The sequence below is a fragment of the Panthera tigris genome, chromosome A3 (assembly GCF_018350195.1).
Source record: "Panthera tigris isolate Pti1 chromosome A3, P.tigris_Pti1_mat1.1, whole genome shotgun sequence".
In the NCBI taxonomy this organism is placed as follows: domain Eukaryota; kingdom Metazoa; phylum Chordata; class Mammalia; order Carnivora; family Felidae; genus Panthera; species Panthera tigris.
Window position 1 is genome coordinate 8,194,073 of NC_056662.1, and position 72,089 is coordinate 8,266,161.

Here is a 72,089-nt window from a genome sequence, read left to right on the forward strand (position 1 = left end):
ACGGAAACGACCATAAACACTGTCTGATCTTCAGACATAAATGGCATACAGCTGCATGGGCCCAGACAAATCTCTAGAATCAAACAGACAAACAAATCTTACCCATTCTCCTTGGAGCATCAGGGAAGTCTGGATGACTTTTGCCCTTTTAATTTCTACCCTCCATTTCTGTTGACAGTTTTAACCACAAGCATGTACTCTCAGGCTTTAATTCTGAAAAGAAAAGAGAAGAAAGGTCACCTTGAGCCAATCGGATAGTCCCAGTTTCCTTCCACACATCCCTGTCGCGTACAGCTCAATCTTCCGCACCAGCTCCTGGTAAGAGCCTTGGTTCTTCCCCAAAAGAAAATCCACACGATCCACCAATTCCTCCACCTCTTCCTGCTCCTGCCTTGACATTGATGCCCATTTGGAATTAACTTCATGACTCTATCCCTTAATTCCCACTTAAGATATTGGTAATTGTCCCTTCTCTAGTTGAGACCTCCAGTGTGGCCTCCAAATTTGGGACATTGTACAAACAGTCTCCTAGCAGCACATGAAAGTTGATCTACTGAAATCTGGACCACGATGTGCCAACAACGAACATCCTAGGCACCATGTTTTCTGTTTTAATGGAGACACCTTATGTGTTCAGTTTGACCTAGCTTTCTGATTAGGTTGTTGGCCATCTTTTACGGGGGACAATGCCAGTGAAGGTGCTTCCAAAGACCATAATCTTCAAATCTTGGTGCACACTTTGTGCATTTGCTCATTCGTTCATTCCTTATACACCTTCCTGGAATATGTTTTCCGGAGTTGGCATCTGCTTAAGGGCCCAGGCCACAAAGCTAAGAAACACATTCTGTATCCTCAAAGAGTTTACCACCTAGTAAGGAACTCAGGCGACCAAACCAACAACTAAACCAAAGGGTGGTTCACAAAGAGAGAAGACAACAATAAGCTAAGTTCCATCAATTATGGGCTGTGTGATCTTGGGAAATCTACCTAACTGCTCTGTGCCTCAGTTTCCTTGTCAACAACATTGAATTATTTTTTTCTTTTTTTTTAAATTTTTTTCTTAATGTTTATTTATTCTGAAGGAGAGAGAGACAGAGCAGGAGCAGGGGAGGGGCAGAGAGAGAGAGAGAGAGAGAGACAGAATCTGAAGCATGCTCTAAGCACCAAGCTGTCAGCACAGAGCCGGAAGTGGGGCTCGAACCCACAAGCTGTGAGATCATGACCTGAGATGAAGTCGAACACTTAACCGACTGTGCCACCCAGGCACCCCAACAACACAGAATTATTAAAAGCACCTGCCATTACGGTTGTGATGGGTACTAAAAGAGTTATGATTTGTAAAGTGCTTTGAATGGTGTTTGGTATATATCAACGTTTGCTCAAGAAAACAGATAAAAAAAATTTTTTTTAATCTATTACCAGCATAGAGAAGGCAGAAATAAATCGACACAATACTGGCCGGTTCATTTTTGACAGTGGTGCAAAGGTAATTCAATGAGGAAAAAAAATTTCTTTTCAATAAATGTTGTCGGAACAGCTGGTTATTAGGTACCAAAAGAGGAGGACCTTGACTTACATTTCACTCTACGGACAAAACCCAAAGCGCACCCACCGTAGGTCCAAATGTAAAATCTAAAATTATAAAACTTCAAAAGGAGAACTTCGGAGAAAAGTCTTTATGACCTTGTAGTGTGCAATAATTTCCTCCAGAAGACAGAAAGTACAAATTGTAAAAGAAAACATGGGGGGTGGGGGGGAGGGAGAAAGAAAGAAAAACGTTGAAAATCTGGACATCATCAAAAGTAAAGACTCGTGCGTCGGAAAAACTATTAAGAGAATGATGGAGGGGCGCCTGGGTGGCTCAGTCGGTTAAGCAACTGACTTCGGCTCAGGTCATGATCTCACGGTTCGTGGGTTCGAGCCCCGCGTCGGGCTCTGTGCTGACCGCTCAGAGCCTGGAACCTGCTTCGGATTCTGTGTCTCCCCCTCTCTCTGCCCCTCCCCTGCTCATACTCTCTCTCTGTCTCTCAATAATAAATAAATGTTTAAAAAAAAAAATTTTTTTTTTTTTAAAGAAAAGAATGATGGGATGATGTGTCGTGACCACGGCCAGGAGTGAGGGCAGGACGCATGGAGGCTGGGGAGCGAGGGAAGGCAGACACAGGCCACTTGAGCTGGGCAGGTGGCCGCTCTGACCAGCAAGGGAACTTACAGACGCGGCGGTCTCTGTCCGGAGCGAGGAAGCCTCCGCACCAACGGCCAGAATCTTCAAAGTTTACAGAGAGGCCTCACGGGGCCACGTCTACCGTCCAGAAGGGCTCTGGGCTCCCCCCCGCCTTGCTCCCTCAAGGCTGCGACCTCGAAAATGGCTCCAGAGAAGGGAAGGAGGGAGGGGGCAGCGACCACGGTCAGGGGCGGGGCCAGGGGCCTCCAATCCCCAGGCAGCTTGAGGGTCAGCCCTGGCCACGCCCCCTCCATGAGCTTCCCCCAACAGGAAGACGCGAGGATGGCGAATGGGCCACAGAAAGAAGGCTCAACATCATTCCTCATCAGGGAAATGCAAAGGAAAACGATGTTGTGATACCGTAACACATCCATTAAAGTGGCTTAAAAAAAAAAAAAGAAACACGGACAATGTTAAGTGTCAAGGACGTGAAGCAGGTGGAACTGGCATGCATTGTTAGTGGGAAGGCAAAATAGCACCAGTCTGAAAGTTTCTAATAAACATGCACTTACCGTAGGACCCAGCAATCCGGCTTCGAGTATTTACTCAGGAAAAATGAAAATGCATGTCCACACGAAACCCTATATGCAAATGTTTAGAGCAGCTTTCCTCATAATTCCCCCAAACTTTAAGCAGCTCAAATATCCATCAGCTGGGAAATGGATAAAGAAGCCGTAGGCCTGCCCTACAATGGGGTGAACAGCAATAAAAAATAATAAATAAATAGCACACCACTGATACCTTCACTGGTGGATGCATTTCAAAAGCATTATGATACGAGAGAGCACATACTGCTATATGATTCCATGTGTATGACATTCTGGGAACATCAGAAGTCCAGGGACAGACATCACATCAGGAGGTGCCAGTGCTGGTGGCCTGGGGTGGTCAGAAGGCTGGCTGACTGCAAAGCGGCTTCAGTGGATTTTCAGAGATGACAGAAATGTTCTTTATCATGATTGCGGTGGTGATTCCATGACCATATACATTTGTATAAACTCTCAGAACTGCAAAGGCTATATTTACCAGTCTGTAAATTATACTTCAATAGATCAGACGGAAAGTGCTCATAAAAGTAAGGTGTGCTTCTTGTAAAAAATAAAATACGCAGTAAAAAGTAAAAGGTTCGCTGTTAACAGATCACGTGTGTGTGCGTGGTTTTCCTCTGGTCACACCACTGTGTACACTTGTTGAAATAAACAGAACCATGGACTTGGAAGGGGTGAATGTAAATAAACCTGACTTTAAAAAAATTATAAGAATGCCCCACTAAGAAGGGAAGAAAACAGAAACTCCCTTGAGAGATTTAGTGACTAGATCGAAGGTTTGAATTTCATTAAAAGATAGGTAACTGTCAGGGCACCTGAGTGGCTCAGTTGGTTAAATGTCTGACTTCATCTCAGGTCATGATCTCGAACTGTTGGTGGGTTCAAGCTCTGTGTCGGGCTCTGTGCTAACAGCTTAGAGCCTGAAGCCTGCTTCAGATTCTGTGTCTTCCTCTCTCTCTGCCCTTCCCCTGCTCATTCTGCCTCTCTCTCTCTCTCTCTCTCTCTTTCTTGGAGAAAGAAAAAAAAAAAAACAAGGTAGGTAACTATTTATGGTTGGAAATCGACCATTGAAATCCCACCCCGTTACCTACAGAGCCACAGAAAATCCATAGGCTTTTTTTTTAAACTTTGAAATGTATCCTAGAGCTTTTTAAGAAACATACTTTGGCCTAATTGTGTCATGCTTAGGCATCGGCATTCTCTGAGCAGGGCTGAAGGGCCAAGCAGGGATAGAAAAAAATAAGTAAAATCAGCCACTGTTTGACTAGGATAAAAAGCAAAAACCAGGGGCACCTGGGTGGCTTTGTCGGTTGAGCAACTGACTTCAGCTCAGGTCATGATCTCGTGGTTCGTGAGTTCGAGCCCCACATCCGGCTCTGTGCTGACATCTCAGAGCCCGGAGCCTGCTTCAGATTCTGTGTCACCCTCTCTCTCTGCCCCTCCCCTGCTCGTGCTCTGTTCTCTCTCACGCAAAAATAAACATTAGAAAGTGTTAAAAAAAAAAAAAAACAACTGTCTGAGGGCATCAGAGGGGCCTCCAGGAAGAGATGGCATTTGAACGGGGTTTTGAATGGTAAGTGGAAGTTTGTCTTTTGAGGAATTATTTGGTGGACATTCTTGGTATGTGATTTGAAATTCAGTCCACAAAATATTTATCGAGTACCCTCTCTGTGTTAAGCATCAGATTAGGGTGGGGTTTCCAGCCACCCCACTGCTGACGCCTGGGGCTGTGTTACTCTGTTGTGAGGGGCCAGCTTGCGCAACGCAGGGCATTTAGCAGCATCCCTGACCCCAACCCACTAGACGCCAGAAGCACCTACCCCCCAGTTGCGACAACCAAGTGTCTCCAGACATGGCAGATGTTTCTTGGGCAGCAAAGTCAACACACACACACACCCTGAATCACTGCACTAGAGTCCTAGGATCAAAATATTGAGCGAGACTCCCTACCTAAAGAAGCTGACCATCTCATTGCAGGGAGAAAAAGCAAATAGGACTTATGGTGCCGATTCATGTTACAGATTGTGTGTCCGTTTGTGTGTATGTGTGTGTGCACATTTTGAATAAGATAGGTCTGCATGGGACTGTGGTTAGAGATGCAGAATCTAGAGAACTGAAGATAGGCCCGCAGGGTCTAAATGGGAGCTCTATCACTTAGAAAATATGTGATCTGGGGGACTTTTCACTTGAGTTCTGTATGTTCCAGCTTCCCTGTTTGTAGAATATGAGGGAGAAACCTACATCAGAGGATTGTCAAAAGCATTGAATAACTCCAGATCAGGGGCGCCTGGGTGGCTCAGGCAGTTAAGCATCCAACTTCGGCTCGGGTCATGATCTCACGGTTCGTGGGTTTGAGCCCTGCATCGGCTCTGTGCTGACAGCTCAGAGCCTGGAGCCTGCTTCGGATTCTGTGTCTCCGTCTCTCTCTGCCCCTCCCCTGCTCACGCTCTGTCTCTCTCTGTCTCTCAAAAATAAACACACATCAAAAAAATTTTTTTAAAGAAAACAACTCCAGATTGGAAAACACAGTGTCTGAAACATGGTAAGGACTCAGTGAATGAACTCAATAAATGTTAGTTGTTGTTAATTTCTCCCACTTAAGGCCAAAAGGGTCTTGAAAGTCTATAATAAGTTGTGCGTGGTGTGCCTTCAGTATAGTAGATATTTCATAAATATTTGAGGGAAGTAGGGAGGGGATACATAAATAAAAATATTAGCTGGTTGTAAGTTACTCTCACCTCTCAAATAAGCCTGTGAGTATCTACCTAACAGAATGGCAGTGAGAACAAAATCTTTGAAAAGTGCCTGATACTAATAATAAGCGTACAATGCATTTTTCAATTGGGGTCATTATTAGTAGTGTTATTTTACAGTCAGTCATCAAGAGATCTTCACCAGGTGAGGTTCCTCCAGAAAAGACTGATAGATTCTGAACTTTTCTTCAAAGACCTTCATCTTTCACAAACGTACCAGAAAGAGCCCCTTTTGCTTACCAGCCAGGGAGCAAGGTAGCTGTGACATCACTAATTTAAGCTGAGAGGGAGGAAAAAGAGTTGGGACTGATGGCAAGTGTTTTGGCAAGAAGCTAAAACACTCGCCCACTCGGACATCTGTCTGCTTGTGTTCTGGTTTCATTGAACATCACGGAGACGAAGACGCCAGACGATGAACAAAATAACAACACGTGGAACTTCTGGCTCTGTGTGGAGGGCCGTCACTCAACACAAGCACACTCTTGACATGTCCAAAGGTCGGGCATTTCGTCACCTGTGGTCGGGGATGGAGGCAGGAGCACGGGTGGAAGGAGAAGGTGGAAGAGTGAGGGAGGCCACTACCGTTGTGTGTAGTGCTTGCCGGGTATGAGTTGCGGACACGAAGGTAGCTGGTCTCAGGAACAGTCAGAGAAGAGGGATGATAGGTGAAAGAGAAGCACAGGCTTCCTTCCTGGAAAACTGTCCCTTTCCTCCTCCACTTCACGTTCGTTAACACTCCCCATGGTGGACCAGATTGTGTCTTCCCAAAGTTCATACGTCGAAGCCCTAACCTCCTGGGGGACGGTATTAGGAGGTGGGACTTCGGGGAGTTGACTGGGGTTAGACGAGGTCTTGAGGGTGGGGCCCTCATGTTAAGATTAATGTCCTTATCAGAAGAGACACCAGAGGGCTTGCTCTTTCCCCCCACCATGTGAAGACACAGCAAGAAGGTGGCCATCCGCAAGCCAGGAAGAGAGCTCTCAGCAGAAACCAACCATGCTGGCGCCTTGACCTTGGACGGCCGGCCTCCACAACTGTGAGACACTAAATGTCTGTTGTTAAACTACTCAGTCCATAGGATTTTATTAAGGTAGCCTGAGTTGATGGAGAAAGCTCTTTAAATCCCAGCTCAAAGAGCTCATTCTTAAGGATTATATTTCTTTTAATCCAACAGATTAGAGAAGGGCCTTCAGCTGTACGCTCTGGTTGAACCCTGGCTTTTTTCCAAAGTAGTTCTATATGTGGGGGAGTGTTTCATGGACATCTATTCCCCAGCCCCACCTCTACTGACCTGGAATCTCCCCGAGGACAGGACCACATGTATTTAAGATCATCCCTCTATACCTAGTATCAGCATACGGGATTAATATGATAATATATCTGCTTGGGGGACTTGGAGAGACAAAAGACTAAGATATATTGTCCCACAAAGATGTCTAGCCTTGCTTGCGCTCTCTCAACTGCTGTATCAGATGCTGTCTCTGCATTAAACATGGCATTCTGGGTCACATTCGCAGCCCTCGGTCTTACTTCTGCAGCTCTCGTCTCAACCCGTTTCACCCTGACTTGCACCTTCCATGAAACCCTCATTTCTTTCCTCATGTCACTCTTTATATCTGACTCATGTGATTGTCTTCCTGATCATGACCTGGAACTTGGCTCTGCATGGGGGGCTGTCTTTCAACCCAAGCTTTCTAGATGTTTATGCGCCTAGTGACTGCTTCAAAATACGTGCAGCAGAATGACAGAGCAGAAAGGAGAAATGGACAAACCCGTAACTATAGTCAGAGACTTCAAAACCCCGTCTCTCAAAACTTGATAGAAGAAGTAGACAGAAGATCAATATGGATATACATGACTTGAGTTAATTGTCAATCAACTTGCCCTCGTTGACATTATTGACATTCCACGCAAGAACACGAGAATACACATCCTTTTCAAGGGCGCGAGTATCATTTCAAGAGCATATGGAAGTTCCTGAGGAAGTCAAGGGGAAAAGGAAGAACTCAAGAGGTTCAAGCTTGGGCCACTACCTGCCTTTGTTCTCACAGTCCAAATAAGCTCATTTCGAATCCCACTGTGGTTAATCAAGCAGTGATTAATAAAGCAGTGATCACCTTTAGTAAAATAAATAGCAGATAATGAAGGAGATTTAAAAGGGAGATAAAGAGGAAGACAATGAGGAACGAAGCCCACAGGCTCATTATCCATTCCAAAAAGAGACAGAGAAACCTATTCGTTACAATTACAAATAACAGTTTTCTCTGAATTAAGGTATTCTTCAAGAAATCATTGCACTCCTAAATATCCAATTAAATAAGTAATACTATGACGCATCGTAAAACCCTTTCAGGGCTTTGAGTGCTAAAGAAAACTCCGCTTAAACGTCGGAAGGAGTATGGTGCATGTGGGCCTATAATTCTTGCCTCCTCCTATTGTTAATAGCTCTATGTTTCTTGTTTATTTTACAGATGGGCTCAGCCAAAGGCACACGTGCAGATTCTTTGTGTGTGTGTGTGTGTGTGTGTGTGTGTGTGTGTGTATCTGAATGTGAATGAATTCTGTTCCTTGAAGAAAACCATTTGGGGAAAGTAAAACTTGGAAATAATAAATTAAATATCAGAAATAGAAAGAGATGTTTATGTGTAGATTGTTTTTCATATATTTTTTCCTCTCTCTCTTTTTCAATTTCCTCTCTCATCAGCTCACCTTTGCCCTCCAAAGGTGTGATCAATTACTGCTTTTTGTCTTGAATCAATATGTTTCACAAAAAAGGAAAATTGGTTTTTCTTATAGACTGTGAATCAGTTACATTAAGCTATGTAATACAAGGTGTTAACATTCTGTTTAAATGTGTTGTTTAAAAGATTCTGTTTTAGCTAAGTCTTGAATAACTAGAAAACATAATAAAATATGATTGCATTTTGTGAGTCTGGGCCAATGATTGTTTGGTGAACAACAATAAACATTAGATTTGTCCTGTCTCCTGATCGTCTCTCCTCCTTAGGGAATATTCTTCCTAACATCAGAGACATTCTTTAAAAAACCGTAGAGGCTGAAATGTTTTGTTTTAAAAGGCGTGGCATTCATTATTGCCCTCTTGGCCTTTCTGTCCATTCCTGGGATTGGTTTTGAATGAGCTCTGTGAACACTGATGGGATGGAAACCATAAATGCTCAACAATGGCTTCTTTCCCCCTCTCTCTGCTTCCCTACATGCCTCAGCCTATCTCCGCTTCTAAGCATGGCCTGCCGCCTTCTTTTTGCTGTAATTCACATTTTAACTGGAAATGACTTCTCATTTCCTAAGCTCTTTTTGGCATTTTAAGCTCTGTTAAGGGTTTTCCTTAAACTTTAATGCACTTCATTAGAAGGATAAAATAAAGCAATCTTACCATCTTTATGAATAATTAGTGACTTAGAAACAAGCCTTGAAGCTGGTGAAAATTTCACTGTAAGGTAGTGAAATGATAAAAATACACTTTGATGCACTTTAAAGAAACCATCATAGACTAATAATATGGTATCTCAAAGGAACAGATCAGACTGACAGCAAAATTACTTTTCAGGAAACAAAGTAGTTATGACATTTATAGCAACCTTTATAAAGGTTTGTAGCATAAGAAAAGGAAGACACTTAATTCCATTATTTTCACGTGCTTTATAAGTAACCCCAGTCAAAAGGAAAGCTCGTGCACACACACACACACACACACACACACACACACCTTTAGAAAAAAGAACACATTTTCTTTTACTCCTAAGCATAAAGAACGGATAATTTTCTAGCTGCTGTTACCTCTTCCTTTCCTAGAAAAGGCAAACTCTGAACAGAATCAAAACCACGTTTACCTGCCAAAGTGAAAAATGGTAGAGTTGCCATGAGCCAGCCCATTCGTATGGCATTTTCATCTCTATAACCCCACTTTCTATAAAACTTAACACAACAGTGTTTTCTTACATTGTACGGCCTTTGTTAATTCATTCAGTTATCTCCAAGTTGCTTCCTTTCAATTTTTCTTCAAGATGATTTATTTATACAAAGCCATAAGGTGGATCCCGTGAAATTGAAAGTCATTTCTTCAGTAGGTGAATTCACAATTCTGTGAGTGGCTTTTATTTTTCTATTTTTCTATTCCCAAAGTATAACCAGAAGTCACCAAATATTAAAGAATCTTTTCAAATGAAATCAATAATCAAGCCAGTTTTTTTTTAACTCAAACTGGGTCAATCTTGTTGGCTAGAAAAAATATATATATATCAATCCAATTTTGAAAAATAAAGGCTCATACAGTCAACACCGGAATTTTGTAGAAATACTTACCTTATACTCAAGTATCCTTGGTTGCCTCAGAGATCATATTGTCCTGTAACACAGTCATCTTACAGAGGTGAATGGACAGCATTCTCAGAGGGCCCCCCAATGAACCTATCTCCTGGTTTTCTAGTATTTCTTCCCGTGGCTAATCCCCTCTTCTTACTGACCTGGACTTACTGAACTGCTTCTAATGAACAGAATATGACAGAAGTGATGGCTTCTATATTGAAGTCTCTCTCTCCCTCTTTCTTGCTTCCGGGAGAAGCCAGGTGCCATGTTGTGAGGCAGACCAGTGGAGGGTCCATATGCATCAGCATGGGTGTGTATCTTCTGGGGCCCGACAACGGCCATCTATGCGAGCTTGGAAGCACACCCTCCCAGAGCTGAGCTCTGTGATGACCATATCCCTGGCAGATGACTTAGTTGCAGTCTTGTGAGACCCCGAGCCAGAGGCACCCAGCTGAGCTGCTCCTGGGTCAGATCCCTGACCTACAGAAACTGTGAGATAATAAATATTTGTTGGTTCCAGGGGCTAAGTTTGGGGATGATTTGTTACACAGCCATTGATAACTAGTACAAGATGTAACTAAACCCCTTATGTGATGTCCGAAATATGTCAACCTTATAAAGGATGCAACTATGAATTGTGCTGTGGAAAGCCACGGTGTGGTTATTCATTGAATTGGTTTCCAAGTTGATGTAATTTTGTTAGGTATTCACTTCCTTCCTATGCCAAGAATTCATCTCGTTTTTCTCTCATTTCAAAGGAGATATAAATATGTGGAGGAGAGAAAGCTGTAAGACACTCTAAAAGGTTAAACAAGAAAACTAAGAGATACTTATAAAGTCTATGTGTCCACCACAGGCACATTCCCAGAAAAAGTAGTCAATTCTTACCTTGCAGGCATATAAAAAAGGACTTGCTAAAATAACATATTGTTGGGGCACCTGGGTGGCTCCGTTGGTTAAGCATCCAGCTCTTGATTTCGGCTCAGGTCATGACATGATCTCACAGTTCATTGGTTCGAGCCCCACATGGGGCTCTGTGCTGACAGCATGGAGCCTGCTTGGGATTCTCTGTCTCTCCCTCTCTCTCTCTCTCTCTCTCTCTGCCCCTCCTGTGTGCACACTCTCTCTCTCTCTCTCTTTCAAAATAAATAAACTTTAAAAATAAAATAAAATAAAGCAATTTTTTTGTAAATGAAGAGTCATATTAGAAAGCTGACTGAGAAGAATAATGATCAAAAGAGAATACACAGGACAAAAGCAAGGATAAACATGATGCAAGGCTCATAGATTCACTCTCCAGCTAAAATGCATTGGTTGTCAAAACTGTAGATATTTCAAGGCTTCCACACTTCCTAGTGAGCACTCGCCACTTGCCTCGCTGACACCAATTCCCACTTCTTTGTATCCACCTCCCTCTTCTCAGTTCTTGCTGAACGTGGCTCCACCTATGTTAAGGATAGAGCACCCAGGCCAGCCAATCAAGCCACCATACATCCCTGCTATCTGTCAATGATGAGCATGTGACCTAAGCTGGTCCAATCAGAAGGAATCTCTGTTTCCTCTGTGTGCTCCCGAGAAGGCTTTCTTTCTCTCGGGTGGCTTCAACCCAGAGCTGTAGGAAGACGGAGCCCCCAAAGCCATCTGTCACTGGGCGCTGTTGCCTGTATTCTTCGAATAAAGCCAGCCCAGAAGACGGCATCAGGAATAAATCCTAATGACAGTGTGTGAGCCCTGAATCCAGCTCCCCTGAAGCCAATCCTGCCTGTGAATGTTCAGTTATTCCGCACCAATAAATTTCCTTTTTAGCTTGTATCGGTTAGAGGCAAAATTTTTGGCTGATGAGTTGTTTGGATTTTTTTTTTTTTTTTTTAGATCACATTTGATAGAAAGTTTCTTAATGCCTTCAGGTCCAAGCATTTAAAAAATCTTAGCCTGTTTCAAACTTGATGGATAGCCTCAAGGGTTTGAGTATTTTTGGGTCAGCTTATATCAGAACCTCACAAAATCTTTGTTATATAAAGGATCTGCTGCTACCAGCCAATGCAACAGGGAAGTATGATAATCATTATAATAATTTTTACAATAATCATTTTTGTAATAGTCGTCACCATCACCATCATCAGCCACATACTAAGCGCTTCCTATGCATCAAGTACTATGCTAAGCACTTTACGTATATTATCCCATTATTCATTTTCCTAGAAACAGGAGACTAGTTAAAATACAGACTCTAGAACCCAAGCACTCCAGATTTAAATCTTTTTTTCTGCCAATTTCTACCAGTGTGACCTTGTTTAAAATCTCTTTGTCTCCACTTTCCTTGTCTGTAACATAGAGAGTGATGTTGCTATTTTCATTAGAAAGTTGTGAGGAATAAAATAATTAATATCTTGGGGGTGCCTGGGTGGCTCAGTCGGTTTGATTTCAGCTCAGGTCATGATCTCCCAGTTCAGTGAGTTCGAGCCCCATGTGGGGCTCTGTGCTGAGAGCATGGAGCCTGCTTGGGATTCTCTCTCTCCCTCTCTCTCTCTCTCTCTCTGCCCCACCCCTATGCGCTCTCTCTCTCTCTCTCTCTCTCTCTCTCAAAATAAATAAGTAAACTTGGGGCACCTGGATGTCAGTCGGTTAAGCATCCGACTTCAGCTCAGGTCATGATCTTGCAGCTTGTGAGTTCGAGCCCCGTGTCAGGCTCTGTGCTGACAGCTCGGAGCCTGGACCCTGCTTCCGATTCTGCGGCTCCTCCTGCCTCTGCCCCTCCCATGCTCATGCCCTGTCTCTCAATAATAAATAAACATTAAAAATTTTTTTTAAAAAAGCAAACTTAAAAACAATAAAAAACAAAATAAAAGAATATCTACAAGTGCTTAGTGTGGTGCTTGTCCCACACAAAGCACTATTTCTGTTAACTTGTCCTGTTTCTTACAATAGTCCAATGATGGAAACGTTATTACCTTCTTTTTCCCGACAAAGAATTTGGTCTTTATTGGTCTTTACAGAAGTCTTTTCGAAGTTTACCCAAGATGGCCACTTAAAAATTTAATTCCATTATTGAAGCAAAATTCTGTGAGGATAAGGACTCTGTCACTCTCACCTTTGTATCCTGGACATTACCTAGTCCGGTGTCCTTCTAGTAAATATTAATAGAATGTAGACAAAGAAATTGAAAATATATATACAAAGAATATAAAGGCAGCCAGCTAGACAAAGAACAGTGGCCAAGGGTCAACAGTTCTGGGATATTGTATTAGTTACCTATTACCGTGCAACAGATTTTTCTCAAAACTTAGCAGCTGAAATGAGCATGCAGAGATCACCTCCAATTTCTATGGGTTAGGCCTTCATCACTCAGCTGGGTGTCTCTGGCTTAGGATCTCCCATCAGGCTGCAACCAAAGTGTTGGCTGGTGATGCAGCTTTATCTGAAGGATGCAATTCTAGGCCCCCTCAGGTTAGCTGGATTTGGTTACTCCAGGGCTATGGACGAAGTTGATTTTGTTTTGCTCTTTGACCCTGACCAAGTCAGACATTCTGTGCCTCAATTCCTTTATCCCTAAAACTTGTACTATAATTCCCCGGGATTTTCAACTCCAAACTGTGATTCTAGGAGGTCCTGAAAAGGAACACATTTGCACTTTAAAATCACACTTAATGTCAGGGCACCTGGGTGGCTCAGTTGGTTAAGCGTCCCGACTTCAGCTCAGGTCATGATCTCACAGTTTGTGAGTTCGAGCCCTGCGTCAGGCTCTGTGTTGACAGCTCAGAGCCTAGAGCCTGCTTTGGATTCTGTATCTCCTTCTCTCTCTGCCCCTACCCCCCTTGCTCTCCTCTCTCTCTCTCTCTCTCTTTCTCTCTCTAAAAAATAAAGATTTAAAAACTTTTTTTTAAAAATCACTCTTAATTTCAAAATGGCTCCAGAAGCTCACCTGCAAGAATGAAAAGGGCTTTAACCTCCCCCAACCCCCACCTTTTGTTAGCATCACATCTGGTAAACTTGTGTGTCAAGAACTACAGTGAGGAAAACACTGGAATGTGCCATTGGATCCTCTTCCCACGCCAAGAAGAGACTTGAGAAAAAAAGGGGGCTTCTGTAGGTATATGCCCGTTGGCAGCATTTGAGAAAGAGGGACCATGGGCTTCCAAAATTGAGTTGAAACGGAGAGTTTTATTAGTCTACCCTGAAGTGTCAATAAAAAAGGGTGCATGGCAGATGGTTTTCCTGTGATCCCAACAGCAAGTCCATTCTGAGGTTAATAACCTTTTTGCTTTATTGACTTGTGGACAAACTCTCTCTGGTGGTGTTTAAGTTTGTTTAGATGTTTTCTTGACCATTATTAAAAACAAACAAACAAAATTCTGTCCACCACTGTTTTTTTATCTACTGAAGAAACTTCATACTGCTTTCCTTTTGAGCAACGTTCTGAAATCTCTTTTAACCCATCATAGCAACTGATAAGACGTCAACTAAAACTACATTTAAGCCATTTTTTGATGTTGTAAAAAATATCCCTGCCATGTATTTATTAACTTTTCCTTTGGGTTGAAGATAGGGAAAACAGGGAACATATTGGTGAATAGTGTCCTTTGGCTAAAACTCCAAAGGAACGATGAGATTTTCCTTTTGACTATTAATTAAGAGGTGTTTGTCAGCCCTTACAGGTATCTGTTGATGTTCCCACATGAACCTGTTGTTCATATTCCCACATGAACCTGCTATGAGTTGGTGGCCTCTGAATGAGGGTGTGCATATGTTCGTTGTTTGTCTCTTATTGCTCTGTTCTTCTCAATGCCTTTGAATTGGAATGATTTGACATGTAAGAATTGGGAAATTTCACCGTGAAAGAAATTCGGATTTCTGGCTTTCTTTCATCAATCAGAAGCTTCAAGAGTCTTGCCCACATCCCAACACAGTGACAGCTGGGTGAAGCCAAAGAGTGGTTTCTTCCTTTGGTTAGTGCATGTCCTTGCCTGTCTTTACCATCACCCCACTCCCAAGTCTTCTAGGAAACTGTAATATCAGCTTAAAATGAAAAACAACTTAGGGGCACCTGGATGGCTCAGTTGGTTAAGTGTCCGACTCTTGGTTCATGGGATCAAGCCCCATGTTGGGCTTTACGCAGACAGCTTGGAGGGAGGCCTGCTTGGGATTCTCTCTTTCCCTTTCTCTCTGCCCCTCCACCACTCTTTCAAAAAATAAATAAACATCAAAGAAGAAAAGAAGAAGAAGAAGAAGAAGAAGAAGAAGAAGAAGAAGAAGAAAAACTAAAAATCTCTCTTCCGTGAAAGCCACGGTGACTTTTAAGAGACAATGAGGGCAGGTATAAACTGTGGAGAATCTGCCATCTCTGAACAAGGACAGCCTCTACTCACCCAGCCTGCTTTGTTCACCTCTGGGAGCTCCCCGGTCATGGGAAGGAGACATCTGGGGGTAGATCCAGGCATAGCATTTCTGGCCTGAACGTATCTTAGTTTGGGGTAAGATTATCTCATCCATCACGATGAAGGCCAACAGCATGAGAAAACCGTGTTGGGCCTTAACCCATTTTCTTTGCATTGTCAATGGCTTTCCTGTTGGTTTCCCGTTCACCTGTTCTCACATTACTTGGTCCTTGGAGCAATCACACCCGACACTCTTGACAGAATGGGAAGGTACATTATTGTCTCTGTGCTATCTTGGTTTTGTGTTAATAGCAGCCATAATGCTGAAATTAACCCATATTTTACACTTACCCATTGTCCTGCGTGGCACACAGCTGTCGTTAAGTGCACAGAATGAAGATGTGTAAGCATCCTGTTGTGTCCTATGTAAAATTTAGAACCTGCTCGGTGCATTACTTCTGTTCCCCCATCCCTATGTGTTTGTTTGCTTTTAAAGATCTCCATAAAAGGTTACAAACACCAGTTACCAGTTAAAAGCTCTTCAAATCCCATGAACAAACACCATCTACGTTGCTGGGGGGATTTTTTTTCTTCCAGTGCTTTGTCAAAGGCCTTCTAGAATGAATGGTTCAGACTCAAGGCAAATAGGTCATTTAAGACTTTCAGGGAAACATGTATCCTATGTGATGTTTGATGCTAATGGTCTCTACATATTATATTTAGATTGGCTCTGGCAGACTACTATTTAACTTGAGAATAAAATTGTGTATTTTGAAAGCCCCAAACCATGATTCATTATTTACATCAAGGCCTACTTAAATTCTAGCATTTCAGAGCATTTCATCAATGCTGTCTTCCCACCCTGTTCCAAATCAGGTAAAATGACACAAAACACTATCTCCATGAATTGCAGTCTCCTTTTCTGGGTTGTTTTCTGCTTTTTCATTAAATCAAAACGTCTTCGTTATCATTTGAACTCAAATGTCATTTCATGCTGATGGCTGAATCTTTCACAGTGACTATGGCAATTGTAAAAAGAATATGAAAAGTAAAATCTCTTCCCCTCAAAAAAAGAATTTTGCCTTCAAAATTCTTCAAAGAAGAATTGTCTTTAGTTGTATTTTTCAACCACAACGTCCCCCCGCCCCCCAGCCCCTGACCCCCTCAAAGAAATTCATTAGCTTCATCACAGGCACCTGACAAATCCCACCTTGTCCATTTAGACCCAGTGGGTATAGTGCCCACGGCCCACAACACCTTAGGAGTCCATGAAAATGTTTTCGTTTCTTTTACAATTAGAAAAAAATAATGACTATAATCCAGCCTGGGTTACATTTGTCTTTATGCCAAGGGAGTCATAAAATATACTCTGTAATATCTGCCTTATGGGGAAAAAGGCTCAGGAAGGCAAAAGTGCTCAGGGCCCAGGAAAATCCTAACAGAGGCTAATCACTCAGGCTAACTATGGAAGTCACATAGAATCCGTCCACACGATAGAATTCATGGCGAAACTGCACACGTGCGAAGTTACTTAGTTCGATGGCCTTGAGCAATGTCTTTGAGCCTCCATTTTGTCATAGGACTAATCCTAGCAGACAATATTTATTGAGTTCTTACCATGTTCCAGGCCCGCTGGGGAATACTTAACGCGGGCTGTCTCATGCGGTCTTTGGGCATGGCAGCCCTGGGCCATGGTTCTTGGGCAGCACTGTGCTAGAACTGTCCACACCCAGTGAGGTCATGAGGAGCGAGAGTGGATCCAGGTCTGCTCCTATCAGCACCGTGGCCTTGGACAAGGAATTTCCCCTCACAGACCCTTGGTTTCCACATCTGACAAATGGGCATCATGAAAGAATCGGTCATAGGGTTTGAGGAGGGCGTAGTAGGCAAGGCATGTCAAGCACTTCATGGAGTGTCTACGCTTGAGTAAATGCTCCACAAGTGGTAGTTATTACTGTCCTTCCCTAGAAGGTGATCTTCCCTTACGCTCCACTATTTCTAAACTTCACGTATGTGGAATCATACAGAATATCCTCTTTTGTGTCTAGCTTCTTTGTCTCTGAGATTCATCGATTTCTTTTGCATGTCATAGTAATTTGTTCTTTTCTACTGCTGTATAGTATTCCATTGCATCCATTCTCTTGTTGATAGAAATGGGGTTGTTTTCTGTTTGGGGCTATGGAGAATGAAGTTGCTATGAGTATTCTTGAGTCTATCTTTTGATAGACACAAACTTCATGTCTGTTGGATACCTACCTAGGAGTGGAACTGCTGGGTCATAATAAATATTGAGTCCTTATGGTAAGTAGGGGCTGGGAATATAAGAGGGAGCAATAGATCTGTATGTTCCCTGACTTCAGCCTAATGAGGAAGACATAGCAATAATCGTAACAGATCAATGCAAATTTAATAGCTGCACACGCCATTAAGGACTAGCACATGGTTGCTGTGAAAGTATGGGGGCGGGGGTTGCATGGTGTCTGGAAAGGGCACAGGTCTTATAATCAAAGGAGCCTGACAAACTTGGGGAACCGGAACAAAGGCAGTTAGTGCAGAGAAGAAAAGGGAAATGGAGAGGCTGGCAAGGTTCAAACCGAACAGGCCATGTGGCATGTTTTCCGCTAATCTTACCGAGCAGTGGGTGGGGGGACATTAATATTTTGAGGGGGAGGAAGAGGGCTGGGTAGAGAGTGATCTCATCAGGTTTGGAGTCTGAAAACATTTGTCTGGCTACTGGGTGGGAGACCGATTCCAGGAAGTATGTGTAGCAAGAGTGGACGTGGGGGACTCATTAAGACAGGAGCCATGGTCCTAATGAGCAGTCGGGTCAGGCCAAGGTGGGAAGGATGCAGCCGGAGGCATGGGGACCATGTTGAGAGTCATCTCATACACAAGCTTCACCAATCTTTCGTGCTGGTTTCATCACAGTCCCTTTGCCACTGGGCAGCTCTTGCGATCCAGACCTCCTACGTTTGAGCTGAATATTTAAAACAATACTTAGTTGGGGAGCCTGGGTGGCTCCGTCGGTTGAGCATCCGACTTCGGCTCAGGTCATGATCTCACGGTTGGTGGGTTCGAGCCCCGCGTCGGGCTCTGTGCTGGCAGCTCGGAGCCTGGAACCTACTTCAGATTCTGTGTCTCCCTCTCTCTCTGTCCTTCCCCTGCTCGCACTCTGTCTGTCTGTCTCTCTCTCTCTCTCAAAAATAAACATTAAAAAATAAATAAATAAATAAATAAAAAATAAAACAATAATTAGTAGATTACTAATGAAATCCAAGTCCTCTTCAGGCTGCTTGTTTTCCATTGCAATCACATCCCAAGGAAGATTCAGTTCAGTTTCTCAGTGCATTTGCTCACCCGTATCCGCGTTACCGTGGGCTTTAGGGACGTCTAACTGGACAAACTCTACCTGTGATTCCAGCACTGCTGCCCGTTGCAGCATGACTGTGAAAGTCAGAGATAAAAACCACAAAACGAATCAGAGATCAGGACTAGTGTTCATCGTCCCTTTCCTACAGAAAGGACCCTTCCCCGGGCCCCCAGTATTGTGCACGGCGGCATAGAAAGCCAAATTCAAGGTTCCGGATGTTCTGTGGGCATGACCGGATGCCTCCCCTCATCTTACAGGATCAAACTGAAACGTGTTCCCGGTAAGAGGGGTCTTTGAAGGTGGCTCCTAGACCAAGGCCATCGCTGCTCTGCTTTCTAACCCCTACCCGTTTCTTTTTTTTTTTTTTTAATTTTTTTAAATGTTTATTTATTTTTGAGACAGAGAGAGACAGAGCATGAACGGGGAGGGTCAGAGAGAGGGAGACACAGACTCTGAAACAGGCTCCAGGCTCTGAGCTGTCAGCACAGAGCCCGACGCGGGGCTCGAACTCACAGACCGAGAGATCATGACCTGAGCCAAAGTCGGATGCTTAACCGACTGAGCCACCCAGGCGCCCCTAACCCTTACCTGTTTCTAAGGGAAGTCGTGGATTTGAAGTGACCACGGGCTCTCCTTAGATCAAGGGGAATTGCTAGAAGATTGTACGTTTGCACATTAGTATTGCAGTGGGGGGGTTGGGTGCTCAGAGGTGAAGCCCCACAGCTTGGGTTTGAGTCTTGGATTCTCTCCTTAAGGACTGTGGAATCTTGAGCAGGGCCCCTGATTTCTCTGGGCCTCCATTTCCTCATCTGTAAAGTGGAGATGGTGGTAATGATCATTGCTGCTTGCAGGGTTGTAAAGACTAGATTCATTCACGTATATGAAGGGCTCAGGCCATGCCTGGCTGTATGGATGTTGGCTGGTTATTACCATTGATTCACTTCCATTGGATCGAGGTTAACTGTTGCATTGCTACAGGAACCGGCCACGTGAATTCTGCTCTCGGATTTGCTCTGAAGCAGGCGTTGAAGTCACCGTCTACCACATTGCCCAAAGCTCGTGCCCACTGGGGGAATTTTTTCGGGGTCAGGCCTCTGAAAACGTTGTCTTTCTCCTGAGATACTGGTATATACCCCTCATTCTTTTTTTTTTTTTTTAACATTTATTTATTTTTGAGAGACAGAGAGACAGAGCACAAGTGGGGAGGGGCAGAGAGAGGAGACAGAATCCGAAGCAGGCTCCAGGCTCTGAGCCGGCAGCACAGAGCCCGACGTGGGGATCGAACTCACAAACCACGAGATCATGACCTGAGCCGAAGTTGGACTCTCAACCGACTGAGCCACCCAGGCGCCCCTATACCCCTCATTCTAATGTGGTATTAACTCATTTTTTCTGTCTTTGCCTTTGCCACCCAGAAGCTCAGAGCATGCTCATCTATCGTGTGGTTTCTGTGGCCAATTTATTGACTTTCCCCATTTTCACTCAACTCATTTCCGTTCTTTTTTCTTCTCCTATTCTGTTAACGTCCCATTTCTATTTCATCCATAGACACTATACATTCGCATGTGTACTTGAGAGGCTTTGTGAAATTCTGTTTGGTAAGTAAAAAAGACACAGATGAAATCATAAAACAAAATAAATCTCAGAAGTACCGCGTGCGCATTCATTAACAGCCCATTTGCAAGCAAACTGTAGGAGTGGGGGTGAGTTTAATCTCCACATCTGTACAATGAGGGGTAATGAGAGAACCTACTTGAAAGGGTTATTACAGGACAGGAAAAAATTAATCCATAAAACGCATTCAGAACAGGGGCAGCGCATACTGTAGGCACTCGGTGCTGGTCCTTGGGGTCACGGTCATTGGAATGCTCTGTAGACGTCACAGTGGAGACACTCTCAGACCAGTCATTACTGAGAAGCACCTACCACCAACAAGCCCTACATGTTGTTCTCCAATTTTGTTTTCATGTTTACTTATTTACTTTGAGAGGGGAGGAGCATTGGGAAGGGGAGAGAGAGAGGGAGAGGGAGAGGGAGAGAAACGGAGAGAGAGAGAGAGAGAGAGAGAGAGAGAATCCCAAGCAGGCTCCATGCTGTCAGCACAGAGCCCAACGCAGGGCTCGATCCCATGAACCGTGAGATTATGACCTGAGCCAAAATGAAGAGCTGGATGCTTAAACCAACTGAGCCAGGCGCCCCCTCCAAATTTTTTCTACCAAATTGTCCAGGCAACTTGTAAATTCTATCCACTACTTGTGTGTAATCTTTAACAAAGATCCGTGTTTTTTCCCACCTTCGAAAATGGAGAGTCTCAATGCTCCACTTTATGTCAAATGACACAAAACAGTGTTGGAAGTGATGTGGTAAGAGATCAGCAACAACCTCATAACAGGCGTGTTTTTCCCGTCTGTATCTGTGCCATAACTAATAGGATTGTATAAACCGCTTGTCATCATTGACGGAGTTCGTGCACCACCAAGGATCCATACTGAATATGACACCGAATGTGAACAGCTCTGTCGCCCACAAACCGGCCTCCTGCCCTGGCCTCCCCAAGCCCATTTTCCTCGCCCTCCATAACTAGTCACTGTTCGGAATCTGCACTTTAAAAAAAATTTGTTTTTTTAACATTTATTCATTTTTGAGATTGAGAGAGGCAGAGCATGAACGGGGGAGGGTCAGAGAGAGAGAGGGAGACACAGAATCTGAAGCAGGCTCCAGGCTCTGAGCTGTCAGCACAGAGCCCGACACGGGGCTCGAACTCACAGACCATGAGCTCATGACCTGAGCTGAAGTCGGACGCCCAACCGACTGAGCCACCCAGGTGCCCCAAGGAATCTGCATTTTCTTCTAGCATTTAGTCCTCAAGGGAGCGTTCTATAAAGTTAAGTTTTTCCCGTGTGTTGTTTGTCTAAGCACTGTGCCTTCCCTTTCCTCCACAGACTCTTCCGGCGCTATGTTCCCCATCTCTCATCTCCTGACTGTGTCATCACCTTCTCTCCTGGCTTCCTCCCCATCCACTCCTACGTGTCCTCATATATGCCCTGATCTCATTAAGAAAAACAAACCAGAAAAAGGCCCTTTGTTCCACACTGCATGGGCATTAATGGTCGTCTGCCTCCTTCCCTCCACTGTTAACTTTCTTGTAAAAATACTTCTCACTGCTGCCTCCGAATCTCACATCGCCTACTGCTTAATCTTTTATAATCTGTTCATCACTGGCAACATGACCCCTCTAGCTACCTCTACCCCTAAGCTGGATGGGTCAGTCTCTTTGGATGCTCCCATATCTTGTTACTCTTCTCATCGTGAGGACCACGCATTAGGAATTCTCAGTTGGTACTCAGTCTCCTTCCCCAACCCCCAGACAGACTGAATTATTTGAGCCAGACTTGTTCTTTAGCTGAGTCAGAATCGCCTGGAGGGCTTGTTAAAACACGGGTCTCCACCCCCGGTTTCTACAAAATAGTTGTTGAAGGCAACATCCATTCTACCCCATGGCATCACGCCCGATTGGGGAAATCCTTTTATCAGGGTGTAGTCCTATGAAAAAGGCTGCATCCTAACATGTCCAGGATCCTGCCCTCCCCTGGGTCTCACATCGTAATTGCAGCCACTGTCTCTTTAGCCAGGCCTTTCCCTCATACCTGCACTTTCCGAGGCCCCCTGTCATGACAATCTGTCTTAGCTGTCCCATGCACAGCCCACGCAGCGGCAAAATCTGCATCGTCTGGAAGCGTGCTGGGAATGCAGACTCTCAGGTCTCAGCCCAAACCCACTGGAGCAAAACCTGAATCCTAACAGAATTCCCCAGTGAGGCGTATGTGCCTTAAATGTTAAGAAACACTTGTCTCTCGGATGAGAATGGTCCTAAAATATGCCTCCCTGGCCCGGCATGGAGTGGACGCAGCCCCAGGCTCATGGAGCTGGGAAGCGGGGACACCAATGCGGATTCCTGCCCCATAGCGCTGTTCCCTTGAGCCCCATGGGGCAGGGTGGGCGCTGCACCCCAGGGGACTGGCTGCAGGCATCCTCTCCGGGACCCAGGGCGGGTTCTCTGCTGGGAGATTGCCCAGCCCACTCTGGCTCCCTAGACCCGGACCGGGGCTCATCCGTCTTCTCAGCCCTGACATTTCGCCACCAAAGAGGGGCAGCTCTCCTTGGGGCAACCACGCGTTTCCCACCCCTCTTGTCCCAAAAGTCGAGGCAAGTTTCTACCCACCTCTCCCATAGCCGGTTGCCCATCTCCGTGTGGTTGTCCTCCCAGCAACTGCCAAGGTCCAAAGCCAAACCCCCGCCCCTCCCCGGGGCCAACCAGACACTTCCGGAGGCCCTGCCCGAGTAATCACGGCAGCAGGCTGCGGGGGGCTCACAAGGTCAAAGACAGGTGTGCGGAGGTGTGTACGTGAGCGGGGCAGGCTGGGGCTGAATCCGAGACAGCTTGCTTTGTCCACGGAGTGAGCAGCTGAGGACCGCTCTTTGGAAATGCGGTCCCGAGGTTGCCAAAATGCATGTGCATTTTCACGGGAGATCTCCTGGTTTCATTGTGGCCGGAAGTCCTTAAAAACTTTTTTTTCCAACTATGAGAGCCAAAGAAAACCTGTCACAGGCCGTTACGTGGCCTGTGCTCAGAACCAAGTTCTTCGACTTTGGCCCCCCGTCTTTCCCTGGTCCCTCGGCGTCACTGTCTGCACCCCTACACTCCACCTGCTCTCAGCTCCTGCTTCCTTCTCTTTAGAGACTCCCGTTGGCCTCCAGCTGTCAAAACTTAACTGTACTGGCATTCCCTTCCCTTCCCACCCTGTCGTGACTAGGGCTCTTAAGACTTGGGCAAGCCTGAGGGTGGTTGTGGAGACGGGAAGAAATGGACGGGTTTGAGAGGTATTTACAACTTGGGAGTCAGTAGCACAAGCTCCTAGGATTCTCAGTACAAACAATCTACTACCTACTTCCTATCAAAAGCCTCGATAAGATGTAGCATACAGTGCACATGAGTTTGCAAACCGGCTGCCTGATGCTCAAATTTGTAAGTATTTTCTGTCTAGCTTGCATTAAAAAAAAAAAAAAAAAAGTTGCACTCTAAAAAACCGTGATCAAGTGACTGTATGTAAAACTCAGGCGGGGCACCTGGGTGGCTCAGTCAGTTAAGTGGCTCTTTGTTTCAGCTCAGGTCATGATCAAGGTTCGTGAGATCAAGCCCCCCATCGGGCTCCCTGCTGACAGTGCAGAACCTGCTTGGGATCCTCTCTTTCACTCTCTCTCTCTCTGCCCCTTCCATGCCCACACTCCTGCTCTCAAAATAAACAAACTTAAAAAAAGAAAAAAATCAGGACTCCTGGCCAAAAAAGTTAGTGGTGACACATCCAGACCAAACTGCTGTGTGGCCGCTACTGGCTAGAGTTGAGTGTTAGACGCTTTGTTTCAGATGCGGGGCAAGCTGTTTACGTCTGTACCTAGCCCTACTAACCAAAAAGAGGCTTCGGACACTTTAGAAATGAATTTAAAATGGGAATCAAATATTCCTGTTGTCCTGGAACTTCCCAGGTAAATAAAGAAAAACAAGGTATAGTTAGCAACAATATATATTGATCTCCCCTGACCCCCGTCCCCAATGTTAGAGGGTTTTCTTGTATTAGGCTTACTTGTTCCTGTGCTCACAACATTTTTTTAAGTCCTGGTCAGTTACATAATTCAATTTCTGGCACATGAGTGCAGTAAGGCTTCGTTGTTAACATTTCTAAATGGCCCAGCTATAGCCACCCTCCTGTGCCGTGTCTCCGTGGGCCTTCCAGACGCATCCGTTCGCCACCCCTCTCCAGCTCTGAGAAAGATGGAACCCGACGAACTACCTCCCGATCCCAGTTGGGTTTGGCCAATGGTGGGCACCAGCTGGGTTTTGGAGCAAGAACGAGGCCGACCGCCTAGTCTCCTGGCTCTGTCACTGCAGGGAGGTCGCAGGCTGGCTGTGTCCCACTTCAGATGAAGGCAGCCTTTCCCCGAGTTCCAGAGTGAAGGGCGTGGCTGCTCCCTCCTCTGGCCTCTGACGGTACACAACCCTCCTGGTGGTTAAGCTCCACCCTGGGAATCTCGGCGAAAGTGTCCTCAAACTACACGGAGTGTGCTTATTAGCTCCTGCTATGGCCTGACTGACACATGTCTCTAGTCTTACCGCTCTAACTGAGCACTAACCACATGCATGCAAGAAAAAATATCCTTGTAAGAATCATTTTCTAGAATCTGAATTATCACCGTTTGGAAACATTTTGCACCAATTTAAAAGTCTGCCTTTGTGTCTTAAAGAATCTTAGAATGAACGTATTTTATCGTTAAGCCTGAATCGCGTCTAAATATTTAACCAACACGTGGCGTATCAACGTTTAGCCTTGAAGGTGAACAAGTGACAGCACCTCTGAAATTATGTATATCTAATCCTAGAAATAGCCTCATTTTTGTATTATGATCCTGCCCTTGGTATTTTGGTGTGTCAGTGCCCTCTGCTGGTAAGTTAATAAAATTTAGGTCTTCCAAATCCAAAACGTGTATCTTGGGGGCGGCGGGGGGAGCAGTAAGGGGTAAATGTACCGTTTAAGAAAAAAGCCTTATCTGTAACCACCTAGCTCCTGAACTTCCACACCATTGTCAGTATAAGCCCAATTAATCACAATGCTCTATCACAAAGTCTAAAACTTATAATTAAAAAAAAAACAACCACGCTAAATAGTCCTTCCTCTTGGTACGTTTCTTGGTTTCTGAAACACTCTTCTGGCGTTCTGTCCCACGTATGTGGCACAACATGCCCCAGCAGGTCTCAGCACCGTCCGGTTCTTTCACCAAGGTCTAGGACACCGACATGTACATACCAGACACGTGAAATACGTTATGTCTAGATGTGACATGCACTACGTATATTTAAATGAAAGATGTACATTCAGCAGAGGACAAAGTTTTGGTGGTGACGTTAGTAGTCGGACGTAGGGCGGGGTCTTTCTGTAGTCTTCAGCCACCTCCAGATACAAACTGGAAGAGACGTGTGTAAACAATATGACCCAACGGCTAAATTTTCCTACAAATAAAAATTGCACCAAATATTCTAAATAATGTAGAAACATAAAAGGTTGCTCAACCAATTTTAATAACATGACATAAAGCCCCTACACTTGATAGAATCGTTATGCAAAATACATAGATGAATACTGTCTTCTTTTAAAAATATAAAATAAATAAGCAAGACATGTGAAAATAGGCAAGTTTCCATTAAATAAATGAAAATTTTAAAAAAAGAAAATTTTGCTTTCCATATCATTTGAAGAAGGGAAATTATCATTTTAAACAATATTCAAGTTTATTAAACAAATTAAAAAAAAAGTATTATAAAATGTTTAACTGTCATCAGCTTCGAGGTTTATGTTGCTCCCGAATTTTGCATATAACTGAACTTTCAAATCTGCTAACACCCGCTGAATTGATTCCACTCTGGCTTCTAGGGCGTCAATTTCTTCTTGCAAATTTTTCTGGAAAAAATAAGTTGTTTAAATTAATTCTATTCAACGGATGGTTTCTGAGCGTCTGTAGACGAAATAATATAGGGGAAGATTTCTAGGTCAAAAACTTTCTAAACTTGGATAGGCAGCTAAGGGACACTGATAATTAAATCTAAACCAAAAGTCTGAATGCAGCTATTTTTAATTCATGATTTATATTTGCTTATTATAGAATACATCAAGCCTGTTTCCTCAGTTTTTGCTGATTTAAAAAACAAAATGGATAAAAGAAAATTAATTCCTAAATTGTCATATCCTAATAAAGGAAGAGCCTCTATTACAAACACTTCTGGTAAACAGTTTATCAAAGGCCTCGCTTCTGACCCAGCCTCTTCCAATGTCCCCCCAAAATAACTACGAAACGAGAAGAAATGACAGAAATTCACACTACCACCAGTAATTTAGAATAACAACTTATAGTCAAAAGCTGGCAGAAATTTTCACTAACTGCAAGGCTCCTGGAGCTAGACTTTGAGAGACAGCAGTAGTGGGTGCCTCATCCATGAAACAGATCAGCGCCGCCCACATGAAATGCATGGAATATGAGAAGTTCCTTCCTGGCCAGGATCAAAAAAAAGGATTTCTCCTTAAACATGACCAAGAAACTCTGTCAGTACTGGGCATTCTTCCCTTGTTCCCCTGCACTATTTCAATGTTATTCTTTTAGAAATCTGGCCAATGAATCTCAAAGGATGGCCCCCGGATCACTTAGAAACTTGTTGGAAACAAATTCCGGGGCCGCACTCCAGGCCTCCCGACCGAGAGATTCTTGGGATTTCGGTGACTGAAACTGTCCACAAGCCCTCTGGGTGACCCCGATGCCTGCTACAAGTCTGAGAACCACGGCGGTAAGAAAGAGAAGGAAGATGTACAGCTATCAGAAAGGAGATAAAACTCCTCTACCCAGAAAACCTAGTTCATGAATGAAATTGTAACATGCAAGGAAATTATTTTAAAATCGCAGACCCTACCACATTATCGCACATTTCTTAACCCCCACCCCCCCCCCCCCCCACCCCGCGAAAGGCTCCCCTTTGCCTTGGGCCGGGGGAGCAGAAACCAGTCCCCGGGCCAGATCTAGCCAGACGCTCGTTGGGACAGCTTTACTGGAGCACCGCCATGGGCGTGCACGGACACTCCCTGCTCCCGTGGCAGCTGTGACAGGGCCCAGGTGGCCCACTAAGCCTCAGATACCTGCTGCCTGGCCCTGCACAGGATGTTGGCTGACCCCTGCTAAAATAAAGTCAATTCATTCAACTTGACTGACAGAGTTCTTCAGGATGTGGCCATGATTTCGGATGTTCCCAAATCTCCAGCAAATTAAACTCTTACTTGCATTTTTGTGCCGTGATCGTTTTAGGACCATCCACACACACGACCACCCCGCATCCGTCTGGAACATCCCGTCCTCCTTTCCAGAGAATACCCACTTACTGTCGAGCTGCTTCACCCCTCCGCCAGGGACCCCCTCCCGGCCCTGATGCCCACGCCAGACCCGGTCCTCCAGCCGCCTCTCTCCCCACTCGGCCTCCCGCTCGTTAGCAGTTTGACTTGTGGAACTTCCTCTTTCCCCTTACACTACACACTCTGCGCGGGCAGGAACCAGGCGTGTTTCGTGGTTTCCCTGTCCTCCCTCCACCCCCCGCCCCCCAAAACCCCAAGCCCTGCTCCACGGCAGAACCCGATAGAGGGCAAGCAGCCCACAAATACTTCTGGGATGAATGCATGAATGAACGAATGAATGTATGAATGACCACATAAAGGGTCACTACCTGCGGGGAGAGGGAGGACAGTATGTTCAGAGCAGTGGACACAAACGATAAACTATCTTGAAATACATCCAGCAAGACTATTTCAGGGTGATGAACAAGGAACAGAATTATAAAATTTTACTACGAAAGAGAAGATTTAAACCCAAGAGGAGACACCAATGTTTCTGCGTGGAAGATTCTGGAGGAAAAGGGTTGGTTCTTCCCACAGGTTTATTAAATGTGGGTTTAATTCAGAGGACGTTTTGCTTTCTATGACATTTGAAGAAGGGAGACTAACATTTTAAATATCTGGACTGATTAAGCAAACTTCAGAAGAATTAGGAAATGTTTGATTTCTATCAGCTTCTCATATGCACAATGTGATTGTTCTTCTCATAGACGGGTGGAGGGCATGTGAACCGGAAACTAATTTCATACCGTATCTCAAATGCCTTAAGTGTCAATAAATCCATACTCTGACCCAGTAATGACATGTGTCTGATCATTTCCTTAAAAGAATTTCCTAAATGTGAAAAAGCCTCAAGTGTAAGAATGCTCATTGTAACATGACTGTGGGAAGATACTGGAAACAAGTGGACAGTGTCCGCCAGCATGATGTTAAACAGTCATCAAAAATGTTGTTTTTAAAGCATGTGTGCTTGGCCCAGAGCAGGCCCCCGATGACTTTCTGCTGGACAAAGGAACGTTAAATAGAACCGGATTTAGAACTGGGCAAAATGTGAAGCAAACCTACCCAGAGAAAAGAGAAGGTGAGAACATGAAAGAACTATATGAAAATATTAATTAAGGATGACTATCTCAGGGAAATGGGATTCCGGGTGATTGCTGCTGTCTCCCTTATCATATTCTACAGTTTCCACACAGTTAGGTTAGAGCACGGGTTCTGCAGTCAAAAGGCCACTCCCTCTGTGTCCCCCTGAATGAGTCCATGACCTTCCCCAGCCTCTACCCCTCAATTCTAAATTGGGATGCGTGGTCCCTATTTCTCAGACCCCTTGTCAGCATTGAACGCAATCACGCCTGCCAGGCTTTCGGAGCATGCCCGGGACGCTGGAAGAACCCCCGGAGCGTCACCTCGCAGCTGCCGTTCCCCAACGTCTGGAATTAACGGGGTCCGTATAGCAACACACACCCTGACTTAAGAGCTAGACTCCTTCGCCCAGGGAGAGACTTCAACATACCTTCGCTTCTTCTAACATTTCCTGTGTTTCTTCTTGAGAATGGCTAATGAAAACATCACCAATTTGATAGGGTATCATTAAGCAATCATCATCCGCAAGCATGATGTCCTCACAGGCATCTTCTAAATTTTGGAGTTGTTTCTATACACACAAAAGGAAACAGCCATGAAAAGCGCACTCAAAATTCCCTGATAGAAGCTGAAACGGCCCATTTTAATTTGGGGACACCAGCTCCGGGAGAGATCCTCTCACAAAGGTATTCTTACACGAACCGAAGACTTTCTTACATTTTTAGATGGCGTTTCATAAGGAAGCAAGCGCTGAAAAGCGAACTCCCACACCGAGCTCTAGAGATTTCCAGAGTGGTGTTTCCAGAACATGCACCACTGCTGGGCAGCAGGTACCCGTGGCCACTCAAAGTGTCTCCTACCCTAAGAATTTCCACTTTGGGAATTCTGTCTCCCTCGGCAGAGTAAAAACAAAAGAAACCTGCACTTCGCAGCCTTGCCTGATAATAGGATGAAAGCAGATAATAACTTAAATTCCACCAATCAAATGTACCCGAACTGGACTTGCGCGCGGAGGGCCCCACAAGGAGAGGCTGGGCCCGGGCCTGTCGCGCAGGCGGGCAGGGACCGGGGTGGCAGCCCAGTGATCTGCCGGGCAGCTTCCCCTGGGGAGGGAGGCGGCTGGCTCTGGGATCACTGGCCGCGTTCTCGGAGACGCCGTTCCCGGACCTGCTCCTGGAGCCCCGGCCCCGGCTCATACCCTCAACGATCTCTAAGTTCTCACACGCCCCTCAAGCGAGGTCTTTCTTCTTAAACTAACTAGAGTGGATTGCGTCATCTGCAACAAAGAGCCCAGAGAAATATAGTCACATACTACCAAGTTCAGTTTTAAAAGCTATAGTATAAAGACCTTTTCCTTTCCTTAAATAAGATACGTTTCTTCACTACCTTCTTTACTTCTATTTCCTCCTTCAGCTCTGTGATTCTACTTGTATTCCGTGCAAATTTGTTTATCTTTTGTTGATCTTCAAAAGTAACGTTGACGTCTTCTGCAGCCTGAAAAAAAAAAAAAGTTTAATTTTTTGTAGAATTAATTTTAAGGGAGAAGGTATAGGTTGGCTTTTTGTATTAACTCTGAAACAACTCAATAAACCATTTGCCCTCATACAGTCGAGAACCACAAGAGGTACAGAAAATCACAAACACAGGAGTTATACTTGTTTGCTCCACGAACTCAAGATTTGTTCATACATCTGGGGCAACTGGTTGAGCGTCCGACTCTTGATTTTGGCTCAAGTCAAAAGCCCAGGGTTGTGGGATCGAGCCCCATGTTGGGCTCCATGCTAAACATGGAGCCTGCTTAAGATTCTCTCTCCTCCCCCTCTGCCCCTCTCGCACTCTCTCTCTCTGAAGAATAAAAAAAAAGGTTTGTTCCTACATCTATGATCTCTTCTGACATCCTACAGAATAATACCTAAGCTACAAAAACACTTCATATATAAACAACAATTAGGAGTAAGTCCTAAATCAAGTCAGCCAACTTTGGCCTGGAGCACAATTTCTCAAGTTAGAACATTTGTCATCAAGATAAACCAGAGAGCAAAGATGATGTGGTAACGAACTCTGGCAAATGCCTCACAGCAGTTTCTTCTCTCAGACTTAAAACCTGCATAAGCTTACTGAGGCTATCAGAAATCTGACAGTCTCTATAATGCTTAGCACAAATGACATACTGGCAAGAAGGTTACTATGCATCTCAGTGGCTATATTCCACACAGAGGAAAAATTATGTTTCTTTTATTTTTTTAAGTGTTTATTTATTTTGAAAGCGAACAAGAGCAAGAGAGAGTGAGAGCGAGAGAGAGAGAGGGCGCGAGCATGTGTGCATGAGCAGGGGAGGGGCAGACAGAGAGGGAGAGAGAGAATCCCAAGCAGGTTCCACTGTCAGAGCAGAGCCAGATGTGAGGCTCGATCTCACAAACCACGTGATCATGACCTGATGAGAAATCAAGAGCCGGACACTTAACTGACTGCCACCCAGGTGCCCCCAAATTATGTTTCTTTTAATGCAAAAGCTTTTACATACCTTAATTAAGAACGAGGGGCACCTGGGTGGCTCAGTCGGTTAAGTGTCCGACTCTTGATTTCAGCGCAGGTCATGATCCTACTGGTTTGTGAGTTCGAGCCCCACATCAGGCTCTGCACTGACAGTGCAGAGGCTGCCTGGGATTCTCTCTCTCCTTCTCTCTCTCTGCCCCTCCCCTGCTTACGCGCATGTGCACACATACCGTGTGTGCATACCGTGTACACACGGGTGCGTGCACGCACACACACACACACACACAATCTCTCTCAAAATAAATAAACATTTAAAAAAATGTTTTAAAAAGGGGGCACCTGGGTGGCTCAGTCAGTTAAGCATCCAACTTCGGCTCAGGTCATGATCTCACAGTTGGTGAGTTTGAACCCTACATCGGGCTCTATGCTGACAGCTCAGAGCCTGGAGCCTGCTTCAGATTCTGTATCTCCTCTCTCTCTGCCCCTCCACACTCACGCTCTGCCTGTCTCCCTCTCTCAGAAATAAACATTAAAAACATTTTTTTTTTAATTTTTAAAAGAGAATGAGGTGTAATGTACTATATATATAACATGATTAAAATCAAACGTTTAAAAATATTTAGTGATTAAATTTGAAAATTAGAGTACTCAGATGACAATCTATAAAATCATAAAAATAATAGCTAACATTTATTGAGCTCTCACCGTGTGCCAAGAACTTTCTGAAGTTTATCATCACTGTTAATCCTCCAATAAATCTTAACAAGTAGGACCATCAGGAAGTAGCACTATTTTACAGATGGAGAAAGTGTGGCACAGAGAGGGTAGGTAATTTTCCCAAAGTCACACGGCCAGTAAGTGGCGGAACTGGATTTCAACCCAAGTAAGTTGACTCCGGGTCCAGACAGGTCCTCGAGCTCTCAGAAATTAAAGGGTGAAAATGTGTGGGGGCACGTGATCATGCACAGTTGGAAGAGGCAGCAAGAAGTCCTTGACTTTCATCAGATTCCCAAAGGAGGACCATACATTAAAAAAAAAAAAAAAAAAAAAAAAAAAAAATTTAAATACCACACTCTCCTTAGAGTTTCCCCTCATTTATAAAATAGGAATAAGAGCACTGGATTACAAGGTAAATGAGGGGGGAGAGAGGAAGGAGAGAGAGGGAGAGCGTGGGCCTTTCAGCGAGGATTATTTTTGCTCTTTGGTGAGGATTCACAACAACCACACCTCATCCTTTTACCTGGTTTCTCATGACCGGTCACATAAGAGGTGTATGCTTTTTTTGTTGTTTTTAATGTTCATTTATTAATTTTGAGAGAGAGAGACAGAGAGACAGAGAGAGACAGAGAGAGTGCAAGTGTGCAGAGGAGGCAGAGAAAGAGAGAATCCCCAGCAGGCTCCGTGCTATCAGTGCAGAGCCCAAGGTAGGGCTGCGTCCCACAAGCTGTGAGATCACGACCTGAGATGAAACGAAGAGTCAGACACCATCGACTGGGCCACCCGGTGCCCCAAGAGGTGCGCACTTTGATTTCTCCAGAGGTAGAAAGTCAACCTGTTGTGTCAGGCAAGACTGGAGCTCAGTGGACAGAATGTCAAGGAAGAAGCCTAGAACTCAGCCCTTCCCCGTCCCGGGCTCTAACCACACCACTGTTTCACGTGCATCAGGCTCAGCATCAGAGACCCAGAGGACATCTTGAACAAATCCTCTCCGTCACAATACATATAACTTTGAATATTCAACTTTGTGCATGATTTTTATGAATATGGAAATTGGGAAACGCGGGGCTACACTACAGAAGCAAAGTCCATATTCAGATATCTTGGCATTCAAGTTATTTTGCCTACATGAGAACTACCAATTCCCAAAGCAAACAGGGCGCGGAGAATTCTAGAGAGTTCCTGCCTGCCTGCGGAGTTGAAACACTGAGCCCCTGAAAACGTGAATATGTATTTATAGACACATTTGTCATCCTGAGGCTTTCACGGGGTAATTCCCGCGAAAGCAACTACCACAGGGCTGGCCTGACACACAACGGAGGCTAATATATTGTTTCTGAATTTGAATGTAAATCATGCTTGATCAGACTCACATACATAGTTTCTGAAAAGTTGTGGAGGAATTTGGCTGTTTTTCCAAAGCAGGCGTTTCCTATTGTGGTCTCACCACACCGTAGCCCCCAGAATGTACTCGGGGCCTAGAGTCCATTTCCTTAACGGTGGTTTTTTTCACCGGCGTTAAGGGCTACAGGTGGTGAGGCAGCGTGAGGTCGGTGTGTAAACTGTAAGCCACCCAGTGGAGTTCTGTTTACAGCAAAAAGTGAGAAGTCAGCACCTTCCATGACTAATAGCAGTGGCTTCTGTTTTCATCTCACTGTTCTAGAACACTCCTACACCGCTTGAAGCTTCAATGTGGCAGGGCGGGGGGCGAATTCTTTACTGGAGATCCCCAGACACCAGGAAGTCCATTTACCCCCTGAAATTGTATGCAGCGTGGCACATACTGGATGCACATTCCTCTGGGACTTGGCAGCTTTCCTCAGATCCTCAAAGGGATTCACACCCCCCAAGGCTGGGGACTTCTGCTTTAAGAGAAGCCAGATGTACTCACTGCTGCTCCCAAAGCCACGAGAACCCAAAGAGGAAGGAGTTATGTTTCATTTGAGGCGGCGCAGAGTGGTGGTAACAATGGATTTAAATCCACAGAGATAGTAACAATGGATTCAAATCCAAGCAAGCGGGAACTTGGACAAATGAGTCAATCTTTTGTAGCCATCTCGGGGTTGTTATCTATAAAATGGGGAAGCTGGTTCCTACCTCCCGTGAGTGATAAAATTAGCAACTAGCACAGGGCCTGTGGACAGAATCACCTTTCAATAAATGACAGCCAAGTGCTCTGTTTCCTGAATAATGCTTACCAAAAAATCATTACAGAGGAAAAAGACCCAAGGATCTAGAAGAAAATCCTGCTACTCCAGGGAGAAATAGGACTCCTCGAGATGAAAAGTGGAAATTAAAATTCCCTAGGCCCTCTTCTTGAGACCCAGCATCTTGTGGGATTATGTGAGGCAAGTGAACCACACTCAGTCTCGCCCCACACCGAGTTTGGCTATTACCAGCAGAATGTGCCCTGACAGGTGAGTCCATCGGTATTCGAAAAACCTAGAAGGCAATTCTGGCCGGTTTCAGTCTGCCTTCATTTTTGTTTTGTAAAGGTGTCTACCAAGTCCCCAAGACAGTTTCGCTTCCTATTTTTATTCACTTTTCATGCTTACAGTCATCTATCTAACAGCTATGTGGTAAATGTTTCCTACATGCCGGGCATGGTGAAGAGAGCCACCATAGTCCTACCCTCCTGAACACCTGCAAGCTTACATTCTCGCGAAGGAGGTGGGCAAAAAGCAAGGTGAACAAGATAATGCTGGATGATAATGACACATGTGATGGGGAAAGTAAACCAGTTCAGGGGTTGGAAGTGTTGGGGGCTTAGGAGTGAAGGGGGCTTCTTTAGGTAGGGAGGTCAAAGATGGCCTCTCCAGGGAGGGGCCATCTGTACTCAGGATCAGAGACAGAAATCGAACACACTCTGTTCCCAGCTGATGGCCAGGAAGATTGAATCACCTCACCTAAACATTTTCACCAGAAAAGCCATGGTTGGGATGTAAACGTAAATGTCAAGCACTCCAAATTGTGAGCAGTTTTTATTAAGTTCAAAGGACAGTCCCTATGATATTTCACACTCACTCACTGGCAGGCCTGTTTGATCCCAGGGTGGGCAGAAGGCCACACTGCACACGCAGGTCACCGACCAGAGTGCTCCCGGCACTGGAAAACACCTGCAGAAGGCTGCTGCATCTATCAGGCCAGTCTTACTAAGACAAAGAAAGTCCTTCACGTTCTGGCCACCCCTCCACCCCTGGATATGTTCATTTACCATCTTGGCTCGACCTCCCCCAATTCTCTATTGTTCTAGCCACTCTTTCTTTCTTTCTTTCTTTTTTCAAGTGTATTTATTTTTGAGAGGGAGGAGGGAGAAGCAGAGACAGAGAGAGGGAGAGAATCCCAAGCAGGCTCCGCACTGTCAGTGCAGAACCCAACGCGGGACCGGAACCCATGAACCGTGAGGTCGTGACCTGAGCCGAAATCGAGAGTTCGGACACTGAACCAACTGAGCCTCCCAGGCCTCCCTCTCTCTAAACACACCCAGGGTCTCTGCAAGTGATGCTCTCCCTCCACAACGCCTCATCCCTTTCCAACTTTCCCTTCCCCTCCTATGTCATCGCCTAGACCACACTTTCTCACGAAAGCCTTCTCTGCTCACAAAACAGACTCCCTCCAGCCCTCATGTCACAAGTCCTTCCTCTCATGGGTCTTAGCAGAGTTGGAAATTTTACAGTTTTCCGGAGGACTACTGAGTAACGCCTGCCCCTCCCCCAGAACAGAAGTTCTACAAGGGCTATGAGGATAAGGGGATAAAAACATCACTGCTATCGCTGCTTATCACCTCCAACTGAAACTGTGACACATTACATGCTCAGAAAGTTTGCTGAATGCATGAAAATGTGTTGGTAATCAAAAATTTTGCCGAGTCCGAGGTTGAGATCATTTTTCTACGTTTACTTCATCTCCCCGCGCTTCAGTTACCACTTCTGTCAAGTGGGGGAGGGGAGAGCCTACAACTAGTATCTCCTATGGAATTAAAGATCATACCTCACAAAGCGCCCAATTTACTTACTTATTTTTTTAACGTTTATTTACGAACGAGAGACAGAGCGTGAATGGGGGAGGGCCAGAAGAGAGGGAGACACAGAGTCCAAAGCAGGCTCCAGGCTCCGAGCTGCCAGCACAGAGCCCGTCGCGGGACTCGAACCCATGAACCTGAGCAGAAGTCAGACGCTTAACCAACTGAACCATCCAGGTGCCCCGACAAAGCGCCCAACTTAAATACAAAACAGAGGTGGAGTAAATCTTCCAAAGTTTCAGACTCCCCAGAGTCACCATGACCCTGAACCCTACTCTGGTGGTACTCAATAAGAATTTGTGGACGGCAGGCCAATAGAGTGCACAACTCATCCTGGTGTGCCTGGGGCGGTCCTGGTTTTAGCACCCCACAATAGAAGGAATTGGCTCAGACTATGCATATTGCTGAGTAGGAGAGCGAAGGAATTTGAAGTTGAATGACGCCAGCAAATCCCTTTAGCCGGGGGACACTCATCAGACACCACAGAGGTTAAAAACGCTCTAGGATCACAATGGTTGTGCTCATTTAAATCCTACCTTTGCCTGTATACTTCAGTTGCCTCATCCGTAAAATAAGGAGCAAAGCAGTCTCTCTCTAAAAAGCGTGTAAGGTTAAAATAACGTATACAACTCGCTTAGAGCTGTGCCTAGCACACAATAAAAAGTAAAGCCTCAGTAACGATCAGATGTTATTATGTCCTTGCCCTTCCCCGTTTTATTTGTCTTCTATCTAGATACTTTCAAGCATCTGGGTAGACTCGGTGAGTTACAAGCTGTGAACAGGAATTCAGCGTGCTTAGTAGAATAAAAGGTGGGCTTTGGGAAAAACAGAATAAAGACTGGGTTTGCACTCCAGCTCTGCTTATTAGCTGAGTCATTTTGAGGCCACTAACCTCTGTTATGTTTCTCCATCTGTAAAATGGGAGGAAACGGTCTTTGCTAAGTTGCTGGGAGCACCGGAGATAATAAACAGACGGCTTCTGGGCCCTGGCCTATCGTCTATCCTCCATATATACAGTTTTAGTCTGGAAGCACAGAGACATGGAGTGTGGATGCGGGCGGCTCAGGGCTACACACAAGGGCTCTGGGGTCAAATTGCCTGGGGATGCAGGGTCCTGATCCGCTCCTTACAGCTGCGTGACCTTGGGCAGGTGACTACCTCTCTGGGCCTCGGCTTCCTTCCGCGCAAAGGACGGTACCAGCAGCACCCACGCTGTGGGCTTGCGAGGGTTAAATGTGACAACCCAGGTAAAATGCCCAGCGGTGACGGCCAACCGCAGTCAATGGGACCTCCGGCTTCTCACCCCCGCAAGGACAAGGCGTGGGCCGCCGGGTCCACAGGCTCTCCACGGCCGTCCCCAGCACCGCGAGAGGCGACCCAGAGCTCCCCGAGGGTCCCGGCCCGGCCGCCCCGCCTCGGCCGGCCGGGGGGCCCGGGAAGACGCCCAGGGCGCCGGGCGCGGGGAGGCCTCGCCGCGGGGCCGCTCTCAGGGCCGGTGGGCTCGGCCTCGGGCCCCACGCCGGGCCTCAGAGCTGCACACCCCAGGCAGCCCGCGCCCGGCCCCCGAAGGCCGACCTCCGCCGCCCGCCCGAGCATCCCGCACCCCGAGCGCCCCACTCACCGCCTTCTTCATGGTGGCCGCCATCTTGGGACTGGACTACGACGCGCGGTGGGGAGGGCCGCAAGGGCGCGCCTCGGCCCGGGGCCGCTTCCAGCTCCCTGTCGGCCCAGAGCGCCCCCAAAATACAACACTGTCTCCACATTCCCTCCTACCGCATCACCGACCCGCGATTCCTAACGTCTGGGACTCAGGGAGGTAATGCATCCTGGAAGGACTTGGTACATGCCAATTAAAGGCACAGGCAACGCCCTGTGGGCCGACAGAAACTAGGGGGGTGTGGCGAACGGCCCCAGCGTTCCGCGGCGGGCGGCAGGGGGCGCCCCGCGCAGCGGGGCGGGGCCGGACGGGGCTGGGGGTGGAGCCGGGGCGGGCCACGAGTGGACCAAAGGGGAGTTCTCTTTCATCAATCCCACAAACCTTGTTAAGAAACCGGCATGCGTTAAACAGAGCTAAGAACGAATGACCTTGGTCTAGAATGTGAGACGTTCGTGCCCTGGTGTAAAGGAGGAGATACTATTAATTTATTAAACACTGCGCAATTACTGTGCACCCTGACGCTTGTGCCTACAAATGTTTTTCTTCTTCTGTGTGTGTGTGTGTGTGTGTGTGTCAGGATTTCTTTACACTCCTAAAAATTATTGAAGACCCCAAAGATTTTCTGTGTATGTAGGTTATTTTCATCGATATTCACCATATTTGAAATTAAAACGGAATTTTAAAACATTTATTAATTCACTTAATAAAGAAACCCATTCTATATTAATATAAGTAACATTTTAAGTTATACAAAATCACTGGAAACTGGCATGGGCTTCTGAAAACAAGTGAGAGTAAAAAGGATGTAAGCTTGCTTGGTCAGCAGCCGATAGTGTTTTCTACCTGGGGCTCTGGGTGGTGGGGTGTTCCCCAAGCCAGAGTCTCATGACTTGGGAGGGTGTCATTTGATCTGGGCAACCGCTTGGACAGTGGCTGACCCCTGGCAACCATGGTACTGGCTCTGTCCGGCTCAGAAGCCCTCCGCCTCACTCTGCATTTCACGGTCTCCATTCCCCTTCTCTCCCAGCCCTGGCATCCTTCAAGCAGATCTCTTTCCCAGCAGGAGAACCAGTTCTGTAAATGTAAATGGGGACTTTCAAGTCTTCTGCTAAGCCTCCTCTCCTTTCCTTAAATTTGAGCATTTCCAACCTCTGCTTCTGGTTCTTTCTCTAGCAGGGGACTGTCCCCACCTGTTTGGACCAGCAAAAGAAAGAAGCTTGTGGTGCAAATGGAAACAATTGCAGGTCAGGAAGGAAAATCACCAGTCACCACTTGAAAATACTATCCCCACTAAGGGTGACTGAACATATTCCCTTACACTAAGATGAAGACTGTCATCCACTGACAGGATCCATGTTTTTATTTTTTGGTTTGGGTTTTTTTGACCCACGCAGTATTCTCATTTAATTGAACCGACATGAAACTTACGAAATTGCACTCAACAGTATCAGATTTTTTTATTTTGCTTGAGCTTGTAAAATCAGTGTCCCTGTGACCTTGAATCTACATTCCTGCATAGCAGCCAGCTGCTGCTGGTGATAATCAGGTAAGGCCTGTTTAGCTAACAGGCCCTCTCCAGGGCCCTGGCAGATCCCCACCTGCCCCATCCTTGTGCCTAACTGTCAGACCCTCCAGGTATATGTACTTGTCACTGGTCAGGCTTCTGTTCTAGCAGATCTAAATGAGAATGTTTGCGTGTGCATCTGTTTGTTCGAAATCTGTATCGTTGCAGATGCTATTGCAAAAAGGAAGATGAATTACACAAGGTGCTTCACATCAAGAAGCTTACAGTTGGCACACATGTATCCCCACAAATTATAGCATGGGAGCTGCAGCCCTGGGACCAGTGCCTGAGGGGTCCTGGGGAGGAAGAGCTTAGCTGGAGTAGCCAATGAAAACCCTGGAATTGGTGGCAGGCTGAATGGATCAAGAAGGGCAGGTGCTGAAAAACATAGACAAAATTCCTTATCCTCATACAGCTTACATTCTAGTGATCAGAGACAGACCATATTCAAAATACAGAAATGAATTATATAGTATGTCAGAGATGAATGTTATTACTATGTGTTATTAATAGCTATAAGAAAGGACACTTGGGGCACCTGGGTGGCTCAGTCCATTAAGCATCTGACTCCGGCTCGGGTCATGATCTCATTGTTTGTGGGTTCGAGCCCCGCATTGGGCTCTGTGCTGACAGCTCTGAGCCTGGAGACTGCTTTGCGTTCTGTGTCTTCCTCGCTCTCTGCCTCCACCCCCCCCCCCCACCCGCTCAAGCTCTCTCTCTCTCTCAAAAATAAATAAACATTAAAAAAAAAAAAAGACAGAACACTTAAAATAATAATAAAAGACTGTATAACTACCAGGATGAAAACTTCAGGAGAAAGATACAAGAAATGGTAAGTATGTTGTCTGGAAAATTGAAGGGGAAACCCCTCCACCTACCCACCTATTTGAGTTGACATGTAACCTACAAAATTGTCCAGACATGTGCCAGTTTAAGATTCTGTCACAAAGCAATAATGGATTCATGTCATAGCAGAACGTGCATGAATGCCCTCCAGAACCCGCTCCATCCGCGCCAAGCTCCTGGTTCTGGGACTTAAAAAGGAAATCTTGGTGGGATTACCTGTTCACGCTGGCCTTGAGGAGTAAGGGGCAACAAGGAGCCAACCCTATTATCACGTGGTAATTTGTTCCAGGCCTGCAGGGGGCGCCCGAGGGTCGTGGTAGTGGAGCCATTCAAGGCAACCTTTGTAATGTTTTGCCAAAATACAGAACTATTATTTTCTTAATTTTTAAGATAGTCTATTTTTTAAATTTAGAAAAAATATATTTTAAAAGGGCATTTAAAAATCTTTGACTTGGGGCGCCTGGGTGGCTCAGTCAGTTAACTCTCCGACTTAGGCTCAGGTCATGATCTCACAGTTTGTGAGGTTGAGCCCCAACAGCTCAGCTCAGAAACTGCTTCAGATTCTGTGTCTCCCTCTCTCTGCCCTCCTCTGCTTGTGTTCTCTCTCTCTCTCTCTCTCTCTCTCTCTCTCTCTCTCTGTCTCTCAAAAATAAATAAATAAACATTTTTTAAAAATAATAAATGGGAAGTCTCACATTGTCAAAACCTTCACTCAAAATCTTCACGTATGTATACCAGGCAGATGGAAGGCATAAGCCACCCACTCGCTTGTGACCATCAGCAATCCTCCCCATATGCACATATTATGGAATGTTCTTAAGCCCAAATTTTCCTCCTAAATGAAATTTTTAATAAAGTCCCTAAGTTTACTGAAGTCAAAATGCAAATTAGGAACTCTAGCTCTTACTGAAAATTTCATCGCCAAGCTGTCTGGTTAGTATTTTCCCTTCTCGCCTCCTTCCTATGCTTGTCCATGATCATCAGAACTTCTTCAGGACTCTTGACCTCGGGTGGTGCCTTTAAACCTAACTCAACATTTAATCCATTCTCTAGAGACTTCCTTGTTTCTCATCAACCTGGTCCATCTTTAAATTCTCCACTTGCTACACAATTTGGTGCTTAAAAAAATGTTTATTTATTTTTGAGAGAGAGAGCAACAGAGCACATGCAGGGGAGGGGCAGAGAGAGAAGGAGACACAGAATCCAAAGCAGGCTCCAGGCTCCGAGCTGTCAGCACAGAGCCCGACGCGGGGCTCAAACTCACGAACCGTGAGAGCATGACCTGAGCCGAAGTTGGGTGCTTTCACAACTGAGCAACCCAGGCGCCTCAATTTGGTGCTTTTCTAAGCTACCACTGCATATGCCTTACCCTTTCTCTCTCTCTGCTACTTCTTTTGAATATTCTTACTATGATGGGTAACATAAACTAGTGTGAATTTGTATATGGCTCAACAATTTCGTAAATGATTTCCCACGACCCTCGATGAAATTCTTCTCTGTCTTCCCATTGCACTTAAGGTATAATTTAGATTTATTACCAAGGCCTAGCCTCTCTCTCCGACATTATTTTTTATACCATCTTTCCCCTCAATATTCTCCATCTTCTTGGGTCTCCTTTTGGGAATGATACCTGCTCCCTTCTACCTCAGGGCCTTTTCACCTGCTTGTCTTGCTACTCAAGAGGCCCTTCTCCTGTTTTTCACCTGGCTGAATTCTGCCCATCCTCAACACTCAGCCTCTGTGTCGCTCCATCAAGAAATCTTTCTCAAACACATCCACCACCCAGAAAGAGCAACATCCCCCTTGCAAACACTGTTACAAGCCTCTCTGGCACATTTTCTTTTGAAATATGTCTCCCCTGGTTTACTTGCAGCACCCAGTAGTATGTAATTCAGTAGTATGTAATTAATTAGGGTTAGGGTTAAGCCCCTAAGTAATGGGATTAATACAGTAGTATGCAAAACAATATAGCCGTTGATGAATTCATTCAGCAATACGGTACAAGAGTCCATGGCTTATCTCCACTTGCTTTTTGTGTGTGTGCGCGCTGGGTATGGTACCAGGTGCCTCGCCCAAATAGCGATCACGTGATCATGCGGCTCCGTTGCCTGAGCAATCCTTCCCTTCTTCACCAGGTGGCGCTGTGACTCCAGGACATTTTATTTCTGACATTTTTTTTTTTTTTTTTTTATTTCTGCAGCTCCTTAGGAACTGTCCGCGTTCTCGGCTACACTCTGCCAAGCAGGAATACACAAAATCAAGGAAACCTCTCTTTGAGACAAAATGTACTCATCTCTCACTGGTTTGAATTCTTACCTTAATTTTTACCTGGCAAAAAACAAAGCATTTTCCAGAACCCTCAAATGTATGCATTGGGTTTAGGCCTTTATGAGATAGACCATTAACTAGCCTGTTTATTTCAAGGGTACATGCCTGTAGCAATTTTCATATTAAGAAAGGAGTCAGTCATTGGGGCACCTGGGTGGCTCAGTCGGTTGAGCGTCCGACTTCCGCTCGGGTCATGATCTCAGTTCGTGAGTTCAAGCCCCGCGTCGGGCTCTGTGCTGACAGCTCAGATCCTGGAGCCTGCTTTGGATTCTGTGTCCCCCTCTCTCTCCGCCCCTCCCCCGCTCATGCTCTGTCTCTCTCTGTCAAAAATAAATAAACATAAAAAAAATTGTTTTTAAAAAGAAACGAGTCAGAACTTGTTATAAGTACCAGTCACTACATATCTTCAAATTAAAATATACATTTGAATTATTCAACAAGAACCTCGTATTGAGCCAGGTAGCCTCTTCGCATAGATGCTATTCATAAAAAGGATCTGTTTTGTGCTGGAGTGGGCATCTGTTGTCTTTTGAATACTTTTCTCCATATTTAACATTTCCAGGTGATGAGTGTCGCCCCTCCATTCTGGAAGTCGGGACTCAATTTCCTAGCATCCTTGAAGCTCGGATGCAGGCCTGTGATCAGAGTCCAGCCAATCAGATTCACCAGTGACAGGCAGTGACCAATGAGGGGAGAGCAATGGAGGCAGGTGCCAGGTGCCCAGGAGATTCCACTCCAGGCAGCGAGAGCAGCCTGGCAAGGTCATCTCAATGGCATCCCTGGCTCTTTTGCGTCCACTGTGGATCCCTGGCCACCTCACAAAGGGTCTGTCCACATTTCAACGTCCTTTTTCAAATTCTTGTGCTGTATCTATCTATAGGGAGTTCTGTTGTTTGACACAAAGAACCCCGAAGAGATGTGACTTTTAAAAGAAAGTTACTCTTTAGCCATGGTAAATTCAGCTGAGATGATCAGGAGATGGAAAGAAAAATGTTGCAGGATCCCTGTGCTCAGCACAGACAGCTGTGCAGGTGAAACTACTTGAAGAAAAAAAATCCACTTGCTACATGGCCACAGCACACGCAATGCCAACATAAGGACGCTGAGCTGATTTTCAATGCTTTTTATTTTGTAAAGCACATTTAATGAAGAGCCATCAGCTGAAGCCAGCACCAGAACCATCACAAACCACAGCCACAGAATGCTAGTCACCTGGGAGGGCCCCACATGGAAACGGAAACTGATGGAGGAAGAGAGAAGGGACGCTGGTGAGAAGTGGCCACCGCCTGGGGCTGGGAGAGCCTCAGAGGCATCAGGCTGAGTCTTGGCAAGAAACCTGACTCCGTTTTGCTGACGAGCAAAGGACAAGATCGAAGACGTCATGGGAATCAGTGTTGTCAACTCCTAACGCTTCTGGGGTCTCTCCTTGAGCAAAATACTTGGCGGGCACTGAGGCCAAAGAGGGGGAATAAAAAGCAGCCTCTGCCCCACGCTCATTCACTGCCACCAGGAGAGAAGTGAATGCTGAGACATGTGTAGAGAGCAGTTAAATAAAATGAAATGCCATTTTTATTGTTTAGGAATAACTCTACTTCTGGCCACCTATTCTGAGAACAGAGGTCTAAAAGCAGAAATAGACTATTCCAAGAGTGCGTAGAAAAGCGGTGCTTATAAAAATGAAGCATTTCAACTACTCTTAAGGATTTGGCAAAAGAGACCAGTTTAAGTGGCCCATAGGATACTCACCACAATATGCACGTGTCACAACGCCCATCCTGAAAAGTAACAGCAGAGGGAAACGTGGAAAAACAGGTCAGATGCAAAATTACAATTCTAATTTTGTTTTTAAAAATCATTTCTATATGAGACAGACACTTAGAAATGTATAGGAATGAAATATGTAAAAATGTCAATATGTAACAGTGATTTTATATAGGAGGTATCAGGAGTTAAATAGAACTTTTTGCTTCCATCTTTATACTTTTCTGTATTTTCTAAATTTTAAAAAGTGAATATGGATTCATGTTTAGTCAGGTAGAAATTAGTATTAAGCCAACCAATACGTAGTAATGCAAGATGTAGTGAAACCTGATGCAAGCTATAAGGTGAACACATTGTGATTCTAACTAGAACCACAGACAGAATATATAGAAATAAATACACAACTCTTCTTAGCAGCTGTCACTGGGTGGTGCCATAAAATCCAATGTTTTCTTTTTTGTACTTTCTTAAATTTCTTTTAATGATTATATGTTACTTTAATAATATTTGGGATGTAGCAGGATTCTTGCACAGAGAGTCATGACCCCCAAGGCTTTCCTTTCCAGGAAGCAACTTTATTCGTGTCGGCACAGCTCAGTTGGGTTCATACCTGATGAACTGAGCCCCAAACGCCACATGCATTGTTTTTCATACATTTTTTACTTCTTTGTCTCCCATATATGGTAACACACAAACATGTAGTCTGATTAAGTGGTCTCATGTTACAGGGTCGTGAGAGATGTCATGTACGCGTATAGCCAGGTTACCTTGAGGTTTTTTATTGTGGTTTGGTTGGTTGTTTTTTGTTTTTTTTTTTCTTTTCCTTAGAGAGGGGACCCTATCACAGGGAAACTTCTTTTCCTTTTTTTAAAAAAAAATTTTAATGTTTATTTATTTTTGAGAGAGAGAGAGAGAGAGAGAGACAAAGCACAAATGGGGAGGGATGGAGAGAGAGGGAGAGACAGAATTTGAAGCAGGCTTCAGGCTCTGAGCTGTCAGCACAGAGCCTGACACAGGGCTCAAACTCATGAACGATGAGATCATGACCCGAGCCAAAGTCGGACACTCGACTGACTGAGCCACCCAGGTGCTCTGGGAAACTTCTTTTTCAAGACAGGACTACACTATTACCTTCTCAGTAAAGAAGGCTAGATAATTCTCACATTCTCCTAATCGCAGGATCTCAATCGTCAGAAGCAAAGGATTTATATTGAAATAAGTTCTTGACATTATTGTCCTAACTCTCTGAGGAGGAATAAGAAGCTCCCTGAAGTATTAAATAGTTAACTACAATTTTTAAAAATTTCTATAAACTCAATCTTTAACATGATGAGCACAAAGCTTATAAAACATGGTTGCTATGAGAAGTAGCATTCATTTAATCTGTAAATGTTTGTTATAAGAAACTATTTTGCTAATTTAAACTATACCTAAATATAATTTTTTATCATTAACTCGGTATTAAACAGAGATATATAGATATATGGAGACATATACTTATATGTTTTATATATATATAGGTAGATAATTATCAAATATATATTATATTTATATATATTATCAAATATATTTTATATTTATATATTTTATATTATCAAATATATTATATATTATATTATCAAATACACACACACACACACACACACACACACACACCATTTGATTATCTGTCCAAGAAGAACTACTCTTCCTAAATACATGGCATTTGCTCCCCCCACATGCATTTCCCCTTCTGGCAATGGTGCTGATTTTAGTTTAGAGATCTTCCTCTAACTCCCTCCAATGGTCACTTTAACATGTAACTTGCAGAGACATTTGGCCAAACATTACCTTGTGTGTGTCTGTAAATGTTTTTGACTGAAATTGATATGTGAACCCTAGACAGAGTAAAGCCCTTCCTAACGTGGGTTGGCCTCATCCAATCAATAGAAGATCTGAATAGAACAAAAAGATGGCATAAGAGTGAACTCCTCCTGCCTGCCTACTGAGCTGGGACACTGGTCCTTTCCAGTTTTCAGACTTGAACTGACACATCAGCTCTCCTGGGTTTCTGGCATGCCAACTGTGGATCTTGGGATTTATCTCCATAATCACATAAACCACTTTTTGATAATTTTCTTTCTTTCTTTGTTTCTTTCTTTGTTTCTTTCTTTGTTTCTTTTTCTTTCTTTCTTCCTTTCTTTCTTTCTTTCTTTCTTTCTTTCTTTCTTTCTTTCCTTCTTTCTTTTAAAAAAAATTTTTTTTAACCTTTATTTATTTTTGAGACAGAGAGAGACAGAGCATGAATGGGGGAGGGTCAGAGAGAGAGAGGGAGACACAGACTCTGAAACAGGCTCCAGGCTCTGAGCTGTCAGCACAGAACCCAACATGGAGCTTGAACTCACAGACTGCGAGATCACGACCTGAGCTGAAGTCGGACGCTTAACTGACTGAGCCACCCAGGTGCCCCATCTTTCTTTCTATCTTTCCATCCATCTTTATATCTATCTATCCTCTATCTATCTTTCCATCTATCTTTCTATCTATCCTCTATCTACCTATCTATCTATCTATCCATCCACATTCTACTCGTTCTGTTTCTCTGGAGAACCCAGACTAATATACTCCCAATCAGTCCATGTGATCTGGATGGGTTCTAACACTGTCCTAGGAGTAGACTATAAGAACAGGCTTCAGCCAATCAGCAAATTGTGGCCGCGTGATTGTTCAGCAATCAGCATAAGACCAAATTTAGGCCAATCAGAGCCAGGGCTTCTGATTAGCATGGGCGCCAGAAGACATCTCTCCCTGCTGGCTGTGAAACTATAGGAATGTAAAGTCTAGAACAGTGGCCAGCATCTTGCCTTATAAAGAGTGAGCTCATCTGAAAAATGGAGCCAACACACAAGTGCGGCCGAGGAATGGAGAGAGATAAAGTAAGGCTTGATTTCTCAAGTGTTGCCCTGGTCCCACTAAGCTCGGCTAGCTCTCCTCCTGAACTTCTCAGTGACATGAGTCAATTCTTTATTTGTCTAATGGGACTTGCCTTAATTTTCTGTGATTTATAACCAAAAGAGTATTAGCTGACATGTTCTAGCAACAGCAATGTCTGAACAGAGCCTGAGACAAAGGCTTGCCACAGGGAGTCAATACTGGGAAGTGACTCTGGGGAACTGGAACAGGGGGTAGGGAGGGGGCCGGGAAAAGTGAAAAAGGCTGGGCCAGGAAGCTGTTCCAAGGGCTGTTTACTGAGCTAGTTACCCCGTGGCCAACTGGACTCACCCTTCCTGGGAACCCTTCAGGGCACCTTGCACCACATATCATAGAATTGTTCTCACCACAGAAATAGCACTTACCTACCCTTTCTGGTTTGCTTGAGGGTTGCCCTGGGGTGTTAACTTTCTTGCACTTTGTTCTGGTACCAGAAGCCTTGCGGGAGCTACCTGCAGCCAGCAGAAAATCCTCTAGAGGTAAGGCAGAGATGAGTAAGGTGCTCTTTGCACAGCTGTTGGTGAGGCCAATGGCCAGTGTGGAAAGATAGGTCAAGGCGGGGATATAAGACAAGGCCTTAAAGATACACAACACCAATATAGATCAGTTATCGGTAGAACAGACTTCCCCTCTAAGATTGAACTCCACCATTTTTTAATGTTTTATATATTTTTGAGAGAGAGCGCAAGCAAGGGGGAGCAGAGAGAGAGGAAGCGAGGAAAGGAAGCGGGCTCTGCACTGACAGCAGCCAGCCTGATGTGGGACTCGAACTTATGAACTGCAAGATTGTGACCTGAGCCCAAGTTGGATGCTCAACTGACTGAGCCACTCAGGTGCCCCTCCACCATTTTTTTTTTTTTTTTTTTTTAATGAACTCGGAAAAGAGCAGGGCTGATTCCTGTGGAGTCCAACCAGGACTCAAATATTGATGTCTCCCATCACTCTTACTTAAGACTAAGTAATCCCCTTTGGGAGTTTCCTGAATCCAATTCTTAGGAAATCGTTCTGTTGCAGAACAGGGTCAGACCAGTTGTGTGTAGGTAGAGGAGGGCTTTCCCCTGAAATGAATGAATGGCCCCCATTGTCATTTATCGATGGAAGAGATCAGTCTCGATCTGACAAATTAAAACGAGGGAGGTGAATTTTAGATCGAGTGAAGAAAAACTTATTTTTTTTCCACCTCCATCCAGAATTTAAAGAGGTGAGGAAAGAGGCACCTGCCCTTATTCACTCACTCATTCATTCATTCATTCATTCAGCATGTTATTTATCGGTTACCAGGAGCAGGCACATAATTTGCAGGTCGTAGCGCAAAATGAAAATGGTGGGGAGGAGGAATTGTTCGAGTATCATTAAGAATTTCTGTAGGGCAACAGCAGAGCATTAGACCAAGTGTGGGGACCTTCTGAGCAAGGGGCCCCGAATGTCATCTGTGTGTCAGTCATTGTGGTAAGTTTCAGGCGTATGTTAGCAAACAAGACACATCCAGCATTTGTCCTCGTGAAGAGTCTAGGCTGGGATTCCTGCTCTTCCCTCGCTCGGTCTGCCTCACAGCCTGAGCACCTGCTAGAGTGAGTTTCATTCTGTATTAAAGAATTTTTCATGCGACCTCGTCCCTAAACCCCGGGAGCTCACCTGAAGAACCAGTGATCTATTCCGGGGCAGAGGGGGTGGTCTGGCTACGTTGAGGGACATCAGGCGTGTCTCCGGGAAAGACATTTGTCCCAAGGGCCAGCTTCCTGGGGATTGTCAAATATCAGTTTAATTATTAGTCACAGTTGATTTATAATCTCATTTAGACCCTAACTGCTAAGTGATCTACGCCCCCGGTGGCCTTCCCACACTCCCTACGGCTTTCATACCTGACTGCTTAACACAGCTACCCTACCTGCGCAGTCTGTGAAGCGTTTTGAGTCCGGGACTGCTCAAATCCATAAGTACTCACTTGCTAATCTTTAACGTATTCCTTGCAAATGTTTTCAGAGAACATCTCTGCAGCCTCTAAAGCTTGCCAAACACCAACATCTGCATAGGGGAAGAATGCTGCCAGATCCAGCATAAGCCACGACGAGTTCTCCTAAGTTGGGGAATGAGGGCAGGTGCCACTAAGGGAAGCATGAAGGGGCTCAGGTGCAGTTAGGACACACTCAGGAGTTCGTGACTCAGGTGTTCTTAGTGCTCCTGGTAGGGGACTTCCGGGACACGCCTTACCATGGGTAATGCGGTTTACATTACAGGAATTTGTATTTCTTTTCACTGGGTTATATGAATTACTCTTATATTCTCAGCTGCAGGCATTTTCACCATAGCTTATGTTGTGATGGGTTCAGTAAACTAAGGACTAAAAATTTTTGGAATCCTGCGAAGATCTTAATCCTGAAGGAGGCATCTCCATCTGCTGAAAATCCTATGGGGCAGTTCTATTTCAAGTGTAAGAAAAGAAAAAAAAAAATGAATCTGAAGGTACATTTCATTTTAAAGATCTCTAATTCATACGCAAAAGTAGGATGCTTCATGTTCAAGTTTTCCACATTGGATACAGTCCCTGATTAAGTAATGGATACTTGTGGGGTGCCTGGGGGGCTCAGTCAGTTAAGCGTCCGACTTCAGCTCAGGTCATGATCACCGTTCGTGGGTTCGAGCCCCGCGTCAGGCTCTATGCTGACAGCTCAGAGCCTGGAGCCTAGCTTCAGATTCTGTCTCTCATGCTCTCGCTCTCTCTCTCAAAAATAAATAAACATTAAAAAAAAAAGAATCTATAAAAAAAGTAACAGATACTTTTTTTAATTTCAAAAGTGACTCCTTTTTGTATGTATATTACAGTTCAATAAAATTTTTTAAAATGTTTATTTATTATTGAGAGACAGAGACAGAGCATGAGCAAGGGTAGGGGCAGAGAGAAGAGGAGACACAGAATCTGAAGCAGGCTCCAGGCTCCGAGCTGCCAGCACAGAGCCCAAAGCGGGGCTCAAACCCAGAAACTGTGAGATCATGACCTGAGCCGAAGTCGGACACTCAACCGACTTGTCCACCTAGGGGCCCCTAAAAGTTTTCTTTCTAAAACAGTTCTACTGTTTGTTTTTTCCTGGGCCATATGACTGCAGATGGTTTTTGTTGGCTTATTTTAAATTTGTTGCATTTCCTAACTGCCTGGGATGAGCTGCTGACGCTTTAATTCTTTCCCTATCAATTCTGTCCTTGTCCAAAATCGATGATCACGTAATGAGCATTTGCTGATACAAACGTTATCCACCTGGTGCTCCAAGCCCAGTACTTCTCGGATCAGAAAGGAGATACACGTTGGGGCGCCTGGGTGGCTCAGTCGGTTAAGCGTCCGACTTCGGCTCAGGTCACGATCTCGCGGTCCGTGAGTTCGAGCCCCGCGTCGGGCTCTGGGCTGATGGCTCAGAGCCTGGAGCCTGCTTCCAATTCTGTGTCTCCCTCTCTCTCTGACCCTCCCCCCGTTCATGCTGTCTCTCTCTCTGTTTCAAAAATAAATAAACGTTAAAAAAAAAAGAAAGGAGATACACGCACACTGAGATAACGTTGTTCTCCTGAGCAAAACAATTCAGTCTCAAAAGTTTCAAGTTACCTAGAACAAAACAAGGAAGTGTTGCTGAGATCCTTTGAAAATGAAATACTTACTCATTTGAAACCCGCCCCATTTAATGATTTCCTCCTGTCTTGGCTCCCTAAGAAGTTCGGAGTATATTCAGAGGACGTGAAATTTGCAGCATTCACCAGTACCCATCTGCAGAACACCGTTTATTCTGAACGGGAGCCAAGGTGACTTTCGTGAACAATCCTGGGTCTCAAATCCAGATGCCCGAGAGGGTCACCAGAACGTGTGACTCACCCAGCTATTTGAGCAATGAAAATGTCCGAGCGCTTTGAGTCTTAAGAACCTGCAAGCGAGAATGCTGATCAAATATCCTGCTGGTGTTCAAATGATACCTGCTGAAGGCCGCTCCCGGTTTCCTTGTCCTGCAGCCTCGGTGCTGACAATCCTCTAGCGGTGGGTGGGCTTCTTTTGGAATCCTTTCACACCCTCACCTGGCAACACTTTGGCAAGCCTCTGTCATATGCCAGATAAATTCTCTTACTGGTTAGGATAGTCGGAACCAGTTTCTGTCGCTTATAACTGAAAGAATCTAAATTAAATTTCCCCCCGCAACTCCAAAAGGTCCATCCACACCGGGCCTCAAGAAAGGCCTGCAAATGGGAACTAGTAAACCATCAGGACCCTCCCTCCTTTTCTCCGCTTGGCTCAGCTGCTACAACCTTCTTTATCTCTGAAAATTTTCTTCCTCTACTGATTCAGTGACAGAGGGGTGGGGAATAATGGGTGGTCTCTCCATAACCTCTGATCAAGAGACCAGTTCGCACTAACGAGCGTGCTGTTTCCCAAATCCCAAATCGATGAAATGCTTCGGGGTAAGATCCAAGTGGCCCATTTGAATCCATTGTCACTCCAGAAGGTATGGCCAGAATCCATTGTCATATACGATCATGGCTGCCAAGGGGCCAGGCCTGTGCGGTAAGGGAGAGAAACCATTTTTCACTCTCTCACTTTTTTATCTTTCACATGGGCTTCCCTGAGTCATGATTCTGGGAAGGTTTGCATTGGGATCTGTGATCACCGCCTGGCACGAACCTCTCGGTGTCTTTCATGAGATTATTAGTCAGCAGAGACCATGATTTTATAAGGGTTAGTGGAAGATAGTTCCTTGAAAGTTCACGGGTGACAAAATAGTAGGAGATAGTCGCTTTAGAAACTGGGTTTGATCTTCTGTGCCTTCATTCATTGTCCTCATTAAAATATCCTGGCTGATTTTTCCTGATCAAAAAAAAAAAAAAAATTGTTCTATTTGTATCTCCTGGGCCGAAGGTATTAAAATAGCAGAGGGACACAGAAGCATACTATACTTGGGATAACAGGGAGAGTTGCTTGATCATGATATGAATAGTTCTCAATCCTTTGAATTTCACATCCCAATACATTTTTTTAAAATACAGACTGGGGAGCAGTATCATCAGAGAGGTACCAACTGTTTATTTTGCCAAGGAAGGATGTGAAACCAAGGAGGCTTACATCTAAGATCAACAACAGAAAAACAAAGACTTTACCGTGGGGGGAAAAAGAAGGTGCCGGAACAGAATAAAGAACTACCTTTCCCCACAAAAAGTTGTTCTGCTAAACTTGTTCCAATTCGATAAAACCCCCAGGCCACTGCAGCAACAGACTACCCGACAACCCTTGCTAGTGAACTCGCATTTGAAATCCACTCCAAGGCACAACCTACCTTTCCAGAGAGTAGGGATAAAATGGGGCCAGAGACAATACCACTTCCGTTAGAATTCTTCCCTCCTGCAACCACGGTTGTCGACAGAAGTGAGGACATGCTCTCCCATCTGAGTGTGATGTCCTTTTGTGCCATGAAGTTCTAGCTGGAAGCAAAACAGACCCTTATACTACCTACTTGGCATGTGCTGGGCACTCTGCTAAGTGGTATCCATACAACTACCCGTGAATTTGGTAACATTCTCCTTTTCACTGATGAGGAAGCGGAGGCTGGGAGAGATGCTATCGCTTTCCAAAGGCTGATCAGTACTGGGACTGGGATTTGAGCCCAACTGCCTCTGAGGCCAAGTCCGCTCTTCCAACCACGACTCTCCTCCTTTGAGATTCAAACCAGGATTTTGACAACCAGAAGACACACACGCATTTTCATTTTAGAGAAACGTCGTTTAGGAAAGAACTCATTTTCTTTTGGGCTCCAGACTTGAGACCTCAGAAAATGTTCCTAGCTCTGTTGCCTGAGTCATGGCAGAGTCATCTTGTTGAATAACAAAATATCTGAGTCACTGGACTTCATGTAGGAAAAAACCAAAACAAAACACACGAGCGGCTTTATTTGAGATTGAATGGTTTTGAAATCAAGTCACAGGCCGGGGCATGAGGATAACAGACTTATTTATGTTGGTGAGATGAACTGATTGTAAGTGTTATGTAAGTAAAAGTGACACTCCCCAAGATGAAACAATGTTTCATCAATGTCACCATTGTTAACGGTGAAACTCTAGGGACTCACTGATCATTAGTCTTCAGAACAGGCAGGGAGCCTTTTTGTCTCACTCTGTCAATTGCTTATTTATCTCAAGGATAAAAAACAATTCCCCTCCATACATATGTCTTCTGATATATTTCAAAGTCTGAATTTAATTCCTGTACATTCACTTGCAGGCTTGACCGTGTATAGGTGGAATTGTCATTGAGTTCTATGAGTGCAGACTCTTATGTCCCTGAAAATATCCCCTGAACTTCTAGAAACACCTCCAGTTCTCTTACCAGGAAATTCACAGTTAGAGAATGGGCTTCACTTGAGGATATCCCACTGAGAGAAACAAATTCAGACTGAGATCCATACACAATATCAGATTCTTTTCTGAAAGCTGGTTTTGACAGGAGAAAGGGGACAAGAACAAGTGTGTATTAGATATGATGATGGGGCATCTGGTGGCTCAGTCTGTTAAGTGTCCGACTTTGACTCAGGTCACGGTCTCACGGTTTGTGAGTTCGGGCCCCGCATCGGGCTCTGTGCTGACACCTCGGAGCCTGGAGCCAGCTTCGGATTCTGTGTCTCCCCCTCTCTCTCATGCTCGGTCTCTGTCTCTTAAAAAATGAATAAACATTAAAAAAAGGGAAAAAAATTAGATATGATGAAAATATGTCAAGAGCTAACATTTGCCTGGCATTTACAAGGGGCAAGACATTATTCCAGGTGTTTGACATGAATTAACTCCTTGAATCGTTTTAACAGCATTAGGAGATAGGTAGTCTCATAATCCATATTTTAAAGATTAAGAAACTGAGACACAGAGATGCTGAGTGATTTGCCCAAGGTTGCACAGCCAGGAAGTAGGGGAGCTGGATTGAAACTCCATTGGTCTGACTTAAATTAGTCCCTTTTACCCACTGCACTAACTAGGCCATTGAGATGGGGCAGGAAGGGCCGGGTGACAGCAAGAGCATGGCAGACAGTGACCTGGACCCCAGGAACGACTCCCGGCTTCCAACCTTACTGAGGACGTCCCGCCAGCCCTGTTTGTATTCATTAAGCCTGGAAAAGAAAATGGACAATTCGCTTATTGATTCAAAAAGAAAGATGCCAATATTCCAAGAGTCTTTATGAAAAGTCTGTTTAACCGCCAGGGCTTGGCAAGTCTCAGAAACGGGCAGCTGCTCAGGACCCTTGCAAGGTCGAAGGGAGGACACCCCTGCCACATTTGCAAAGCACACGGCCTCTTTTCTTTACCGTGTGGCCACAGTCGGTCAGATTTCTTGTGTTTGAGTAACAGACGTCCATGACGGCTAACCAGAGCAGAAAAGGAAGTTGTCGATGGGATATTGTGGAGCCCACGGAATTGATGGCAAAGCTGCACAAGCAGATCTGGACAAGCAGGCAGACCTCGAAGGAGATTAAGCAGCCACGCTGTGGCCCGAATTACAGCAAAAGCAAAGTCTGGTTGGATTCAGAATCAGGGAGACCGCCACAGCACGGCCGGCAGAGCACATCTGATTTCCTGGAGGCCGCTCACTACCAACCAGCAATCAGGACCGCAGGCTCTTCGTCGGAGCCCTCAGCCGGAGCATCCAATTGGCTGGGGTTAGTCACATGATCTCTACTTGTTGCGCTGGAGGCGGGCTTTCTGTTTTTCATTCCCCCCTAATTAACGTGCAGTGTCATATTAATTTCAGGTGCACGATATAGCGATTGAGCGATTCTTGTTCAACAATTCCGCGCTCATCGTGATAAGTGTGTTCTTATTCCCCACCACCTGTCTCACCCATCCCCCCACCCCTTGCCCTCTGGTAACCATCAGTTTGTTCTCTATGCTTAAGAGTCTGCTTGTTGGGGGCGCCTGGGTGGCTCAGTGGGTTAAGCCTCCAACTCCTGGTTGCAGCTCAGGTCGTGATCTCACGGTGTGTGAGGTCAAGCCCCACATCGGGCTCCGTGCTGACGGTGCAGAGCCTGCTTGGGATTCTCTCTCTCCCTCTCCCCCGCTTGCTCTTTTTTTCTGTCAAAAATAAATAAATAAGCTTAAAAAAAAAAACAAAGAGTCTGGCCTTTGCTTGATTCTTTTTTTTTTTTTATTCTTTCTTCCTTTGTTTTGTTTCTTAAATTCCACACGTGAGTGAAATCGTATGGTATTTGTCTTTCTGTCACTAACTTATTTCACTTACCATTACACCCTCTAGACCTACCCCTGTTGTTGCAAATGGCAAGATCTCATTCCTTTTTATGGCTGAATAATATTCCACTGAATATATATCTACCACCTCTGTTATGTTCATTAATCTATTTACGGACACTTGAGTGGTTTCCATATTTGGCTACTATAAATAATGCTGCAATAAACATAGGGGTGCATATATCTTTTCCAATTCATGTTTCCTTTGGGCAAATACCCAGTAATGGAATTACTGAATCGTATGGTAATCCTGTTTTTTTTTGAGGAACCCCCCATACTGTTTTCCATAGTTACTACACCAGTTTGCATTCAAGGGGGACTTTCGGGAGTCCCTTCGGCTTCTGTAGCTGGTGCAAATGTCCCCATTTTAGGATTTCTCAAAATAGTCCAGGCTCCCGTGCTGGGCAGAATGGCATATTTCCCATCCAGATTTAAAGAAAATGCAATAATCATCAAAAGTAGGGCAAGAGATTATTCTCAAGATAGAACGTGGAAGAGTATGGATGAAGACATGCTTTGATTTTCAGCTCTCCTACAAGCTTACCCCATGACCTTGGAAGGTCGCTCACAATTTCTGACCTTGCATTTCCTCATTTGCAAAATGACAGCCAACGTGGTATTTACCTTCAGGATTTTGGTGATTCCCGGAGATGGTGAGAGCAGGGGAATTCACATTTACAAGGTACACCCGAACATCTTACATATGCATCTATATTTATTTTCCACTTCCCCTAGATGCAGAAGTGGCAGAAAATAGAGTTCTATAGTGGAAAAGGGCCTTAAGTTAGGGTGGACCACGAGAGATGCAGGGTTGAATTATGGAAAAACCTGGAAAATGGCCATTGCTGTTAAGGTTCATAGAAAAATCCGCTCACACCTTCTTGCAGCATCCTTGAGAATGTAACACCTCGGGTACTTTTCCTCCTACAACTAACTGGATGACCATGATCCCTGGACGTTCCTTCTGGGTATGTGTTTTTCAAGGTATCTGGCAAAAGTTTCCCTTTAGGAACCTTCTGTTTGTTCCCACATGATAGAGGCTTCTGAAGATAGGATTACACATATAAAAAATGCTCCCTGGCCCCAATATTCCACCACAGATAAACCTGCCCAAAACACCCACCAAAAGCACTACTTCTGGAATTAAGACATTCCCCTGTCTGTGGCTTCGATTAATAGTAATTTAGCTGACATTTCCTTGCCAATATTTATTGACTACTTGTCACATGCCTCATCTGCATTGTCTTATTTAATCCGCAAAACAATTGTATGAAGTAAGTACCACCATTTACAGAAAATGGAAATCGCGTCTCAGCGAGAGGATGTCACGTGTTCAAGGTCATGCCTCAAACCCAAGTTTCTCTTACTGTAACCTTAACTACCACCCTGTGGACAATGTATTTGGCCGGATGGGTGAGCAGGTGGAGTTTTTGCAGAAAATTAAGGGCTGCTGTGTTCTTTGAGGCCCTCGTGCATTATTTGCAGCAATTGGTTCCCTCATCCCTCTATGGCTCAAATGGCAAGGATCGCTCATAGCTACCCTCACCTTTTCCCCACAAACATAGGTGTGTGCCAAAAATGAAAAAAATTCTGAATGTTCCCTCTGGGGCTTATCAAGAAATTCTATCTCACGCATTCTTTTGACATCCCTTATGGGGTATCTACCTTCCATCAGGCCGTGTGAGGAAGTACCCTTTGGAGATAAGCCAAAGGTTGTTACGGTGATTCCCCCTGGTTGAAGCCTTCGTGGTTCAGGGAAGCTGTGTCTCTCCACACCACAGTGGGAACAAGGATTTCGGGTAGAGGGCTCAGTGCCAGACCACAGATATACCAGGCCTTCTTCCTCTGAGTTGGGGCAGGGACTGAGGGTAGGTGTTAGGAGAATTCAAAATTCCTGTTTTGGGTTTTTCTGGAAATACAGACTCATTATCTTTTGGACTGAGGATCATACATGATACAAAAAGGGGCTGGGGGGGTGGCACCTGGGTGGCTCAGTCGGTTAAGCGTCCAACTTCGGTTAAGCATCCGACTTCGGCTCAAGTCATGATCTCGAGGTCCATGAGTTCGAGCCCCACGTCGGGCTCTGTGCTGACAGCTCAGAGCCTGGAGCCTGTTTCAGATTCTGTGTCTCCCTCTCTCTCTGCTCCTCCCCCACTCATACTCTGTCTCTCTCTGTCTCAAAAATACATAAACATTGAAACAAATTTTAATGGGTTGGAAAATGACATCATAGACCTTCAAAAAAGCAAGTGCTATTAAATCTGCAGGTGTGTGTGTGTGTGTATGTATGAGTGTGTGTGCACACGTGTGTGTGTGTGGAGGCAGAGGTGTGCCAGGGATAAGCACATGTGCATGGGTGTAAGCCTGGGGGTTGTGTGGTTGTGCGGGGGTGCATACGAGTGTGTGTTGTGGGTGCTTGTTCATGTGCTGGAAGGCGTGCTTATGAAGAGGTTGTGCCCCCGCAATGTGTGTGTGTGGGAGGGTGTGACTGCGGGGGCATGTACAGATCCACAGCTATAAGTGTGTGGGCAGGTGTATGTGCTGGGGGGACGTAGCTCCACCGTGGAGACAGATTTCCCACATAAAGGGAGAAGGCCATGGTCAATCTGTGAGGTCCTGAGATTTTGAGATACAAGTTGCCACTTAAACTTGCCATATGAGACTTTTAGAGGGCCTCATGATTTTACCCTTCCGCCGAGAAGGCCCCTGTATGTCTCATTGCACGATCATTGTGAGATGATCTCTATTGAAATATCCACTTTCTCTGAAGTCTCTAGCTGGTAGGGAAGAGCTTTTCTGATGATCACTTCTTTTGTAGCAGGTTACGAAAATCAGATCCCAAAGAACTCTCGAGCGGTGCGCTGGAGTTTTCCTGGAGTAGCCACCTAAGTGGCCTTAGATGAAGGCTGTCTGGCAGATGCTTTTCACCTTGGACTCCACTTCTGAGGGAGTGTCTGACTCGAGCTCCCCAGTGTGGATTGCGGCCAGCCAGCTTTCCTGCTGGCGGGGCAGAAACGTAACTTCTGGAATAAGAAGCATGGGCTTTTTGTCTTTTCCCTTTAATGCCTTTTATTTTTTAATGTTTTTATTTATTTTTGAGAGAGAGAGAGAGGCACAGAAGGCGCGAGTGGGGAGTGGGGGAGGGAGGGACAGAGAGAGAGTGGGGAGAGAGAAACCTGAAGCAGGCTCCAGTTCTGAGCTGTTTCCAGCACAGACCCCGACGGTGGGGCTTGAACACATGAATGGTGAGATCAGGACCTGAGCCGAAGTCAGATGCCCAGTTGACTGAGCCACCCAGGCAACCTCCTTTAATACTTTAAGGTAAGAAGTTGTCACACATCTAACACTGACGTTTAAAAGAACAGAAAGAGTCATTCATTAACAATAATGGAAGAATGGGGGCAATCTGGGTGGCTCAGTCGGTTAAGCGTCCGACTTCTGCTCAGGTCATGATGTGGTTCATGGGTTCGAACCCCCCGCGTTGGCTCTGTGCTGACAGCTCAGAGCCTGGAGCCGGCTTTGGATTCTGTGCCTTCCTCTCTCTCTGGACCCTCACTCACTCTCTCTCTCTCTCTCTCTCTCTTTCTCAAAAATAAATAAACATTAAAAAAAAAAACCTTTGAGAAAAAGCAATAATGGAAGAATAGAAAGAAAGGGAAAACGCAAAGAGAAGAAAAAGGAAAAGTGCCTGCATATGGTAACATTCACACCCATGAGGAAACACTGATTTTTTATAGGGACAATAAACTTATTCTTGGTAAATAAAGCAGAGTAACTTTGGAGTTAGACAGACTTTCTAACTTGGACAAGATTCCTTATCCCTGAGTTACATCTGTTTTCTGTAACATGGATATAATCTGCACGCTTCTCAAATTTAATACTCATACAAATCACCTAGAGTCTTGGAAAAATATGGATTCTGGGGTAAACTGTGAGTGTTCACATAAACATGCAAGATCTACAAATTATTCTGTCCAAGTTGCAATAGGATCAGACTCCCGATTGACTTCCCCCTCGTTGCCGGGGAAGCACCACCATTTGACCTTGCACAAGAACCAGACTGCAGGAGGTTTGCGTATGGTCCTCCAGCAGCAGAAGATCAGGTCACAGGATCCGGACTGTGAGAGCTATTTGGCATCTGCTCCTATACAAAGGCTGCTTAAGTCCTCTGCTAGCTGAATTTTGTTTTCCCAATGGACAAGAGAGCTCTCCCGGAGTTTTCTTGCTTCTGAATAGTTCACTTGGCCCACTTCACGAATACTGAACAACGACCAGCTATCCATTTGCATTCGTCCTGGAGTTGACTCACCCAGACCAACAGAGGTACTTTCCACCGGTTCCCCGTAGGTGCCTGTCCCTGTGGAGGTTTGCACTGCTGGTTCCTATTAAAGCTCTGGCAAAAACACAATCAGAGCTCGACGATGCTTCATGAAAGTCAACAGCCACAACAAGAAACGTTCAAGGCAGGTTCTCGACTTACGGTGAGCAAAAAAAACGAAATGGACTTTGCTTCCAAAGTAATGAGCAGTAATTATTTCTATCATGGGATTTCTCCAATTTTCACCCCGATGGAAAAGCCAAGTTATATTATGAAAAAAAAAACCCACAAAGAAAATTAAAAAAAAAAACATAGAATAGGTATCAAAGTGATAATGCAATGATGATGTAATTGTATTTTGATTTGATTTTAAGTAGGCTTCCACACCCAGTGTGGAGCCCATCACGGGGCTTGAACACATAACTCTGAGATCAAGACATGTGCTGACATCAAGAGTCAGACACGTGGGGTGCCCGGGTGGCTCAGTCGGTTTAAGCGTCCGACTTCAGCTCAGGTCACGATCTCGCCGTCCGTGAGTTCGAGCCCCACATTGGGCTCTGGGCTGATGGCTCAGAGCCTGGAGCCTGCTTCCGATTCTGTGTCTCCCCTCTCTCTCCTGCCCCCCTCCTCCCATTCATGCTCTGTCTCTCTCTGTCTCAAAAATAAATAAACGATAAAAAAAATAATTATAAAAAAAAAAAATTAAAAAAAAAAGTCAGACATGTAATTAACTTAGCCACCCTGGCACCCTGACAATGTAATTTGAAAAGTCAGTGATGAAACATATACAGCACAATGGGATTTTTTCAGCATCAATGGATTTTATCATAGGTAGCTCAACTTCACTCTAGATTTGATAGTTATACCTACACCTTCTAAAACTGTTATTGATAATAACAGATAATACTATTTACCATGCAACAAATACTGTTCATAATATTAACTCATTTAAAAAATTCTTTCCATTTTCATGTGGAGATGTGTTATTACTTTAAAGACTGCACTGGGGCGCCTGGGTGGCTCAGCCGGTTAAGCGTCTGACTTTTGGCTCAGGTCATGATCTCACGGTTTGTGAGTTCGAGCCCCGTGTCGGACTCTATGCCAACAGCTCAGAGCCTGGAGCCTGCTGCGGGAGATTCTGTGTCTCCCTCTCTCTCTGCCCCTACCCTGCTCACACACATACACACACTCTCTCTCTCTCTCAAAAAAAGACATTTAAAATTAAGAAAAAAGAAATTAAAATAAAGAGTGCACATCTTCTTTTGTACAGATTTCTACTTTCTTAGACATGTGAAAAAAAAGAAAAAATGAAATAAAAATATTCCTTTATATATAAGATTTGTAATGAAACATATTATTTACTAGGAACTGTTTTTCACTAGAACCGTAAAAATCAATCAACTCAAACAAGTACAGCTATAACAAATAAGACGTTTAATCTCTGTTACCTTGTAGTATATTATTTGACATTTATTGAGCACCTAAACTGATCCAAGCATAGATATAGGTACTAAGAATATAGCAGAAAACAAGACAGATAGTCTTCCTGCCTTTAGGGAGCTGACATCCTAAAGCAAGGTAGAATTCAAGTTACAAGACTGTAATATATATAATACCATTATATATTATATATATTATATATTATATATATAATATATAAATATATTTATATATTATATATTATTTTTAATATATTATATAATATATATTATATAATATATTACATATTATATATATATATTATATTTATTATATATTTTACATATATATAAATATATTTAAATATATTTAAATATTTAAATATATATATATATATATTTATATATATTTAAATTTATATATAATAATATATATTATATATTTATATTTATATATATATTATATATATGTTACTATATTATATAATATTTATTATTATATATTATATAATTTATATAATATATTATATTATATATAATATAATATATTATTATATATATTATATATATATTTATAATATATATGTATATATATAAATAAATATACTTAAATATATAAATATAAATATAAATATATATAAATATATATTAATATATTAATATATATATAAATATATATATATAAAATAATTATATATAAATATATAATATATATTTATTATATAATTATATATATAAAATAAAATATATTATTATAATAATATATATATATAAAAAAAATATATATTTATATATTATATATTTTATATATATATAAATATATTTAAATATTTAAATATATATTTATATATTTATATATATATTTTTATATATTTATATATATAATATATATATATTTATATATATTATATATATATTATATTATGTATATATTATATATATTATATATATATTTATATAATATATATATTATATTATACATATATATTATATATATATTATAATATATATATTATATATATGTATATATAAATAAATATATTTAAATATATAAATATAAATATATATATATAAATATATAAATATATATATAATATAAATATATTATATATAAAATTATATAAATATAAATATATATAAATATATAAATATATATATAATATATAAATATATTATATATAAAATATATAAATATAAATATATATTATATTTATATATATTATATAATATATTTATATATAAATATTATATATAATATATATAAATATAATATATATAAATATAATATAAATATAATATATTTATATATATTATATAATATATAAATATATATAGAGAATATATATAGAGAAATATAATAATATATATGATATATTAATATATATTAATTATATATAATTATATATATAAATATATATATTTTCTATATATTATGTATATTATATTATATTATATATATTATATATATTATTATATATAATATAATATATTATATAATATATATTATATATATTATACTTATATATTATACATAATATATATACATATATATAAATAGAGAATATATATAGAGAAATATAATATATAATATATTAATATATTATATTAATTAATATTAATTAATTCATATATTAATTAATAAATATAATATATAATATATTATATATGATAATTATATATTAGTATATAGAGAGAAATATAATGTATATATTATATTTTTATATATTATCTTTATATTTATATTTATATATAATATAATTATATAATATATAATATATATAAAATATATATAATAATATGATTTATAATATATAATATATTATATATTTATATTATTTATATTATATTATTATATATAATATCTAATACAATAATATAAATATATAATGTATATTATTTAATTATATAATATATAATAATTATATTATATGTATTATATATATTAAGGGAATAAAAGACAGAGCCACTATTATTTCCATGTTATCGATGAGGAACCAACTCAGCAATACATGGAGGGATAGAATGAAACTCGGGTGTAGCTTAAAACTCCCTAAGAAACAAGCTTTCTCACATAAACAGCAAACTAATACTTACCTTAGAGTTTGCCGCTGTTCGTAGAGATAGTACAATATGTGGCACACACATAGGAGCTCCTTGACTCCTCGGTAAATTATACTTTGTTGTACAAGGAGAATGATTCACGAGCCTGAGTGTGCACATTGTATTTTTCATCTCTTTCGCAATGGAACAGCTCTTTTAATGAGGAACCTTTTCAAAAGTTCTCCCCAACGATGGGACTCAGTCAGTTAAGCGTCCAGCTCTTGATTTCAGCTCAGGTCATGATCTCAGAGTCGTGAGATTGAGCCTCGAGTTGGGCTCCTTGCTGGGTGTCGAGCCTACTTGGGATTCTCTAAATAAATAAGTAAATAAACAAACAAACAAACTTTTTTTTCAAAACGTTCAATAAGAAGTTCTCTCTGTGTAAACACGTCTTGGGGGATTTAGGATGCATTTTTCCATAATGTAACTTTAACTTACCAACAGGACTGAATTGTACTCGGAAATCATTAAGCATATTTGGGGCCAGATGAATGTTTGGGAAGATAGTGTTTAATTGTGTCAGGAAGGTATTTCGAGAATTCACCTTGAAGCACCTGGGTGGTCAGTCAGGGTAAGCATCCAACTCTTAGTTTCAGTTCAGCTCGTGATCTCACGGGTTTGTGAGTTCGAGCCCCGCGGTCAGGCTCTGTGCTGACAGCTCAGAGCCTGGAGCCTGCTTCGGATTCTGTGTCTCCCTCTCTCTCTGCCCCTCCCCTGATCACACTCTGTCTCTCTCTCGCTCTCTCTCAAAAATAAAATAAAACATTAAAAATTTTTTTAAAATCAAGTATAATCTTAACCTTCCTGACCTATAGGCATAGCAACCCCCAATTTTTGAATGAGGAAACTAGGTCCAGAGAGGTTAAGTAACTTGCCCAAGGCCACGGCTTGCGAGTAATGGAGCCATGGTTTCAATCCAATCTGTGGAGACTGAAAATTACTGTTTTTTGTCATACAGAATCGCTTTCTATATGACACACAAATAAAGCCCTCCAGGATTTACCAGCAAGTTCTCAGAAAACAAAAAATGCGTTGATACTGATCTTTTGCTTTCCCTAAAGAATGAGGAAAAAATCAATAATCAATTGCCTATTATTTGCTTATTGGGTGCTGGCCATGGTAAACACCACTAGATCATATACTCCAGGAGAGACAAAACCAAGGAGACAATGTCTGTAATTTCAGGGAGATTTTTTCTCTAATTAGGCAGAGGACTCTGAGACGAATATACTAGAGATTACTTATGAGCCCAATTCGTGTACTTCGTCACTTTAATGATAAACATTTCAGAGCTTTAGTAGATGCCAGGAACTTCCAATGCTTTGTCATCCTCAGAAAAACCCCACTAGGTGGGTAAGGACCATTATCACCACCTTGAGAGGAGGTACTTAAGCTTACAAAGACGAATACATTAACCCTGGTTTATCTGCCTACCGGGCTAACTGGGATTTGAACTCACCAGCATTTCTTTGCTAATATTCCTTTGGCTTAATCAATTATACAGTTTCCCAAGTTGAAATTGCAATGTTAAGTTGGACACAAGGTATGATCATTGAGAGGTTATATGTTGCCCCTTTTGTATGTAGTTTGCAAAAACCAAGGCATGTAAACACAGGAATGCTATGAGGTAATATCCACTAAATGTTTCTCCCGTGCTGAGAACTGTGTACTCACTACTCTCACAGCGAACCCCAGATTGGCTAATATTATTATTATTGCTGTTCCATGAAGCTTAGGCTTTACTCAGGTTGTGAGGTTGATTCTAACCCCATCTATTCCTCAGATGTGGAAGGCAAGTCCTCTACAGATCTAGGGCCTTACACCAAGTTTAGTAAAGACTCTGAAGCACAAAACTATATAACCACTTAATATATTTGAAAGAGTTTTGTGTTTTTCAGTAGTGAAAGCAGCTATTGTCCTTCCAAAGAGTCTTCCACCGCACCCTCGCCACACAAGCTCACACACACGCACGTGCACGCGCGCGCGCACACACACACACACACACCACACACTCACACACTTTGTCAGCTGTGGTGGTGGCTTGGTGTGTGAGGGCTGGAGTATAATTATCCATTCAGGACTTGGTAAGATTTCCCAGAACAAAACAGAGGGCCTGGACCTGTCTCCGTAATGAGGGTGGGCATTTATGAGATGCTACAACATCTCTCATTAGTAATTCCCAGCAGGATCCCGGCAGGATGACTCAGAGAGGCTTCGTAATAAGCTAGGGATGAGGCCCAGTCAGGAAGAGTGTTTCTGGGACTGGTCATTTTGAATTTAGCTGTGCCTTGTCAAGGAGGGATGTGTGTTTATGTCAAGCAAGTTTCCAAGAACCAATCTTCTTCTCTCTGCAATCCGGTGTACAAATTACTGGGGACTCTCTCCACTGGACACGAGAAGCCAGTTTTCCTGAAATAAGAATTCTCTTGCTGACCATCGTTGGCACTAAGGACTGCCTGCACTGCCCAAGTGTCTACTTGGAGTTTATAAAGCAACATAGTGCTAGATTCATATGAAAAACCTAGAAAATATGAAATTATTTCCCTTTCTTCTTGAGTGCATCTGCAGGGAGGGGAAGCAAAGAAAAAATAAGGAGGGGGGATAACTTAATATCTGACTTAACAATAAGAGTTAAGCGGTCAATAAATATATTGACCATTCTCTATGTGCCGAGCACTTGCCAGACACAAGATAGACACGATAGACTAAATTCATCTTCTATTTGGAATTCTTCTTCCTCTTCCCCTTCCCCTCCTCCTCCTTCTCCTCCTCCCTCTCCTCCCCCTCCTCCCCCTCCTCCTCCTCCTTCTTCAGTTTTTCAACCACCATTAGCACATAAGGCCACATTGCATCACGTAGCCCCCCACAAACTGATCCCACCTACCCCCTTTTGGTGGTATTTCCACTTAGAGAATATTTCCAATATTCTGAGATGTTCTTGGTTTAAGAAAGGTGGTATAAGATGTAGATGGGTGTATATCGTAAGGGACAGAATCAGAAAATTGGGGGGCTGAATCCCACACGAGCCACATGTGACATTGGGCTTAACTCTGGTTTTATTTCTTCATTTATTTTTGTCATTGGACTGAACTAAATGGGGAAACTTATGTAAAATGTCTAGCTTAAGTGCCTGGTTTATCATAAGCCCTAGAAAGCTTTCATTTGTATGCTATGTAACATAAGATGTATATATTACATATAGGATATAATCTATATAGTATGTGATATATAAAATGTACTATCTAATATGTATATATAAATGGATATCTGTTAAGCAGATATGATACATTATGTTAACATCCTATAATAGTAGATATAATGCATTATATTAATACAATTAAAATAATAATTAACATAACACCTTACATTAATATAGGTATTGTTAACATTAGCAATCATTAACATCTCAGGACAAATCTGAAATGGCAGTGTTCCAGCTCAAGGTGGACCGCAAAAGTTTTCGAGAAACCTGAAAGTTTACAATAAACTCACCAGGGAAGGGGTTGCCGAACAGTCGGGTCAGAAAAGAGCCAGTCACGTGACTGGAAAGCCTGGCGAGGAAACTTCTGGCCGGCGGTACTTGCTGGTGCTGGGTCATAATGACAGCACACGAATTACTTTAAAACACTCAACAAAAATCTTCACCTTCTCTTCCTGAATGAGTAGAACAAGTTCTACCCCTGGCAGCTAGGACGACTCCCGAAAGTGTGTGTGTGTGTGTGTGTGTGTGTGTGTGTGTGTGTCTTGCTTGCTTGGGGTGCACTTTGCAAGGGAGGGTGGGGAAGGTGGGGCAACGCGACTTAACGCTGCCTGGGCGCATCTCTGCACAGGGCAGTCGGTGTCCAAAAAGAGACGGGGCCGATGGACTTGGGAGAGGTAACCCAGCCTCGAGGGCAAGCCACGTTTTCACCGCGCATTTCAGAACTGCCCCAAGAGGAGGTAACAACGACTACACGGAGTACTGACTGCGGACAAGGCTCTGTTGTGTGCGCTTTACCGACTGTAATTCATTAAATCTTCAGAAGAACCGAGCAAATGGGGCAGCCAGGGAGGAGCCTGCACACCCAGCTGGCTCTCCTCGCCCCGGCGAAGACCCGAAGGTTGAAATGCCCTCTCTGGACGCCTTTCACTAAGCCTCAAAACACCCCGCGCTGAGAGGCGCAGAAAGCCAACCTTCCTCCAGAGAGAGCTGGGTCCGGGCTCCCGGGAGGCGCGCGGACCCCGGGGCCCCCCTGAAGGCGCCGGCAGCCTCCCCGGGGCCGCCCTCGGAGACCTCGCCCGCCCGGCAGCGCGATTGTGCAAGCGCGGGGCTGCAGCCGCGGCCGCCACTGCCGGCTCCTGCCCGCCGGGTCAGGGCGGGGAGGCGCGCGCCGGGCGCACACCCGGTGAACTCCGGGCGGAGTCGGCCGCGCTCCCGCCCGGGGAGCAGCGTACCCGCCACCGAGGCCCGGGCGCCCTCGCTCACCTCGCTGACTCCATCCTATTTCCACCCCAGCCCTGCCCTCCGCCCCCCCCCCACCCCCCGGGTCCCGCGTCCCTCCGGGCCAGGCCAGCCGGGGCCCACTGCGCCCTACCCAGCCTGCTGATTGGCCACCCGGGGCCTGCCCCGTGTCCATAAATACGTGGTCCCTGGGCATGGAGCATGGAGAGGGACGGGAGGACAGCGCGGCGCCGCGCAGCATCCCTCTGCCCTCATTGACACCTCCACTCCGCGGCTCCGGACCTGGAAGTCAGCCTCGCAGCCCCACAGGCGGACCCACACCCCTTCCTTTCCCCTTCCAAGAGACACCCGGCCCCCGGAGGCACTCCTCCAGCGGGTCCCCGCGCCCTGAGGCCGCCGCGCCGGGCAGCGCCGAGCATCCTTGCCGCGGTCCTCTCTGCTCCCCTTTCCTCCGCCGCCCCCTGCGTCACGCCTGCTGGCCCTCTTCGCCCTTCTCCCCCAGAATCGTCACCCCCCCCCCGATCCCGCTCGCGCCTCTTTAACAAAGTCGTGCTTCCCGGTCCCCGCGCGTTCCCACGCGCCAGGTGTCCCCCGCGGCCATGAGCTCCCCCATCGGCAAGAGCCGCTCCCTTGCCGCCGTCCTCCAACAGCTGCGCCACCTGGGGCAGCCCCCCAGGGCCGTGACGTCTGCGGCGTGCGCGCCCCCTCGGCCGCGGGAGGTGCCCCTCTGCCCGGTGATGGAAGGCGGCGAGGCGCAGGACGCGGCCGCCCTGCCGGGTCCCACCAACTGGCCGCTGCTGGGCAGCCTGCCGGAGATTCTCTGGAAAGGGGGGCTCAAGAAACAGCACGACACGCTGGTAAATGCCTCGTCGGGCCCCAATTCCCTCTCCCCTCTCTGCCCGCGCCCCAAACCTCCCGAGACGCGCGGCCGGGGCGCACGGGGCGCTCCGGCGTCGCGGCAGCGGCGGGGGCCCCGGGAGGAAGGAGGCGGGAGGAGGGAGACGCGCTCCGGGACTGCTCTGGGGGGGGGGGGGGGGGGGGGACGCGCGCTGACCCGGCCCTGGCCTCCGCTGCAGGCCGAGTACCACCGGAAATACGGCAAGATTTTCCGCATGAAGTTGGGTTCCTTCGACTCGGTGCACCTGGGCTCGCCGTGCCTGCTGGAAGCGCTGTACCGCACGGAGAGCGCGTACCCCCAGCGGCTGGAGATCAAGCCCTGGAAAGCCTATCGGGACTACCGCCGGGAGGGCTACGGGCTGCTGATCCTGTGAGTCCGGGCGGCGGCTGGAAGCTGGGAGGGGGTTCTCCGCAGGGTCCCCTTCCTACGCAGCGGGGCACGAAAGCCCCCACCAGGCGCAGTCTCCAACTCCTGCCTGCATCAGAACGGGTTGCACACAACTGTCCTGCGCGCCCAACACCTGCGTCGTCTCTGGCAACTGGGCAGGGCCATGCCTTTCCGTCCAAGAAAGCCCAAAAGGGTTCTACAAATAGCGGGGTTCAGACTTTGGGGCCAGACGAGGTCGTGAAGTCAGCGTGCCAGGCCAACCTATTCTATACAAAATTATCCCTTACAGTTCTCTGTATTCCCCTTCTTTGAGCTCCAAAGCCAGAAATTGACTTCTTTGGCTTTTGACAGTTACCTTTTTTTTTTTTTTCTGGAGGGGAATGGGGGGTTATGACCCAGATCTAGTCAGAAAGGTGAGGTTCAGGGGCGTCAGGGTTGCATTGTAGGTAAGTAAAGGCCATAATGTGGTGAGATTCCTCTGCTTTTAATGGTTAGCATTTAACAGGTTAGCGCGTTTGGGTTTTTTTTTTTTTTTTTAATCCCTAATAGTTGTATTTTGGAGGATAATATATTTACTGGAATTAAAAGCCATAGTTATGCGTGGTGCATCAGAGGCTGTGCCGTCTGCTCTGGGATGAGGGAAGAAGGTGGATGATAAGCATGAGAGAGAGGGAGAGAGTATCCCAAGCAGACTCCACACCGCCAGCATGGAGCCTGATGCCGGGCTCAAACTCACAAACCATGAGATCATGACCTGAGCTGAAGTCGAGAGTGGGTCGCTTAAGCGACTGAGCACCCAGGAATGTGACTTTCAACCCGAGTCAGTGACTAAGAGAAGACAACGTTGCTCTCAAACAGATCTGGGTTACTGGCGAAGGGAATGTTCAGGTATCTACTCTTACTGCTGAGAATTGAGGTACCTGGCCTCCCAAATCAACCCCCGCAAGGGCACCTCAAAAGGCCCGAGCCCGTATTATCTGGACTTCACCTTTCTGGTGTAATCTTACGTGGAGAGGAGAGGTGCTTTTTCACCCCGTTGTGAAACCAGCCCCCAGTGTTCCAATGTGCATATTCTCTGGATAGTTCTTAGCAGGAGTCTCAGTGCTTATTTGATTATTTAGTTCACACAATTCCAGCACTGGAGGTGTCTTTGCTGCTCCCTTCTTTTCTTTGCAATTTGCTCTACGTATAATTTTGCTTCTCTCCCAGGGAAGGAGAAGACTGGCAGAGAGTTCGGAGTGCCTTCCAGAAGAAACTAATGAAACCAGTGGAAATTATGAAGCTGGACAACAAAATCAATGAGGTTTGCAGGCTGGGGGCACCTTCCCTGGGACTCCTGGGGAGGGAGAGATGTCTATGGAACTTTAAGTCATAGCTACAAAGTACAGGTGGTTTGGATGGTTCAGGGGTCTCCCTTTACTCCTCGCTGTCTACTTCCTTCTCCGCCAAAACCTTCCTCCTCCTTCCTTCACTCTTTTGCAAAGTAACATCTCAGTGAGGGAACGATTACCCGCAGAGACTCTGGTATTCCGGTCTTGGATTTGAACCTCAGCCCTCCACCCTCTGGCCCTGTAAACTGACTATACCCTTAACTTCCCTAAGCTTCACTCTCCCACTCTATAAACTGGGGCCTCGCAGGATTAAATGAGATAATGCTTATAAAATTCCTAGGTCGTGCCATTTTAAGCTGGGTTTTGCAGGATGAGTAGGAGTCTTCAAGCCAGAGCAAGTGTAGAAAGGCGTTCAGGCAGAAAGAATAGCTTGCTGAAAAATAGTCAGATGACATTATGTGTTCAGGAAATAGTACGTTCGGTGCAGCAGAGATGAGGCTGTCTGTGCAATGATGCTGGACAGAGGGCAGCTCTTAACAATGTTTTTGTACCGTGGTAAGGCATTTAGACATTGTCCTTTAGTTAACAAGGGCCAAAGAGGGAGGGATTTAAGCATACAGTAATCTCTTTACTCCTGTTCACTTTGGGTGTTTATTTGGAACTGAACTTGGACCAGAAAGGATCATATAGGTGCAAGAGTGCCAACCCAGGAGGTTTCAGGGACCAGGCAACGAATATAAATGTATAAGGAAGGCCCAGCAGGGATTTTTGCAAACAGGATGGGGCATGCCCTTTCTAGGAGGGACAGCTGCCCCATTCCAGCAAGTGACTGTCACATGGGGATGTGGACCTAGTGGCTCCAGATTTTATCATTATTATTATTTTTTGGCTAAGTGGTGAAAAATTCCATATGTTGATGAGAAATTTCTGGATTTTGGGGGGGGGAAACAAATGCAAAGTACTTTTTAATGCACTAAGTGGACAAATTCACAATGCCCGTGGGTGGGCTTGGTACTCACACATACCTTGTTCCAGGCCCCAGCATGGCCGCTTTGTAGCCACGTGTCCAAGGGTGAGTGCCTTAGCCTCACTGGAAGCCCATTCTCTTGTCTGTTTCCGCGGGAAATGGAAGGAAGATCGTATTTCCTACCTCACAGAGTTGTGGGGATCCGCTAACATAGCACGCTTCAGGCACTGCTTGGTACTATACAAGCCTTGTAAAATGTGAGGCTTTAGTCATCAAAAACCCTGATTTGGGGGGTGCCTGGGTGGCTCAGTCTGTTAAGTGTCCAGCTGGGGCTCAGGTCATGATCTCACGGTTCGGGAGTGCAAGCCCCACATGGAGCTCTCTGCTGTCAGTGCAGAGCTTGCTTTGGATCCTCTGTTCCCCCCTCTCTCTCTCTCTGCCCCTCCCCTTCTTGTTCTCTCTCTCTCTCTCTCTCTTTCTCTCTTTCTCATAAATAAATAAACACTTAAAACAAATCCTGATTTTGGCCACTGGCATCTAGAGCTCTTACATAACATGTCCCAGGTCACAGAGCTACTTAGCAAAGGAGCTGTGTCTAGAATTTGCAGATTTTTCTGGTCCCAAGTTCAAAACGCTTAACACGACGCCAGCTAGTAAGGAGATATTTGCTGGCCCAGGTATGGAGGCAGCAAACCTCATAGGGCTTGGGGTGTTGTGACAACTTGGTTGATTCCCCATTCCGATTAGAAGAAATGTTTTCCTTTTCTTAAATTTAGATCAAGAGCTGAAACCTAAGATTTTGGGTGGTTGCGGGAAAAGCTGAGAAAATAACCCAGGACGAGGTTGTTAGGGCAGGAGGTGAGCCCCCGCAGGAGAATATGTAATTAGTGTTGCTTCATAATGAATAACGTTATAAGCAGTGAATATACAAGGTAACAAACCCCGAAGTCAGCCTA

At 44.5% G+C, this 72,089-nt stretch overlaps 2 protein-coding genes across 4 annotated transcripts in view; one reads left to right on the forward strand and one right to left on the reverse strand.

Moving 5' to 3' along the window:
• Positions 1-25,706: 25,706 nt before the first annotated feature.
• PFDN4 (prefoldin subunit 4) lies at positions 25,707-37,778 on the reverse strand. Of its 2 annotated transcripts, none has more exons than XM_042980115.1 (4): positions 37,516-37,778; positions 30,047-30,154; positions 29,091-29,231; positions 25,707-26,107 (listed from the first exon to the last, which is right to left on the reverse strand). In XM_042980115.1, exons 1-4 carry the CDS (start codon positions 37,537-37,539, stop codon positions 25,976-25,978), a joined length of 405 nt encoding a protein of 134 aa, XP_042836049.1. In that variant the 5' UTR covers positions 37,540-37,778; the 3' UTR covers positions 25,707-25,975. The 2 variants fall into 2 exon arrangements, with proteins under 2 accessions (XP_042836049.1, XP_042836050.1); XM_042980116.1 differs by lacking the exon at positions 37,516-37,778 and adding an exon at positions 33,247-33,470.
• Positions 37,779-68,149: 30,371 nt separating this feature from the next.
• Positions 68,150-72,089, forward strand: part of LOC102967619 (1,25-dihydroxyvitamin D(3) 24-hydroxylase, mitochondrial) — a 17,760-nt gene continuing 13,820 nt past the window's right edge. For both annotated transcript variants that reach the window (XM_042979696.1, XM_042979697.1), the window contains exons 1-3: positions 68,150-68,407; positions 68,627-68,817; positions 70,045-70,138. In XM_042979696.1, coding sequence (XP_042835630.1) covers positions 68,150-68,407; positions 68,627-68,817; positions 70,045-70,138 — 543 coding nt within the window. The remainder of the gene's footprint in view (positions 68,408-68,626; positions 68,818-70,044; positions 70,139-72,089) is intronic.

What these genes read in the sequence shown, in the direction of transcription:
- PFDN4 (XM_042980115.1), bottom strand. Translation starts at nt 37,539, where the DNA reads ATGGCGGCCACCATGAAGAAGGCG. An exon ending in CGGCCACCATGAAGAAGGCG is followed by an intron (nt 30,155 to 37,515) that starts GTGAGTGGGGCG and finishes TTTTTTTTTCAG; the next exon opens with GCTGCAGAAGACGTCAACGT. An exon ending in AAATGTTAGAAGAAGCGAAG is followed by an intron (nt 26,108 to 29,090) that starts GTATGTTGAAGT and finishes TATTTTTTCCAG; the next exon opens with AAAAATTTGCAAGAAGAAAT.